General features: G+C 36.9%; 2 protein-coding genes, 1 long non-coding RNA gene and 1 pseudogene across 5 annotated transcripts; 3 read left to right on the forward strand and 1 right to left on the reverse strand.

The window, feature by feature from the left end:
- Window positions 1-42,594: 42,594 nt before the first annotated feature.
- Window positions 42,595-43,986, reverse strand: LOC145633111 (uncharacterized). The gene has a single exon (XM_081685403.1). It carries the CDS (start codon window positions 43,984-43,986, stop codon window positions 42,595-42,597), a length of 1,392 nt encoding a protein of 463 aa, XP_081541529.1.
- Window positions 43,987-46,761: 2,775 nt separating this feature from the next.
- LOC145589487 (uncharacterized) lies at window positions 46,762-49,837 on the forward strand. Of its 3 annotated transcripts, none has more exons than XM_081646110.1 (8): window positions 46,762-46,913; window positions 47,273-47,575; window positions 48,398-48,469; window positions 48,590-48,657; window positions 48,735-48,894; window positions 48,995-49,081; window positions 49,169-49,258; window positions 49,354-49,837. In XM_081646110.1, the coding sequence occupies exons 2-8, from the start codon at window positions 47,330-47,332 to the stop codon at window positions 49,441-49,443; spliced, it is 813 nt and encodes a 270-aa protein (XP_081502236.1). In that variant the 5' UTR covers window positions 46,762-46,913; window positions 47,273-47,329; the 3' UTR covers window positions 49,444-49,837. The 3 variants fall into 3 exon arrangements, with proteins under 3 accessions (XP_081502236.1, XP_081502373.1, XP_081502305.1); XM_081646247.1 differs by having other exon boundaries at window positions 48,753-48,894; XM_081646179.1 differs by lacking the exon at window positions 46,762-46,913 and adding an exon at window positions 46,925-47,124.
- A 16,741-nt stretch (window positions 49,838-66,578) lies between these two features.
- Window positions 66,579-67,671, forward strand: LOC145633118 (adenylate isopentenyltransferase 1, chloroplastic pseudogene; annotated as a pseudogene).
- Window positions 67,672-69,815: 2,144 nt separating this feature from the next.
- On the forward strand, window positions 69,816-71,109 carry LOC145589654 (uncharacterized). The gene is made up of 2 exons (XR_014101781.1): window positions 69,816-70,453; window positions 70,809-71,109. It is a non-coding gene; the product is annotated as an uncharacterized LOC145589654 (long non-coding RNA).
- Window positions 71,110-72,089: the final 980 nt, after the last annotated feature.

Consider the following 72,089-nt stretch of genomic DNA (forward strand, 5'->3'; position numbering starts at 1 on the left):
CAACCAGCCAAGGTTAAGAATGTGTTGGCGGGTACCTACGATGGTACTACCAACCTAGAAGATCACCTTATGGCATACACCAACCTCATGTAATTGCAGGGGTTGGATGATGCCACTTGGTGTCGTTGCTTCCCGGCTACATTGAAGGGCATTGCCCAACAATGGTTTGGCAACTTGCCAGCCGGGTCCATTGATAATTTCAGGAAGCTCGCTTTCCTGTTTGCTTCCAACTTCTCAATGAACATCCCTGCTAAGAAAACAAGCCTTGAACTGAGCACTGTTAGACAGGGAGAGAGAGAAGGGCCGCGCTCATATGTCAGGCGGTTCAATATGATCAAAATTCAGATTCAAGGATTGTCTGATGAGGTAGCTTTTACAGACTTTTTCAAGGGTATGAGAGACGGGTCGACCTTTAAGTTCGACCTAGTCAGAAAAGGGGCTTTCACCTTACAGGCGGCCCTGAGGGAGGCGGAAAGCTACATTCAAGCTACCGACCTCTGCTCGCCTGGTAGCCAGTCGGACTCCAAGAAGTCCGATAAGCAGAAAGACAGCCGGCCTGCTCAGCCGGCCAAAAATAAAGAAGAGAGCAAGAAAAGAAAAGAAATCTGGGCGGTTAATGACTTTGACCAGTCGTCCCAGAAGAAAAAGAAAGAGTTTAAACCGTACGTCCCCAAGTACGAGTTTAATAAAGACTGCAACTCCATCCTCATGGAGGTAAAGGACCGGCTGTCCATTGAAAAGCCGAATCCAATGAAGAGTTCTGTTCAGTCACGGAACAAAAATAAATTCTGTCAATTCCATGAGGAGGTTGGCCATGACACCAACGACTGCTTTAGTCTTCAGCGGGCGTTGAACCGTCTGGCTGACAAAGGGCTGTTGAAGTCCTACACTTCTAAGTCCCCAGCCGGGACAAAAAAGAAAAACAAGGGTCAGTCCTCCAAGACTACCCCCCAGCCTGCTAGTAGCTCGGATACTGACAAGGAGTCGGTCTACACAATAGCAGGCGGGTTCTCATGTGGTGGCCCTACCATCCGGGGCACCAAGAGCCATCTTCGAAAGATGGACAAAGATGATGATGAGAAGGCGTCTGCAAGCTCCTCCTTCCCAGACATCCTTCCCAGACAGGGGCAGCGTCCGCCGTCCGCATGATGACCCGGTTGTCATTGAATGTAAGGTGGCCAACCAGCTGGTTGGACGGATCCTTATTGACACCGGCAGCTCCTCAAACATCATCAGCCTCCGGTGCCTGCAAAAGCTGAAATACAACGTCAGCAGCATGCATCCGGTCACCCATCCCTTGGTTGATTTTGGGGGTGGGATGGTCTACCCAGCCGGAAGAATTGACTTACTAATCCGGCTGGGAGAGAAAGGCCAAGGACGACATATTGTCGTCAGATTCTTGGTCGTTGAGGAGTTGACCGCCTACAACGTTATCCTTGGCCGGCCAACCCTCAACGTAGCCAAGGCAGTAATCATCCCGTCTCTCATGCTCATCAAATATGAGAGGGATGACGACACTGTTGGTTCCCTGAATGGGGATCAGAAGACGGCCCGAGAGTGCTATCTCTCAGCCGTCAGAGACACTGTGGCCCCAGGAGGCCAGGAACCAATAGACCTTGACAATGTCAAGGATGCCGACCCAGCACCTGCCCCACCAGCAGCCGGGAATAAAAGAAAGGCACCTCTGCTGGTGGAGGTGAAGAAAGAGAAAAAATAGCAATCACTGACCGGTGAACGGTCAGAAGAGCTCCGTCCCAAACCGGCTGGTGAAAATATTGATCTCGTTCTGGATGACAGCCGTCCAGAACGTACCGTAAAGGTTGGGACGGTTGCTCATGCTACCTTGGGTGCAAGCTTGCACCTTCTGCTGAAGGAATTCAAAGACATTTTTTCCTTTGAAGTGGAAGAGATGTCAGGCGTCAGCCCGGATCTCGCTGTCCACAAACTCGTCGTGGACCCTAAAAAGAATCCCATCCAGCAAAAGAAAAGAAACCACGGCGAGGAAAGAAGTCAGGTGGCAGCTGCCGAAGTCAAAAAGCTGCTAGACGCCAGGTTCATTCGGCCATGTAATTTTCCCGACTGGGTGGCCAATGTGGTCCTTGTTAAGAAACCGAATGGGACCTGGCGCATGTGTGTTGATTATACAGACCTTAACAAGGCATGTCCAAAGGACAGTTACCCGCTTCCAAAGATCGACAGTCTGGTCGACTCCACAGCCGGTCACGCCTTGATGAGCTTTATGGATGCCTACTCCGGCTTCCATCAGATACCCCTGTGGAAAAAGGATCAAGAGAAGACGGCCTTCGTCACTGATCAGGGGTTATTCTGTTATACAGTGATGCCGTTTGGCTTGAAAAATGCGCCTGCCACTTTCCAACGGATGATTAATACGGTCTTCATTAATCAAAATGGGAGAAATGTGGAGGCGTACATTGACGACATGATAGTCAAATCCAAGCTACAGACGGATCACCTTGCTGATCTCCGAGAAATATTCACCACCCTCAGGTGGCATAAGGTCATGTTAAATCCAAAGAAATGCGTCTTTGGTGTTGAGTCTGGGAAGTTTCTCGGATTCCTGATTGATCAAAGGGGGATAGAGGCTAACCCCGAAAAGATACAGGCGATGATTGATATGAAGTCACCCCGTTATGTCAAGGAAGTTCAGAGACTCACCGGTTGTCTGGCCGCCTTGGGGAGGTTCCTCAGCCGATCAGGCGACAAATGCCTTTACTTCTTCCAAGCAATCAGGAAGAAGACCAGATTTGAATGGGGGGGATGATGCTGAGGCGGCATTCCAGAAGTTGAAAGAGCATTTACATTCTCTACCTAGGTTGGTCAGTCCTTTGCCTAGGGAGACGCTGTACATGTATTTAGCCGTCTCAGATCATGCCCTCAGTGTCGTTCTCCTTGCTGAGCGAGACGACGTGCAGCTCCCGGTTTACTTCATTAGCCATGTTCTCAAAAATGCTGAACTCCGGTACCCCATGGTTGAAAAATTTGGCCTTGCTTTGTATATGGCATTCAAAAAACTAAAGCCTTACTTTTTGGCACATCCGGTGGTGATTTACACCGACCAACCACTCAAGCGGCCAATGTCTACCTTGGAGTCATCCGGGAGAATGTTGAAATGGGCTATTGAAATGCAAAGTCTTGAAATCACTTACGAACCAAGAAAGGAAGTGAAAGGTCAGGCGTTTGCCGACTTCATTGTTGAAATGACCCGTCCGGTGGCTCCGGATAATCTCGATCAGGTTTGGAAAGTGTACGTAGACGGGAGCTCTACAAAGAATGGCTGTGGTGCAGGCGTAATCTACGAGTCTCCTGAAGGGGACAAATTTGAGTATGCACTACGCTTTAAGTTTCAGGCCTCTAATAATGAGGAGGAATATGAAGCCCTGCTAGCCGACATCCGTATGTGTAAGGCGGCAGGGGCCATGAAAATTGACGCCTACTCTGATTCACAATTGGTCGTTAGCCAGTATGAGGGGAGCTACGAGGCAACTCATCCGGCTATGATCAAATATCTTCAGGCAGTCAAAGAAGAGGCTGGGGCACTTGAGGAATTCCGTCTGAATCAGGTGCCTAGGTCGGAAAACAAGCAGGCGGATGCATTGTCAAAATTGGCATCTTCTGCCTGCCACGATACGCCTCGGTCAGTCTTTTGGGAAGTTCTTGAAAAAATAAGCATCTATGAAGATCCCATTGGAATTCTGGACCGAAGCTCTACCTGGATGGATGGCATCCGGGCCTATCTTTCAGATGGCACACTTCCTGATTCGCCACAGGAAGTAGCCGTCCTGAAGAAGCGAGCTGCAAGCTTCGAGTTGAGAAACGGAGAACTCTTCAAGGCGGGGTTTCTTAAGCCCTTGTTGAAGTGTGTCACCCCAGAAAAAGGGAAGGAAGTTCTCGAAGACTTGCACTCGGGATTCTGCGCCTCCCACATAGGCGGCAGGTCCCTAGCCGTCAAAGCCAGACGACATTATTTTTGGCCCACTCTTGAGGCAGACGCCAAGGAGTTGGTGAAGAAATGTGACAAGTGCCAAAAATTTGGCAAACTTATTCACCGTCCGGCTACTGATCTGACGGCCATCCACATCCCAATCCCGTTTGCAAAATGGGGCATGGACATTCTAGGTCCTTACACGCCTGCTCCAGGCGGAAAGCGCTACATCTTGGTGGCTGTGGATTATTTCACCAAGTGGGTGGAGGCTGAGGCGGTTAAGAACATCAAGACTTCAGACGTAATTTCCTTCATCTGGAAGAACATTATCACCCGGTATGGGGTACCTATGTCTATGGTGTTTGATAATGGTCCTCAGTTTGAGACGCCTCAGCTAAAATCCTGGTTGGGAGATCAGGGGATCTCAAGCTGTTTTGCATCCGTCGGCCGGCCCCAAGCAAACGGCCAAGTTTAAGCCTTCAACAAACTCATCTCAAACGACATTAAGAAGAAAATAGAAAGAGTCGGTGGCTTGTGGGCAGAAGAGTTAATCCATGTCCTATGGGCCATCCGGACAACAGCAAAGGGGGCAACCGGTGAAATCCCATTTCTCATGGTTTACGGTGCTGAAGCCGTCTTGCCCATCGAACATTACGAGCCGACTCTCAGAGTCATGTTATATGATGAAGAGGCAAACTGGGAAGCAATGCGCCTGACATTGGATTCACTCCCAGAACGCAGGGGCAATGCCGCCTTGCGTCATGAGATTTACCGTCTGAGAATGACCAGAGCCTACAACAAGAAAGTACACAAGCGTCCCTTGAAAGTTGACGACTTAGTGTTACGAAAAATTGAGGCAACCGGTAGGGCGAATGAGCTGGGAAAGCTAACTCCAAATTGGGAAGTCCTCTACCGGATCTATGAAGAAGTAAGGGACGGCACCTATCGCCTGGAAACTCCAGACGGCAGGTGTCTGCCTAGAACTTGGAATGTAGACAATTTGAAAAAATACTACTTCTGAGAAAGTAAGTTTTTTGTAAACAGTGAGTCAATTAATGAAAATTCAGACTTTGTTTGCAAATTTGTTTTGTTTTTCCGCCTGGGTAATACTCAGACAGATTCTTCATTTAACTAACTAAGTTTGACATTTGGTAAATGTTATAACTGCTCAACCGCCTGGGTAATACTCAGATGGATTCTTTATTTATTTTACTAAGTTTGACTTATTAATTGTCGGTTTGCCTGAGTAATAACCCAGACGGACTTCCTGTTTAACTAACTAAGTTCGATACTTAGTGTAATTAAATAACGATCGACCAATGCGTTGATTAAAAACTAAGCACAAAAACGCTTAGTGGCTATACAACCGGTCTCAAACAAGACCAAAGGCTAAAATTGCTGGATGGTTGCTCATTTTATAAAATCGCCTGTCCCAACATGGACAAAGGCGTCCGGCGACACCCCTCCGGGTGCAATCGTCGCAGAGAACAGACTATTTGTCGGTTCTACGTACCTATGCAGACGACAAAAATTGAATGACCGAATTGGTCAACTCATAGCCGTCTGACCAGAATGATCTCTGAAAAACAATCAAGTTACCGAATATCGGATGCCCTGGGGCATCATTCGGTCACCGACTGAAGTTCTCACTTTGGTTATTTATTCCAAAGTTGCACTTTCTATCCCAATTGGGGCAAGAATTGTGCAATGGCTATGAAATCTCTATCAAGACGGATAAACTCCGTCTGGTTAGTGACTGGAACGCCTGTTGGTGTACGGTTGTGCACTTGGTTTGAGGCAATCACTACTGTGATTGATTGACTTACAAACGTATCATGCTCTTTGCAGCATCAGACGTTTCCAAGTCAATCAACCAACTCCATTTGAAACCAATCACACAGCCGTCCAGGGGCAAGGACAGCCAGGCTTTTGATAAGCTAGGCAAAAAATCGCTGCATGCTTTTGATAAGTTAGGCAAAAATGCAAAAATCGAAATTCAAACGCAAACGCAAAATGATCAAAACCGACTCGGTCGGTGCATTCATTAAAAAAGTCCACTCAACCAAACGACTGTAGTGGATCAAATGTTAACCGGACCCCGTCCGGGAGAAAGGAGAAATTGTTAATTAACCCGGCTCCTTAGCCGGTAAATACAAATATACTCGGCACGCAGGCCGGAGAATCAAGTTTTGGCATACTGCCGCAGAATTAAAGAAAAGATAAAAAAGAGAGATTGGCATACTGCCGTTGAAAGATCACTTCTGGCCTGCAGACGGTGCCTCCTGGTCCTTCTCCTCATCATCTGAGGGAATATCTTGTGCTACGCCTGGACCAGGTAGCTCAGGCGCGGGAGGCTCAATGTTGGAGTTGACCCAGGCATCAAAAGACTCAGGCTCTGGCTCACCTCTATCTCTCAAGTACACCACGTACTCGGCGTAACTATGAGCCAGTGTCCAGATGCTGTAGTCAGTGTCTGGGTACAAGGCAGCCCAGGCGATCTTCATGCGGGCGTCATTGTCATCATCACTCTCAGCAACTAGGCGGTTTTGCTCCACCTCCAGGGTTGCTGCAAAGTTTGTCTGAGCCTGAGCAGCCTCCTTCTCTAGCCTCTCAACCTTGGTCTTCAGGTTGGTGTTCTCTTCAGAAACACCTTGAAGTGTGCCAAGGTCCGCCTGGGCCTTCTTGAGCGCCTCGTCAGCTTTCTTGGCGCTCTCATCCGCCTTCTTCTGGGCCTCCTCTGCCTTCTTCTGGGCCGTCTCAGCATCACTCGCCCGCTGGTTGGCCGTCTTTAGATCCGCTTCCAGTTGCTGGATTTTAGACGCTCGTGTCATTATGATTGCTTTAGTTTCAAGATCATTTACGATACTTGAGTATAAAGCAACATTATCAGCGTCTGTGGCGGACTTCTTGGCCCTTTTTACCTCTTCCCGTTTGCGGGAATAAGGACGCTTGAACCCGTCTACCCGCAGCATAGCCTGCAAAAAAGCAAGCGGTATTAGTATTACAGGCGGGGTAAAGCACTTGGAAAAAATAAATTTTCAAGTCTTACCTCAGCCAGAAGGGATAGAATACGTTCCATATTGAACGTCTCTATCCCCGGGATGTTGTCTTTATCCCTCTTACAGACGGCGTCAAGCATGGCCTTGGCATGCTTCTGGACGTCTGGCCAGCGGGGAGATTGATCTGCACCATAATCAATACGTAATGAGTGCGAAACTAAGGCAGCACCTATCTGTTGCCGACCGTCTGAGGATGACGTCTGTTGGGAGTGGGATTTCACTCGCAAAGGCCACCCCAGCTCAAGCGGGGATTCAAAAGGGTTCTTACCTTCAGAGCCGGCCAAGCGGGAACTGCTTGCAGGCGTGGTGAACCCCCCGGTTGCTGATAAGGGGTTGACGAGATCGAGGCACAGGCTGCCGCCTACCCTCTCGTTTCGCCCCGCTATCCGAATCTGTTGGTGCCCGGCTGAGGCGCCTGGAGTGGAGGCGGAGGTGGATTTTTTGGTTTTGTTGAGAATGGTGGGGGTTTCCTCCTTAGCCCGTTTGAGATTTTTCTCAAACGTCTTTCCAACCTCTCCCCCCTGCGAAAATAACCAAGTTAAAGTTAGCATCCGGGGAAAATAATCTTTAAGACCAATCTAAGAGAGGGTCAGACGTTTTTTACCTTGGCCTTGACAGCGGCCGCAGCTTTTTCGGCAAGTTCCTTGCGGATGACTGCAGAGGACCGCTTGGGAGTCTTCTCCGTCTGCAACATGTTTAAAGCTTCTTCTGCAAAAAAGAGAAAGATTGGTCAATATCATAAATCAATTCCGATACAAAATCACTACAGGAGGATATAAACTCAGGCGCATACGTTTGGTAAACATGTGCCCTAGCCCGCAGGCGGCTAGTAAACACTCATCCCTGAACCAGGCGCTTTTGGGGATCCAGTTCTTGGGAACTTTTATTGTTTCTCCGGTTGACAAGGTTGCGTCTGTGAGGCCGAAAAAGTCTGCCTCAATGATCTTGTCAAAATCCTCCTCTGGCATCCGAGGAAGAGCGCACTTCCGGCCCATCAGGTCGGGCTTCTTATTGTACTGGCGGAATTCATAATTCTCCCGCCTGCTGGGAGCTGACATCAGGTAGAACCTGTGCTTCCAGCCGTCGAATTTGGAGACCTTGTCCAAGGTCATCATGTATTTGGGATGCGTGGTTAGAGTGTACCACGCCCTCCAGCCGCCTGGGCTTCGGCTAAGATAGTGCATACTAGCAAAAGCCTCCCAGCCAGGGTTGTGCCCCTGGAACTCGCAGGCGGCAACATACCCTAAAATGTTTGTCCAAGAGTTGGGGGTAAGTTGCCAGACTCCGAGGCCGTAGCCTCTTAATATTGCCTTCACCGCCTGGTGAAGGGGAAAGCGAAGACCAGCCTTGAACGCCGCCTCATAACAGCCAAAGTAGCCGTTGGCGTTCTCTTGATCATCCTCCCAGGCGATGGTGCCGTTCTCAGGCGGCACTCTGATCCTATGCCCGTCTCCTAACGGGTGCATTTGCGTGAAGTTCTTTAAGTTCTCCTCCATTTGGAGCCGGTCCTTGGCGGAGACGTGGATGTTGAAGGGGTCGTCCTTCTCGTTCCACTTTTTCCTCTCCTCCTCCTCGCTATCCTCAAGCGGGGGCAGGTCGTCGCTGCTCTCAGAGGTGGAGGCGGAGCTGTCGCTCTCCGTCTCCTCCTCATTTTGGGTCAAAGGAGCTGAGACGGCCTCATCGCCGCCTTGGTCGCATTCTTCCAAAAAGGAATCTGTGGGAGTTGAAGGGGCACGAGGAGGGGATCTCTCCAGAGCCGTCTGGTCTCTTTGACCAGACGTTTCTCCCTCAGGCGTTTGGCCGCCTGAGCCCTCGCTTCTGCAGTTCGGATCGGTGGTCGTCTACATAGTCCGAGCCATTGTGTCCTGCACAGACACATAAATGGTCGGAATCCAAGGCAAAGGGTGGTCCCAACACCCCGAGACGGCACTCCCAGTCCTAGACTCAGCCGTCCCTGGTGACCGGCTTGACTCTAACCTAGGCTGTGCCGTGTGTGTTGGTGATGCATCCATTTATTGCAAGAAATATGTACAAGCGGTGAAACAAGAAAAAGAGCTGAGAGAGGCAGAGACGGTACCTTTGGATGTAATATCTGAAGACAGGCGGGTCCGGCTGGGTTGATGGAGAACGAGCTTTCTTGGTTGCGCCTGACTCAAACGGATGACTTCTGCTCTCTCAAAGTTTTTTCTCTAGAAAATTTTTGTAAACGTACAAAATTATGAGGGTAAACGGCTATATATAGAGGGTAAATACGGGGGCATTCTCGTAATTTACCCGGAAGGCGAACGGTTACTCTTTAATGGTAAAATTACCACCAATCGGAGCGTGACACGTGTCACAGATGCCACGTGGCGTGCCACGTCACATCTGTGAGGGGCAAATGTTTAGGGTAATTTTACCCCGCCACGTGGTCAAATCAGAGGATGACACGTGTCAGCCACAGGATAGCCCAAAGTGGACCAATCCCTGCTTGACCCGTGTCATTCCAGAAATTAGGGGGAAAATGGCGGCCTTCAGGCCCAAATCTCGAAAAAGCCGCAATGCGGCGCAGCCCACCAATGATTGGGGATCAATGACCTAATCAGGGGCACAAATCCCGAGGACCCTATAAATAGGGAGATTTCCCTCTTTTGGGGGGCACGTTTTGACCATTTATTACACTCAGTCCCTGTGATAGAGACATCAGAGCTTAGAATCCGAGCAGATACCCACCAAAATTTCCGCACCTTTTTCTCTCCCTTCAAGTTACTAAGTTGTTCGTCGGAGGCGGAGCACCAACCAACCGGTGCCTCCGTTTGTTTTGCAGGTACAGCTCACGCCGGATCAGTCTTCGTGTTGTAACTCTCCCGAGGGACAAAAACACCCAAAACATGTAGTGTTACCCAAACGTTTTGTAACTTTCGGATAGTTCTAAACAAATAGAAAAAAATGGGTAGTTATTCACAAATGGCCCTATCTTTAGGGTAGTTCTAGACAAAATTTCTTTTAATTATTTCTCTTTCCTACCAACAATCAATTAAATATACCCCCACAATCATGTTATTAAATGATTATATTCTCATTTTGGTCTCTAGCATATAATTTTCCTTAAACTGTGTGCACTCCCTACTTGCTTATTTGACACTTCAACTATTTTTGGAGCTCAAGCAAAATAATGGTGTAATAGAGAAAACACAATAAATATACTCATAAGCACTTTAGTATTCTCTCAATCTCATACTACCTCCGTTAACTTTTATTTGCAACTTTGGAATATTTTATTTTATATCTCACAAATAATACCCCAAACTTGCAAATAAAAGTTAACGGAGGTAGTATGAATTTTGACACTTAATCACTTATTATAGTACATCAATTGTTACTTTATTGCAAAAATAGATTTAATAGGAGATAGTAGGGTATTATTAGTGTAAAATTTTGTGTTCAAATTATTTTATTATATCAAGTTTCTTAACATAATTAGAACTAACTACTCTAAAGCTCTAATCGTATAGCTATGGGAGTAGGAGTAAGAACCTATCCACTTCACCTAATAAAATTAATATTAAGTATAAATAATTTCAATTTAGTAATAATAAGTTCAATTCTGTAAAATTAAGTTCAGTTCTGTATAAATAAGTTCAGCTTAGTAAAATTCAGTATCTTTAAAGAAAAAAATATAATGGAAAATCTGTAAAAATAATTTCAATTCAGCAAAAATAATTTAAGTTCAGTAAAATCAATTTCAGTTCAGTAAAAATAATTTCAGTTTAGCAAATATAATTTTAGGGCATGTTCTGATTGACCGAAATGAACTGAACAGAACTGAATTGAACTAAACTGAACTGAATATTTTATGAGAGAAGGAAATTAAGAACCGAACTGAACTGAACTGAAAATAATCTGAAGAGAACAAGCCCTTAGTTTAGTAAAAATAAGTTAAGTTCAGCAAAAATAATTTCAATTCAGTAAAAATAATTTTAGTTCAGCAAAAATAAGTTGAATGGAACGAGACCTAATGTAGGCGTCATTTGAAGCGTGCCTACGTAAGCATGTTGTGAATATGCTTGGCACTCTTAGGGCGTGAGAATTAACATATACGATTAGGGACAACGATTAGGGACAAGAAAAGTAGGGAGCCGCCAACAAGTTTTTAAGGAACTTGTAAACTGTTCACGGATCATAAAAGACAACCACGATAAAGGGGACAACGTAACGAAAGGCAACAACGTTTGACCCGTGAAGGTTACACCCCATTCATAATCCATGATATTACTAGCTTCATATGGTTCGGAACCACTAAAGGAGGATCGGAGATGATGGTACGAAGTGAGTCACGAAGTCATATTCGTCTGTATTGCCCTTTACTCGATTCTTATAGTGCGATCTCAAAGACATGTAAACAAAGATTCAATTTGCTCAAAACTATTATTAGGCTAAATTGGTTGAATATTAATGCAACATATAATTCTAATTATTTGTAATCACGTTGATTAAATAACAAGATTAAAAAGGAACCTAAGTTGGTTGTCCAAATTATCTTATTAGTCGTGATTTTCAATTACATATTCCCTTTAAACATGCAATATGGTGATCAATAAATATGATAAAATCAACATTAATATTGGAAACAATTTAACCATAATATCGTTAGTCAAATCAAATAATAATAAACCAAATCATGAAAGTAGCAATAATAAAATAAGTAATTGAATTAATTAATTACTCACATTTCGCGCGATCCTTTAAATTGCTACATCATGAATAAACTCTTAGTAACTTCAATAAAAATATAAATCAAATGAAAATTAAATAAATTAAAAGTAGAGTTGATTTGGTCCAAACCTCAGTTAATTATACCTTTCACGCCTTGGTTTAAGGATGGAACATCGGGTCAAGTATGGACTCCTTGGAGTGTTCAGGGTAAGTATTATGGAAGAATAAGGAGGCTAATGTTTAGGCTAAAGAAGGAGAAGAGAATGATTTTTGGTGCAAGGAGAGAAAGAATGATTTTTGGTTCCCCGAAACTGAAGAAATCAGGTTTTGTATTTATAGAGGAGACGAACAAGGGGATGCACGGAACCCTAGAAGAGATAAGAGCCGCAGAAAAACCCTAATTGGGCACCGTGACATGGTACAGTCCACCGCGGCACAGTGAAGCACATCGTGTCGCCGTGTATAATTTGTCTAAAAATGCACCTAGATTCATAAGCGCGTGAGGAAAAATGCTTAATAGATACGGTTAGCACCGTGACACGGTGAAAATTACCCGTTTCATGGTACAAGACACCGTGCCATGTTGGCATGCATCGTGGCGCGGCATTTTACCTATTGCGCAGTAATTCCAGTTTTTTACACGTTTTTAAAACTATGATAACTTTTGATCCGTAACTCAAAATAAGGCATATAATAAATCATTGGAAAGCTTATCAAGTCTACTTTCCAACCCAATTAAAATCAGGTAAAAATAATTTGTAGATTTTATAATATGGGCGTTTTAGTGAAAGGGTGTCGGTTTTGGACCGAGTTTAGTATTTTGCTCATATCTTCTTCGTTTACATCGGAATTGGGCTTATGATATATCGTTGGAAAGCTTATTTTAAATCCTATCCAACCAAATAGTAATTGGATCAAAATTATAGGGTCACTAAATCAGTTCAGCTCAGCTTTGTGATACGGACACGAAAAGTGAAAAATAAGTTACGGTTTGGGGAAATAGGCTAAGAATTGGGTTGGTTTATGAAATGTATTGAATTGAATATAGATTTAAGCACTCCAAGACTAAATACTCAACCTGACCAATAATGGAGGTGAAAGGTTGTTCATCATCGGGTTTAATTTTGAGGAGACAGTTTTAGGTGTCTACACCTTAACTATGACCAAGGAGACTTACACAAATTTTCTAGATATTTTTTTTAGCAAAGTTAGTCATTTTTTCTTTTTGATAACAGTTAGTCAGTTATCCCACCATTATTTTTTAGATTTTTTTTTTTTAATTTTTTTTTATAACATGGTAAAAAAGAAAAGAAAATAATGTTTACACTTCACAATTGAGACACCAATGCAAATTACTATACTCCCATATCTCTTTTTATTTTTTCCTTTCTATTCATGATTTTTAAAAAAACGTCTTAAAACATATATATCTTTAATTTCATACACTTAAAAATTATAAAATCTCGATATAAGTAGTATTAAATAAAATATAAAACGAGACGAATCTAACGAGATCTCGTGAGAATAATTATCCCTTATGAATTAACGAAATTAAAATTTTAGATTTTTATAGTTTGCCTCAAAGGTGGAGACATTTATGAATGGAGGGATTATTAAAAGTTTCGTTGACATTATGCTTGGGTTAGAGGTTTCAAAGACTGACTTAGCCGACCCGATCGGATCTGAAAATTTTAATTTATATGAACACAATATTTTTTTTTTTTTTAAACCAAATATGAACACAATAATTTAGTATGACACAAGTTTAAATTAGTTTCTACTTAACCCGACCCGATATTAGTTAGCTTAATGTAGGTATCCGAATTGACACTCCTAGTTTGGGTAACTATTTTGAAGGGTTTAGGTATGATACAAATAGGGGTGTGCAGAAATGGACTTGGACTGAAAAATCGACCGGGGCCGGACCAAAATCGGACTGGATAGGTTGATTACGGTCTGGTCTTCGATCCTCACAAATCGGGGATTCCGGGTTTCCGGTCCGGGTAAAAACCGGAATGGACCGGAAAGTGTATTTTTGTAATTTTTTGGGTGAAAATTTTAAATTTAAATTTAAATTTCTAAAAAATTTAGGTACAAAACATGTAATTTATAAATTCTAGGTGCGAAATAGGAAAGCACGCTGTAGGGAATAATTTCAAGCCTTTAAAATCCCACTAGCTTGAACCCCACTGTGATCATACACTAAAGTACGGTGGCGTCCAAAAGGGAAGAAGATAGAGCAAAAGAGTCGCCAACAATTTTTTTAAGGAACTTGTAAACCGTTCACGAGGTGAAGGTTACACCCCTTAACGATCCAAGAGATCGTCAACTCCATAGGGTCATGAACCAAATAAGGGTCCGGGGATGAAGGTACAAATCCAACCTAAAAGAGATTGAACCTGCCCTAATAATAGGCCTCTACTTTATTCTGCTCGTATTCATGTGCGCTTTCTGACTAACATACAATCAATAGGATTAACCCTAAACCTGTTTAATCTATGTTGGTTGAATTTAATGCACAAATAAACTATTATTGGCGATCACTTGAATTATAATCAAAGTTAACCTAACAAGATTATTAATTATCTTATTAAGCGTGATTGCAAGTACCAATTCCCTTTAACATACAATAAAGGTGATCAAGCAATAACAATATACAATAATATGCATATCAAGCAACATAATAAATAATCATCATCAATCATAATCATAAATATTAGAAAGAACATAGGAAGCATCATACTTTTAATCATACTTGATATTAAAAACACCCTAGACATGATACTAGGAATATCATAATCTAAACATGATGTCTACATCATAAAAACAATTAAAATACTTACTTGGATGCCTCGTATCTCTTTCTAATAACAAAATACACACGTTAGTAACTTCAAGGAAAATAATAATCAAAGCAATTAAATTAAATAATTGAAAGAGAGATTTGGGACCAAACCCTCAGAAATTAAAACCTTTCACGTCTAGGGCGAAGGCAACTTCGAATATGGCTAGGTGTTTCTAGATCTAATGAATGCGGAATTTTGTATGAAAAAGCAAGAAAGAAAGAAAGAATGCTAAAAGATTAATGCTATTGAGAATTGATGAAAGAAAGATGATGAATAAAGAAAATTCGGTGAATGAGATGAATGATGATAAAGAATAAGGAGAATTAGTGAATGTTGATGATTGTTGACTGTAGATTGTAGATTGATTCGTCCGTGAATGAAAACGGAATTTTTGATACGATATTTATAAAGAAAATCGGCCAAAAAAGATAATTTATCAAAACAGAGTCTGAAGATCACAGAACCAAATTGGCGCCAGCCCTGGCTCATTGGCGCCAGGACCAGTGGCTAGCGCCAGACGCCAATGGCTGGCATCTGGTGCCAATCTTGGTTCCAGGCGCCAAGGCCTGGGGTTGGACGCCAAACCGGCTTTTAACACGTTTTCGAAAATCTGATAATTTTACCGTACTGGAAGATAAAATAATATAATTTCAGTCGAAAATGCTATTTGATCTAATTAAAACTCTAAAGAATCCTAATTGAATTAAGAATGATAAGACCTTCTAGAATGTTCTAGAAGACCAAAACCATTCCTAATTACATTAGGAATGATAAATCATATTAGGCCCTCCCCTAGATCATTGGGCCATACTTAAAACTCACACCGGGCCCAGTCTAGTAAATTGGCCATAACTTCCTCAATATTCATTGGAATTGGGCTTATAATATATCGTTGGAAAGGTCTTTGCAAGCCCCATCCAACTAAACCACTATTGGACCCATATCATGGACCAACCAAACTGGATCAGCTGTTTTCCTAAAATAAAGTTTTCAAAAACAGAGAGAAGAGAAAAGAAAAGAAAAGAAACTTTCCGCAACACTAGACCTTTCCACACTTTCGTTTCATTCGATTATTATTCGACGTGAAAGGTACTCATCACCGGGTTTGGTTTTGGGGAGACACAAATGGGTGTCTACACACGCAAACAAAACAAGACGTTAAAAATGTATGTATACATTAAGATACTAAAATGAAAAAGAACAATAAAAAATAAATGTAACCGGTCCAAAACCGGACCGGATGGGAATAAACAGGTCTGGACCGGAACCCGGACAGATTGATTACGGTCCGGTCCCCAAAAAAAATCGATTTCGGGTTCCGGTCCATTCCGGTCCCGGTTCGGTTTTGGTCCGATGCACAACCCTAGATACAAATAGAAGAGAGTGGTGAGGGGGGAAGGATTGAGCCCAAAAAAAAGGCCTAACCTGTCAATTGGCCACTTTTAAAGCAAAAGACCAACACGGGCCGTGGTTAGCTTTGAGGATGGCTGTGTGCGTATTATAGCCCCAATCGCAATTCTACGTACAACAATTTGATTCTCTAGTCTCCACTCGTTTCTAGTTACTAGTCACATGAAGGTTTTTCACAAAATTTAGGTAATAAATGAAATTTTTATCGTGGAGGCGGATGCACTATACTCCGTGCATCCGGTTTTCTTTAAAAAAAGCGGAATGAACATATAGTTGTTCAGTAAAGAACATATAGTTGTTTTTTACAGAACATGTAGTTATTTTATAAAGAATATCACATGTGATTGTTTTGTAATGAACATATAGTTGTTTTGTAAAGAACATATAACTTTTTAGTTAAAAAACATCCAGCTGTATGTTGTATATATTTAAAGAACATCGTAATATTAATAAAGAGCATGATAATATAATGTGATGAATATTATTTTTATTCAACAAAAAAACAAAAACATAATAGTATTTTTTAAAGAACATCTAGCTTTTGCTTTCAAAAAAAAAAAAAAAAAAAAAAGAACATCTAGCTATTCAATCTTTAAATGAATTATTTGTTCCATAATTGAATAGTTTTGGTAATTTTTCCCAATTTCAATTTAGAAATCTGTATAGTTCCTCATATTTAATTTCACTTATTTGAATTTTTTAGAGAGAGAAGTAAAAATCTTAGAGATAGAAATAGAAAATAGAGAAAAAGAAATTATCAGATAGAAGACGATGGCTGCGCATTTAGATTGAGTTTTGTGGTGCTTATAATCATTGTTTTGTTAATGGAGTGATTTTTAATGAAAGTGAATATGTGGATTTGTTAATTAAAGGTCGAAGGTAATTTTGAATAAAATTTTGTATTTATTTTTCTTTAATTGTGTTACTTTAGATTTGAATTAGAATATTTTGTAATCATAAAATTCATTGTTTATTTTCCTTTTCAAAATTTGATGAATCTGGATATAGATGTTGAATTTGAGAATGATGTGACAAAGGTTGAAGATGATGTTCTTTATAAGATAGTGTTATGTTCATTTCTTTAATCTTTACAATTTATAACATGCTCTTTTCACCTTAACTAAATGTTCTTTTCATTTTAGCTAAATGTTCTTTACATCTCTATACAATGTTCTTTCCGCTGTTTTTTTTTTTTTTTTTTTTTTTGGAACAGAAGCACCATGCGCATGGTACATCCGCCTCCACGAACCACTAATTGGGTAATAAATTGTTGATTGTTGATCTATTTAATGCAAATGTAAACTTTCTTCATTTTCTTTTTACAGTAGTTGACAAATTTTTTATTGGGAAATTTCCATTGATACCACAGTGGTTTTGACTTTTTCCATTGATAGACTCCTAAAGTTTTGCCTTTTCATTGGTACACCCGTGGTTTGGTATTTTCCCCAACCGTGACTAACATCGTTAAAACCTATTTCATTAAGTTAAAATAAAAGGAAAAGACTATAATACTCCTTTTAAACATCTAATGTCTCAATTTGCGTGTCGAAAATTGTGCAATTAAAAATTTGGGCCTTAAGGATCCAAATTAACCTCGAAATTAGCAAAAATAATAACGCAAATGCCTCAAATTTCATGTAAAGAAATGTCCTGGTTTGCATGCTATTACTTTTTTGCGATAATAATTGTTCAGTTAAGGTTTTAGGGGTCATTTGGACTCTGTGTGGGTCTAAATCGAACTCAAAATTGTCAAAAAATTAATGAAAATGTCTCGTTTTGCGTGTCATGACAAAAATAAATTTAAAAAAAAATATCATGACGTGCAAAAGGAGACATTGTCGTTTATGTTTGACAATTTCGCGTGCGATTTAGACCCATAAAGGGCTTAAAGGACCCCTAAACCTTAACCGAACAATTTTTATCACGAAATAAATAACATCATGGAAATCGAGACATTTCCTCACACGCATATTGGCCATTTGCGTTATTTTATTGCTAATTTCGAGATTAATTTGGATCGACCCTTAAGAACTAACATGACTCCCAATACTTTAACCGAACAATTTTCAACACGTAAATCGAGACATTAGATGTTTAAAAGGGGTATTACAGTCTTTTCTTCAATTATTTTAACTTATTGAGATAGTTTTTAATGATATTAGTTACAATTGAGAAAAAAGACCAAACCACGGGTGTATCGATGGGATGGCAAAAATTTAAGAGTGAATCAATGAGAAAAGTCAAAACTAGGGCGGTACCAATAGGAATTTCCCCTTTTTTTTTTTTTTGTAAACTATTTAAGACTATAAGTTACCTTGACTTTGGTTAGTGTTTAGAGCCTATTCTCATTGACTGAAATGAGCTGAACTAAACTGAACTTATTAGAGCTAAACTGAACTGGACTAAACTGAACTTATTAGAGCCGAACTGAACTGAACTGAACTTATTAGAGCTGAACTGAACTGAAATGAATATTTTATAAGAGAAGAAAATTAGGAGTTGAACTGAACTAAACTGATCCGAACTGAACTGAACTTATTAGAGCTAAACTAAACTGAAAATAATCGTATCAGAACAGACCCTTAGTGTAATGAAAAAACATAACCACGTGGGGTCATACTAGTCATATCTTAATGTCTATTTTTAAAATATCAAATTATAATTTTTGCTAATATATAGTTAATAAAGATATTTGCATCAAAAAGTATATGTTGGCAAAAGTACTTTAATGAAATGTGTTAACTATGAACTTGTTCACTTCACCTTATTTTTTATGAACTAGAATTATTATTACTGAACTAAAATTATTTTCGTTGAACCGGTCAAAGGTTGGATTATTAAAATCAATTTTTCCTTTTTTTTTAAAACTTCTGTTTTTTAAATTTGATTTATTTTATTTTTATTTTTATTTTTTTATCAATCATAGGCTGACACGTGTTTAGTAATTTGTAATAACAAGTTAGGTGACTGGTTAGGACCATTTAAAGTAGAAGAGGTATAAAGATCGGATTATTAAAAAATAATCGAAAGGTGGGATTATTTTGGGCGAATAAGGCAAAGGTCGGATTATTCCGGACAATTTTTCCTATTTTTTACAGTAAAGTGAACAAAATTTAATATAATATGAAGGGAGTATATGATAATATACAATGCAATAATATTTTATTGCCTCTCTCTTTTCAATAACAAAGGTAATAAAATGTTAGTGGTTCCATGTCTTAAAAGGGTGTGTAACATTTACTAAGTCACAACTTTCTCTCACTAGGATTTAGAAACCCCTATTCTTATCCATCCTTACTTCCACCGCCACTCTCGTCCTTAACCCCTGCTCGCCGGTGACAGCGGCGGTTTGCCTAGCTGTCGCCGGTGAGCCTAGCCCTGCCATCTTTTTCAGTTTCTGCTTTAACTTTTCTGTTCTTGCTTTTAATTTTTGCTCCTTGGGTTGGTTGGTGTAGATTCAGGGGTCTCTTCGGTCGGTTGTGGTTGTTTAAGTGGTTCTCCATCGAGTGTTTTGCGGCTTGCTTCTATAAATCAAGAACCAAAGGCTAGCTTTAACGCCCCCGTCAAAAGGAATTTCGTTAATTAATTCCCGACGGTAAAGGTGAAGTTAAGGTTAGGGTTTCCTTGCGTATCTAAAGTTCGGTTCAGTAAGGGGTTCTTGTGTTGCCGTGGACGGTTGTTAGTTATGGTTGGGGTTGCGGCCGTTAAGGTTCAAGGTTTCTCGGCCTTTTCCTCTATTCTTTTGCCAGGTTGTTTATTTGTTTCTTTGGGTTGTTATTAGCTTTGTTTTAGTTTAATTTTGATGGTTTTGTTTATGATGTATGTTTTGTTACTTGGGTTGTTGTTTAATAAATCTTTTTCTCGGTTTAGTCTTGAGTTAGAGTTTCATATAGTAGTTCAAGTTATGTAAGTTTTTTGAAGTGTGGTCATGGTCTTTGGAGCCTTGTTGGTGGGTTTTGAGTTTAAGCAACCCTTTTTACGTTAGGTGGATGGGCCTACTAGTAGTCTTATCGGGGTGTGAATGTGTTCCCTTGATAGTTGAATTAGTTCTCCGGGGGGGCAAAGTTATTTGCGCAGTTGGATAGTTTTTCCTGCATATGGAGTTTGCAGGAGGAAGGTGGTTTAGATGGAGGAGTTTGGTTTGCAAGTTGTAGACACCCGTTTGTGTCTTCCCAAAACCAAACCCATTGATGAATACCTTTTATGTCATTTGATTATCGAACAAAGCGAAAGTGTGAAAAGTCTAGTGATGAGGATGTTTTTATTAAAATATCTCTTCTTTCTGTTTTTAAAAATATTTCTTTTCTTACCTTATTTATGAAAAAACGTGCATTCTAGTTTAGTTTGGTCCATGATAAGGGTCCAATAATAGTGTAGTTGGACAGGGCTTGAAAAGACCTTTCCAACGATATATTATAAGCTCAATTCCGATGAGTAATGAGGAAGTTATGGCCAAAATACTAAACTGGGCTCGGTTTGGTTTTTATATGCGGCCCAATGATCTAGAGAAGGGCCTATTATTAATTATCATTCCTAAATCTATTAGGACTGATTATAGTCTTCTAGAATATTCTAGAATGTTCTTTTAAATCCTGATGGAGTTAGGATTGATAATTATGTTTCAAAGAGTTTGAGATTGAATAAAACTACTCCTTTTTAGAATCCTTGTTTTGTACGAAGTGGAATATATTCAGATTTTATTTTCGTACCTCATAATATTTATCCAAACTTTATATGGTTGGATAGATCTTGAAATTATATTTCCAATTATATATTATAATATTAAATCCGAGTTATAACGAAAAAGATATGAATGAGATATGAAACTCTATCTAAAACTGACACCCTTCTACTATTTCGGCCATATCTTTTTAGCTACATAAGATTTTAATCTGATTCTAGTTGGGTTGGAAAGTAGACTTCAAGAGCTTTCCAACGATATATTATATGGCTTATTTGGACTTCTGGATCAAAAAATATGATAAAAACAAAATCCGCAAAAACTGTTTTGCAGCGCCGGACGCCAAGCCTAGCGTCTGGCGCTGCACTCAGCGTTTGGCGCCACGCGCGTGTTTGACGCTGCGATCGTGTTTAATTCTTTTCGAAACTCTGATTCGTTTTTTATCACATTCGGGTGATTTTTTCTATAAATAGCCTCCTAAAATTCTGTTTTTAATCATCAACTCTCTAATTCTTCTCATCAACTCTCATCAAGAATTTCTTGATTTTCTCTCTCTCTCTTTCTAAACCAACCCTTTTACAAACACAATTCCTCATACATTAGCACCAGACACACCTAGCCAAGTTCGAAGTTGCCTTTGCCCTAGACGTGAAAGGTTTGATATTTATGAGGGTTTGGTCCCAAATCTCTCTTTCAATTATTTAATTTAATTGTTTGATTTTATTATTTTCCTTGAAGTTACTAACGTGTGTATTTTGTTATTAGAAAGAGATACGAGGCATCAAAGTAAGTGATTTAATTGATTTTATTGATATTATGATATAGAAATCATGTTTAGATTGTTATTTTGATTCCTAGTATCATGTTAGGATGTTTTATTGCTTCCTAGTATCATGTTTAGGTTAACAACTATAATTTCTAATATCAAATATGTCAATTATGATTTCTTGCGATGCTTCCTATTGTCTTTCCTAATAACATGTTAGTATCATGTTAGGGCTATATATTTGATCTTTATTGTTTAGTGACATGCTAGGATTTGTTATTAATCTTGTTAGTATCATGCCTAGGGTCTTGCTATTATTATGCTTTAACATGATTATTTTAATTATGATTATAATTATTATAATTAATTATTATGATGATTATTATGTTGCTTGATATTTATTGTTATTGCTTGGTCACACCTTTTATGCATGTTTAAAGGGAATTTGTACTTGTAAACACGCTTAATAAGATAATTAATAATCTTGTTTAGGTTAATATGATTATAATTCAAGTGATCGCCAATAATAGTTTATTTGTGCATTAATATTCAACCAACATAGATTAAACAGGTTTAGGGTAAACCTATTGATTGCATGTTAGTCAGAAAGCGCACATAAATACGATCAGAATAAAGTAGAGGCCTATTATTAGGGCAGATTCAATATCTTTTAGGTTGGATTTGTATTTTTGTCCCCGAACTATTAGTCATGGTTCCAGACCTATTGGATTTAACGATCTTCTGGATCATTAAGGGGTGTAACCTTCACCTCATGAACGGTTTACAAGTTCCTAAAACTTGTTGGCGACTCTTTTGCTCTATCTTCTTTCCCTTTCTACGCCACTGTACTTTAGTGTATGATCACAGTGGGGTTCAAGTTTGGGGTAATGATTGAAATATTCCCTACACAAGTCTTGTTGCTAGTTTGTGGGATGATATGGACATTCAATCAATTGCTATCATCCCTTGGTTAGTTGGGGTGATGACGAGGTCAGTCATCGCTGTTAATCGATATCTCGAAGGAGGCTTCCCATCTTAAATGTTTGGGTTAAGCAAAGTCCTCCATTTTCTTGCATTTTCCGTTGGTGGAATTGCAAGAGGAGAAATTGCATTTGGATGCACGGTTTCTCATAGAGTCATTAACGTAGATGACTCTACAGGTTTTGTTCCCGGGCTCCTAGGATGGAGTAATTTTTTTTCGTTCCCTAGGAGTGGAATGGTGACACATGTCCGTTTCTCAGCAACAGGATGCATACTTCGGGTTTTTCCGTTTCCCAACATTTTCCATAAAGAGTTCCCTTCGCTTTTAGTGCCAGCTCGGGTTCTCTTTAGTGTTAGTGATCTGCGCTTTTGGTTCATTTCGACTGCTTCGATTCATTTGGCTTCTCTTGGTCCACTTGTTGGATGTGGTTCGGTTCTTATGGTGGTCCGGGCTCTGCAGCTTTTGGTTTGTTGCAAGATCATTTCAATATTTGGTTCTCTTCGATCTTCCTGTAATGGTACTTAGTGTGTGTAGGTTGTTAAGTGTTCTTGTTTTAGTTAGTATTAGGTTGTAATTCTGTTTTTCTTTAATAGTTTTTGTCCAAAAAAAAAAAAAAAAAAAAAAATTGAAGTGAAGAATGTGACAATTAAATTGGGACGAAGATAGTATTAATTAATGATTGTTAGGCCCTGTTCACTTCTCTTTAAAAAAATAATATTAAGTAAATATAATTTCAATTCAGTAAAAATAATTTTATTTCAGTAAAAATAAGTTTAATTCAACAAAATTCAGTAACTATAAAGAAGAAATATAATAGAAAAGCAGTAAAAAAAATAATTTCAGTTCAGTAAAAATAATTATTTTGTTAAAAATAATTTTAATTCAGTAAAAATAATTTAAGTCCAACAAAAATAATTTCAGTTCAGTAAAAATAATTCCAGTTCAGCAAAATTAAGGTGAAGTGAACGAGACCTTAGTTTTAGGCGATGCTTTATGTTTGTTATTCCTTTTCGTAATTTGTTTTCAATTCCTTAAATGCAATAGGGAAAAAAAAAAGTTCTAAACATACTTTATTGTTTAATGTGTGATTTTTATTTGCTAAACATCTTTAGTTTCATAACGAAAAAATTTGTGAAAATGGCATATTTAATACTCCCTCCGTCCCAAAAACTTCGACCCTTTTGGCCTAATTTTTGTCCCAAAATGATCGATCCATTTGCATTAAAATACCCACCAATTTACAATAATATTTGTGCAAAATTAGCTTCCCCATTTAAATTTTGTTTTTTCATGTATTTTTAATACTTTATCTCTCTAATTTTTTTACAAACCCCATGTAAATTTATCTTTAAAATGTGTTTTTCATTCTTTTGATTTACGTTTCTTAATAACTGCGAATCAACCCAAAGGGTCGAACTTTTGGGGACGGAGGGAGTACAAATTAGTACTAATCTAATAAGACCCCATTTGTTAGGATAAATAGATATCATTTATATGATTAATTCAATTATATATATATATATATATATATATATATATATATATATATATATATATATATATATATATATATATATATATATATATATATATAAGTCAAATCAGATCAAAAAATAAGTACAGACGAAATTAAATAAGCAAAATAAGAAAATTAAACATAGCCTTTATACATGGAATATGGTTACAGAAAAATTGTTTGCGGTATAAACTTGTTATTTACAACAAAAAGTGTCAAAGAGGTTTAACAACTTGTGCAATAAATTTTGCTATTTTGGGTCTTTTTAGTTTTTTAATTGTGAAAGATGTAAAATTTTATATGTGACTGGTCAGGTCATGTGGTCGGGGTTACTTATATTCTGGATTACTTGTATTCAGGGGTAACTCATTTGGTCAGGCTAGGGGTTACTTATATTTTGGTTACTTGTATTCAAGGGTTACTCATTTAGTCAGGGGTTACTCGTTTGGTCAGAAGTGTCATGTGTTACATACTTGTTTGGTCAGGGGTAAATTTTAGGGGTTACTTATTTAAGGGTTACTCGATTGATCAGGAATTACTTAGGCCTCGTTCATTTCACCTTATTTTTGCCGAATTAAAATTATATTTACTGTACTGAAATTATTTTTGCTAAACTTAAATTATTTTTACTGAACTGAAATTAATTTTACTGAACTGAAAATATTTTTGTTGAACTGAAATTACTTTTTACTGAACTGAAATTATTTTTGCTAAACTACTGAAATTATTTTTATTGAATCTCTATTATATCTCTTTTATACATTTACTAATTCTTACTGAACTGAAATTATTTTTACTAAACTGGAATTATTTTTGCTGAACTGAATTGAAATTATTTTTACTGAACTGAATTTTTTTTATTGAATTTTTTTTTGTAAGTTGAAGTGGACATGGCCTAAGTAACCCCCACAAGTAACCCTGAATAAGTAAACCCTACAAATAACCCTTGAATAAGTAACCCCTGAATAAGGGCCTATTCTCTTCAGCTTATTTTCAGTTCAGTTCAATTCAGCTCCAATAACTTCAGTTCAGTTCTTATCTTAATTTGCTCTCTCATAAAATATTCAGTTCAGTTCAGTTCAACTCAGTTTAGTCAATCAGAACATGCCCTAATAAGTAACCCTTGAATAAAGACAAACTTTTAAATTAATAAGATGTACAATAAATATTGTATATCCGTTATAAAGTTACCCCTAAAATGAGCAAAAGTTACCCGAATACTCTCTCCAATACTTGCTCTATTTCTTCATGTGCGGAATTTAAGGAGAAATTGGAGAAAGTAATAAAATATGGAGGTAATGAGGTTGGTGGAATAATAAAAAATTGTAAAAACAAAATTAGTGGAGAGAATTGAAGGAGAGAGAATATAAAATTAATATTGTTTGGTCCAGTTTGGTGAGAGAAATTAATTAAAAATTGTAAAACTTTCAAAATGCGAAAATTGAGCAAGTATTTAAAAATGGCTGGAAAAGGAAAGTGGAACAAGTATTTAAAAATGGAGGGAGCATGAATAAAAGTTATCCTGACATTAATAAAAATTATGAAGAATATATGCTTTATTGATAAAAATTACCCTAAAATTGTAAAAGTGACCCTAAATTTGATTTAAAGTGACCCCCAAGGGTTCAATAAATTACTGTACACCGAATGTATACAAAAGTTTTTCTTGAATAAAACTCATAAATAACCCCTGTTACATAGTGTAGTTAGCCACCCAAAAATGATACTGGCGAGAAAATAGACTTGTAAGAAATAGACTTGTAAAATCGTATTATCTTTTATTTAAAATATTACTCCATGGTATTATAATGGATTGATGGTTATAAAAGGTTGGTGAAGGACAATATTGTTGTTGAGACGTGTACAAATTGACATTAAATAATGATAGTCGTCTAAATTGGGATGGTTATCCAACTTTAACAAAACTCAGTATGAGAGCAACCTTACAAATATAAATAATTATGTGGAGTTGAGGAAGCTAATCTAATTAAGCATAGAAATGATGTCAATTGGGTGGTGAAATGAGATGACTAAACATTTTGTGACCATATGACCAACTCCATTCATTGGTACGCGTGTCAAGCTATGGAAAGAGTCAATAGTCAAATATGTTTCACGGCTTAGATATGCTTACCATGACTCATATTGCTAGATGGCTCTTTCATAGATTATTTGGTCTTGGTGATTCTAGACAATAAACTTTCTATCTATAAATATCACAAAAGTAACAACAGCTGACATCATTATTTTTTTTTAAATTGTACTCGTGTCAACCTTTCTTTCATTTTTTTCCTCTAAACTTTTTTTTTTCTTTCATTTTTTTAAAATAAATCTAAATATTGATTGCAAAGTAGTTTAGTACAATACAATAAACTTTTTAGTTTTCAATTGTTCATTACCTTTTCCTTTAAGAACCTTTTAAAAATCTTTAGGAAAATAAATATCAACCTTTTTATATATGTGATTATTCCATCTAATTACAAAGTTCGCTAAATTTAATTGTAGATGAGAATTTTCATTTATTTATATTATTTTAAGTTTTGTAGTTTGATTTATGTTAATAATATCGTATGTAATACAAAGATTTTACATATTATAACTAATACTTCCTCAGTTTTTTTTACTTGACCTGTTTCTTTTATCACGCTTGCCAATGCAAAAGTTTAACGATCAATAACTTTAATTCTACATAAGCAAAAATTATAAAAGTTATATACTATGATAGTACTTATTGAGATGACGAATTCAAAAAGACCCTGCATGAATGTGTTTTTCCTCACATATTATTCACAAAAGACGGTCAAAGAAGGGGTGATGAATAGTGTAAAAGTCAAAGCGGGTCAAGTAAAAAAGAACAGAGGAAGTATGTCTTTAAAATTTATACAATTATAAATTCTTTTCTTATATCCGTGCATCGCACGGGAGTTAATTTAGTTACGAGTAGTAAAATAAGGACTTGTTTGTTTAACACTTAAAAAAAAAAAAGTGAGATTTCTTAGGAATCGTAAGTTTATGTGTTGTTTAATTGATAAAAATTTAGTGAGATGGGAAAAGTAGAACTTCATAGAATTTTAAGTTCTCACAAAATGTAGGAACTTAATTATCTAATCCTTTTTCTTTTTTTTGACAAAAAAAAAATGTCAAAAAAAAAAATGTTATGAAATTCCCATGAATATGAGTTATAGGAATTTGATTCCCATAAATTTGCAATTCATGAGAAGTTTTAATTCCTAAATGAACCAAACAACACCTGAAATTTTACAAATTTAAAGCATAAAACTTTGGAAAAATTGTATTGTACCACCTCTCAAAAGACCATGGACATGTTTGGTGAATAGCTTAAAATTGAAAGCTAAAGCTGCATGTTAGCTGATTTTGACTAGTTAATTGTATTAACTGATTTGACTAGTTAATTATATTAACTGATTTGACTAACTTGTGTTTGGTAAATACCTAATAGCTTAAAGTTGTTTGAGTATGTGAAATGACCATTGTGAAATAGGTAATTTAGATTGGATTTTAAATTAAATGGGGGTATAAGTGTCATTTCACCATATATTAATGAATAAGCTAATTGAAAAAGCTCCTAAAAGGAACTTTATCAAAAAGAGCTTATTTAGTGGAATAAGCTTTTTGAATAAGCTTCCCACCAAACACTTTGAATTAACTTATTTAATAGTCCATAAGCTAATGTTGGTCAAATAAGCTAATTTTGCTCATATAAGATGTTTACTTGCAAACACAACCCTTATTTAAATTTAACAACCCGAATTTCGATTATTATATTTAACTACCCACAAAATCGTAAATGTTTAATTAGTTCAGATTAGTTCAAATAATAAAATATGAAAAGTGCAGATATATAAGTAAAGTAAGGTGAATTGAACACAGATTAATTGCTTATAAAACAAATCATTTTAAGTAAAAAAATCATCAAGATCTATCATCAGTCTATTCTTGGTCGATCTTGTACTGATTCTAATAATCTTAGGCCCTATTTTGTGGTAGCTTTTGAGGTAGCGGTTAGTGTTTTGACCAGTCAAAACACTACTACAAATAATTTGAAAGTGTTCGGCAAGGTAGCGATTCTAGTAGTGGTTAGCGAAAGGAGTAGTGTTTAGGTAACTTTTCTAAAACGTTAAAAATAGTAGCATTTAGAAGTAGCGGGTAGCGTTTGACAAATTTTTATTATTTTTTTAAACAATATTTATATGGATTTTCATATATTTTAGTATGCAACCGCTACTTTTACCAAACAATCATACTATCAACCATTACTTTGACAGCTAACCTGTACCCGCTATTAATTGACCACTACTCGCTAGCTTAATAGATACCCGCTACTCGACCATTAAAAGCTACCCGCTACCGCTACTTTTGCCAAACAGAACCTTAGCCAATCCTAATCAATCGTAGCCAATCCAGCTATAATCTAATTAATTAAACACTAGGATCACCCAAAGTCCCAAACTAATCAATTTTGTAAGATATTAATCGATCATGACTTATATAAGTGAAATGATTTTGCTTGCAATCTGGATTGTCAATCAAGTGAATTTAGATCATAATTTTGCAAAATCCTACTCCCTCCATTCTTGAAAGTTCTTCTCATCTTAACTGTAAACGCTTGTTAATGTGTTACTTTGACCATAAATATCTTCAGTTGCATATTAGTAATAAACAAATATAACATTTGAATATTAATAATTTACTCATTAAAACGAATCAGGCCTAGCATATAAGGTTATGTTTTATGTAGTAGATCATTGTTTCATCTTATAATTAATGTCAAAATGACAAATTCCATAATTCCATATGGGAATAACTTATTAGGAATGGAAGGGGCGAGTAAAATATATATCGTGATTTTAACAACTTTCTTTGATTATTATTGATCGATAAACTTAGGTCTTGTCAACGTTTTGGTTAAGTTGATTTGGTCTTGTTCAATTACGATTTTACAAAGCCTCGACATGTACCAAACTTTGGATCTAGGCCAAGTCATTTGAACAATAGTGTAATTTGCAAAGTGTGTAAATTTCCCCAATCCAACCATTGATAACTAATTAGCTAGTATAACTTTGAATTAAGGAGTAATTATATCATATATTTCTTGTGATTCAAAGACAATAACATCTTAAATCCACTAGCATTAATGATAATTCTATTACGAAATATCAACTTAGAATCTTCATGCCATTTCTTATCATACTCTATAAATACATAGTCAAAACCACAAGCAAGCAGGTGATATTCTCTCTCAAAATATTTGAGTCGGTGCCTAGGTTTCTAGGGTTTAATTCATGTTCTTGAAGTTTTTTACTTCAATCCTCTTTGTTTCTTCCAATAATATCAAATCCCATCTTGGTTTCTACTCTAATACTGCCAAGTTGTTGTTTTTCCTACCCAATCAATCCTTTTTGGATTATTTTAGTACAACTTCTCTCACTAAGGAGCTTTTACTTAGTGCTCAAACTTGTTCTTGTTCTACCCCACTAATCAAGCTTGCTCACCCCCCTTTTTTTTTCCTACTCCTTCCAACACGTGGACTACATGCATCACTGCTTAGTGTTTCTTACAATCTAAGAGGAATTAATTTATTTGGGGTTTTTACTCAGATTTCATCTATCAAACTTCCTCTACCAATATTTACTACTACCTTTCTACTGCTCTGTTTGATCTCCTTCCATTAAATTACCTCTTGCTTTAACTTTCTGTCCTTTGTGTGCATTTACTAATGGCAAATAACAATTATTGGACTGTGTACCAACAAGGAGTGTATTTAAATCAACCGTTGGAGCATTATCTTACTAATATCGACTGGAACAAAGCGGTTATTGGGCGATTCTTTGGGCCCAATCCTCCAAGTCGTTCGATTGTTCAACAGATGGTCGACACTCAGTGGCTCACACGAGGTAATATTGTTGTTCATCGTACTAGGTGTTACTTTATTTTTGCATGCTCAAACTTAGCGGACGTTGAAGCTTTACTTGAGTAACACACTTTCATTCTGGATGGTAGAATTTGCAATGTTCGTAGATGCAATAGGTTTACAATGCCTGCTTCTGTTAAATTTGATATGACTAGGCTGTGGGTTCGTGTTTATGGGTTGCCTCTAGGGTATCTTGACCCGGAATGGGCTGTCAAAACTCTTGACCTCGTGGGTTTGGTTGAGATTCTTGATTATGATGGGGATGGCCTTCCGGAGGAACCTGAATTTCGTGGCCAAGTTTTAGTTGACCTCTCCAAACCTTTAATTCCAGGTTGTTTCATTCCGGGGGAGGTCGATCCTATATGGATTTATTTCAGGTATGAGGGCGTTTTTAAATTTTGCAAGAAATGCGGGTGTGTGGGTCATTATTCAGAATTTTGCATATGCTCGACTTTTGTGTGGCTACAAGGCGTATTCAATCTCGAATGGAGGCATTCGAATCCCAGGGATATACAGTGATTTATAGTCCACATAATAGGCCTCTTTATACGAATATGATCGAAGGTTCTCAAGAGAATTTTAGAACCCGAAACACCAAAGTAAATTTGCTAATCTTGGCGCAGGATTTTGAATTTCATGAAAGTTCTAGTTCGGGGAATGATGATAATGATGATAATGCGGATAATGATGGTAATTCTAATAATAATGATGATGATGAGGAACCACCAGATAATGATCAAGACGGAGGGGATAATCATGATACGGACGGGGCTAATGAATCTAATAACTCAGACTCGGATTCCTCAGGTGCAGGGGGGGGGGGGGGGGGGGGGGTTTGCCAAATGGTCATGCTGATGTCGCAGATAATGCAGGTGATACTAATGAAAATCTTGAACCCGACTTCATTCCCATTAATGGTGTGTACCAGAATGGCTATATGTCTCATATGCCAAATGCTGTCATTTCTTCGTCCTCAGATAGCTCTATATATGGTTCTGTTTTGGAGTAGGGGCACAATGGTAGCAGCTCTTCTAAAACTGACCCAACTACTCCGGAGTCGTACCATAATCCAAACTCCACGCTGTTTATTGAAGAGAACCGGGCTGCTATTCCTACTGGCGATCCTTATGCTCCATTTACTGAAATTCGTACAGGGATTCGTTTTGGGGGAGGCTTTCGAATGGCTGCAAACTTAGAAGAAAGTTTTATTTCAGATGACTCGGGCTCGGATTCTCCTTCTGTTCCTTCTGTTCAGCATGGTTTTGCTGCTCCTGCTAACCCTATTAGTTCAATGCCTGATGTTAATCAAGCAGAAGCTATGCAAGCACAATGTCAACAGCGACCTGACCAAATGTCTGATGCTTTACACTCAGTTACTGCTCCTAATTCTCAAGCAGATGCGCATCCTCCAACTTCTTTGAACCCTTCTTTGTTTGCAAATCTTTCCTTGCAGGAGTCAAGTGTCACTTCCACCTTCTACGCAACACCAAAAACTGATCCTGAGAAGCAGAAAAGGAGTGCAGGATCTTCCTTTACATATAATGAGCAACCTCAGTCAGCTGCTCCCAAAGTAATACGGGAGCGTTGGCCGCATAAAAGAAGCAGGCATGGCCCCCTTCATCGATGTCGCTCTTATGAGCAGCCACCCTACTTTGGTTATCATGGCTCTACTTGGTCTCAAAAGAGAAGAAAGATTAAGAATTTGGACTTGCATAGCAAAGGTGGTTACTCCGTTTTCTCAGATTCTCCACGGCCTACAACTCCACTACCTAAGTGCTATTCGGATATTGCTACTGCTATGGACCTTGATTTTTTAGGGTCTTCTTCCAATGGGTTTGTTAATGCCGAATTTAACAAGGCCCCTCTCTTTTCCAGCACTAAACGCAAGGCTACTAGCTCACTTAGTTCCTCTATGAAATTTAGAAGGGCAGATGATGCATCTCGTATTTGTGCTTCATACCCTCCTACCTTTGCTCTGGGTTCCCAAGGTTCGATCTCTGACTTGGCAGGTGATACTTCTACTTCTTCCTCTTCTGGTTTGGCGGCTGTCCTCTCACAGTCCCCAAGGTGTTTATGAAGATCACATCTTGGAATTGTCGCGGACTCAATGACACTACTACTCCTAAGCTTCCTTATGTTTTTTGGTTGCTCAGTAAATATGCTCCTAACTTTTTGTTTCTTAGTGAAACTAAAGTCTCTGTTTCAGTAGTTTCTAGTCTATTAGGGTATTCTAGTCCTACTTTTGTTTCGGGGGTCGACTCTATAGGGACTAGTGGAGGTTTAGTTGTTTTTGGGTTTGGTTCGGATTCTATTTCTTGCGTTTTTTGCTCTTTAAATGTTGTACTCTGTAACATAAAGGTTCCTAATGATATAGATAAATGTATCATGTTTGTTTATGGTGCTCCTGTCCTAGAAGATCGGCCTCAAGTATGGGGTTTGATTTTAGACTTGTTATTTATAGCGCCTAATTGTTTGATTATTGGAGATATTAATCAAATTGAACACCATTATGATAGGCTAGGAGGGTCTAGTGTAATTAGAGGTTGGGATGCTTTTATTGATTTTCGTATAAAATCTTGTCTCCACTCTACCCCCTTCAAAGGTCCGCCCTATACTTGGACAAATAATAGGGAAGATGATCATCTAATTCTTCAACGTCTCGATCGCGCATACATGACTTCAGATTGGTTTGATAAATTCCCGGAGAGTACTATTACTAATCAGCCAATCTTAGTCTCTGATCATGCGGCTATAATATTTGATGATGAACCTTTTAAGGAAACCTCCAACCGTCCTTACCAATTGGATAATTGGTGTCTTGATTTCACAGATATACACAATTTTGTACTCCAAACGTGGGAAACTAATATTCAAGGTTCATTAATGTTCACTCTCTCTCGGAAACTTGGTACCGTTAGGAATTTAGTTCGGAAGTGGTGCATCAACAACAAAAAATTTTGGGGGATCGAAATACTTTGTCTACGGAAGGGGAAGCAGTTCATACTCTTTCAGATGCAACTACTTATATGGCCAATGTAGATCAATCCAAGGCAAGCATTTCTTTACAGCTTCAGTTCTGGAAGCAACGCTGTAAGCACGACTGGCTTTTAAATGGAGACTCTCCTTCTAAACTCCTCTATTCTAAAGTCAAAGTGAGGCAAAAAAGGAACGAAGTTAATTCTTTACTTGATGACCAGGGATTACTACAACATGGTCAAAGAGATGTGCATTATGTTGTTATTAACTCACTCAAGAAGACTTTCAAGACTAATGCAGCTCCAAGCTATGACCCGGAGATAGATACGGTACTTCAAAAGCTTCATATTCCTCAATTTAATCCTTCTCAGATAAATAACTTGGAACGACCTTTCTCTGCGGAGGAAATTCAAAAGGAAATGTTTGACATAGGCAACTGCAAATCAACAGGTCCGGATGGGGTTACAGCAGAGTTTTTTAAATTACATTGGCCTGTTGTTGGACCCTCGGTCATTTCGGGCATACAAAATTTCTTTCAAACGGGGTTTCTACTGAAAGAATGGAATCAATCTCTTCTTGTTATGATCCCGAAAATTGTCTCGCCAACAGAAATGACTCATCTTCGTCCTATTAGCCTTTGTAACACGGTCTACAAATGTGCCTCTAAATGCTTAGTGGCTAGAATTCGTCAGTATCTACCCTTACTCATATCCGACTCCCAACATGCTTTTGTTCAAGGTCGTCTCATGACGGATAACATTCTTCTTAGCCATGAGTTAATGGAAAAAATCAACTCCTCGAAGACTGGTAGCAACTGGCTTGCCGCAGTGAAAATTGACATGAGCAAGGCATACGACAGGATCCATTGGGGTTTTCTACTTCGAATTCTTACAGCCTATGGATTCCCTCCTCGTTGGATACAGATGATTCACCAATGCATCTCCACGGTTACCTATAAATCCCTGCTGAATGGTTCAACCTCAGAGACCTTCCTACCCCAATGTGGTCTTAGGCAGGGGAATCCGCTCTCTCCATACCTTTTTCTTTTCTGTATGGATATTTTCTCCAGAATGTTGCATTTAGGTCAAGATCTGAACCTGTTTACAGGGCTCAAAATCTCAAGATCCAGTCCGCTTATTTCACATCTTTTCTTTGCGGATGATGCTATGATCTTTTTCAAGGCCAGTACAGTTTCCTGCACCAATATTATGGGGATCATCAACCGATTTACTAAGATTTCGGGCGAGGAACTTAACCTGTCAAAATCGCTTATTAAATTCAGCCCGAGTACCACTTCTCTTGCTCAGGCTGAATTTAAATTGATCTTCAGAATGACTCAAGTGCCTCAGTTTCACCCCCATCTAGGTACACCTATCGATTTTATAGGGAAGAAGAGAGATCATTTCCAATTTCTTATAGATAAGATTCTGGGACGAATAAATGATCTAAATACGTTCAGGCTTTCTCAATCCCAAAAGTTAATTTTTATTAACTCGAGTCTGGTAGCTATGGCTTCTCATGTTCTTTCTTGCTTTGAGCTTCCAATGTCAGTTTCGAATAGAATCGATTCGTTACTAGCACGGTTTTTTTGGTCCCACTCGGCAGATAAAGGAATGCACTGGGTCAATAGGGGAAGGTTACATTTGCCTCGAGGCTTGGGTGGTCTAGGCATTCGATGCATCTCAACATTGAATAAAGCTTTTCTTATGAAGCAAGTATGGAGATTTGTGAAGCACCCGCAACTTCTGGCTTCAAGGGTCTTTGGTGCCCGTACTAAATTCCTTACAAACCAGCCCCTATCTTCGCATAGATTCATAGGCCGTAATTCTTACGGCCTTCGTGGTCTTATTAGAGCAGATACCTTACTCTCTACGGGATGTGCCTGGAAAGTAGGCAGCGGCTCTGCTATTCTCGCTGGTTCTTCCAAATGGGCTAACGGTACCATTCCAGATTTCAAACCAGGAATTCCACCTCATGTGTCAAAGGATTGGACGGTAAATTTTTTCTCTAATCCTCAAACTGAATCCTGGGATGCTGCTAAGGTCAGGTCCTGCTTCCAACCAGATTCTGCGACTACAATACTTGCTATGGAACCTCCGGCGATAACAGAACAAGATTTCCAATACTGGTCTCGTACTCCTTCAGGGACATATTCGGTTAAAACTGGATATGCAATGTTACAGCAACAACTTTCTTCCATGACGACTGCTCAGCACTTTGATAACTTCTAGAAAATTCTTTGGTCCCTTCAGATACAGCCAAAATGGAAATTGTTTTTATGGAAACTTCTTCAGAATGCTCTTGCAGTGAAGACAGAGCTTCACCATAGAGGAGTCCCTGTAGCTGATATTCACTGCGATTTATGCATAACAGAGCCGGAGGATTTCTTTCACCTATTTAGAAACTGCATTATCGCAAGAATAGCATGGAGGGGTGGAAGCCTTGGCATCCACTCACAACACAATGGAGACCTTTCTCTTATAGATTGGATCCAATATTATATTCGACTTTTCATTAGTCAGGATGGAACTTCAAGTCCCCGCATTACTACCTTTATTGGTACTCTTTGGAGTCTTTGGTTATTTCGGAATAACAGGGTTTTCGGTTCAGAAACCTCATCTCCTCAGCCAATCCTTTTGCAAGTTCAGGAAGTACTTCGATCACATACTCTCTTTATACAGGGTGATCCTACTATTAAACCTTTCCACGCTCCTTGCTTAACGGCTACCTGCACAATACCGCCGGGTTTTTATGCAGCACAGCTTGGGGAATTTTCTGCTACATCGGACATGAGTACAATTCAAATAGATGGTTCGTGGTTTGCAGATTCAAATATAGCAGGGATGGGTTGGTGCATGGATAATCGAGACGTGACGGATCAGAGGATTAGAGGCGGCAGTAATTTTGGGTTCTGTACTACAGCGTTACACTCGGAGGCTGCAGCTTGTTTGTATGGTCTGCGTTGGGCTAGGAGAGTAGATATACAGTCAGTTACCATTTTTACAGACTCTTATAATCTTGTTACTCTCTTTAGAGGGGATGGTCAGTGTTTAGGCAAATCTCAACAAGGACATATGAGAATCTGCTGGGTTTGAGGGGTAATAACAATCATACTATCAAAAGCATATAAATTAATGATGAAGCAATAACAAAGCAATAGATAAGCAGTGAACAAACAATAAATAAACTGAATGAATTCGATTGTGAACAGAGAATAAGTTTAGAGATACAATACTGAGTAAGGACAAGCCTCCTTCTTCAGTAGGGATGAAGCTCCGTAGGTAAATGCAGAGTAATTCTATTATCTTTAGAGTATATGTGCGTACATGAATGCTGAAAATGTCTTATTACACTTATTTATACCTCGGGATCTCTAGGGTTTACAAATATCTTCAGAATATATTCAAAATGAGGAAGATCTTCTTGATTTATCTTCTTCCCTGTTCTGTAGGTGTATCTTTGGCAAGTATCTCCTTGATTGATATCCTTGATGCTGCTTTCCTTGTTTGCTCCAATCAAGCCGTTTGCTTTTTTTTGCTGAATCGTTGGTCTTGGACTGATGCCCTAAACGTAATGGGTCGTATTATAATACGGGCCCAACAATTGCCCCTAATTTTTATTTCCAAGTATTGGAAGTGAAAATTACCTAAAGAAAATGCCTAGAAAATATTTTGAATTTTAGAAATTGCTCCAACGGTTAGCAAAAAAGAAAGTGGTGGCGGTTTTAAGGCAACTTCCTTGATAACTGTGAAGGGCGGTTTATTTCCGTCTTTGGTATTTATTGGGTGTGCAGGCTCTTGTCTAATCATTCCAATTGCTTTGCCCCCATTTCAATTTCTTCAGGTACTTTCTCTCTCCTCTCTATTTGCTCTATTTTTCACTTTGTGTTTTTCTCTTGTTTTTGCGATGGATGATCATGTGAGAGTGATGTTTGCTGGGGTGGATGAGGGTGTGAAAAGGCCGAGATTGGTGGCTCAGAATGTCTTTCCTGTCAAAGATGTCTATCCTTCCACCATTACGAAGGAGGAGGTTCAGAACGTCGCTGCTATTGCGCGATTTCCTGATGGGGTTGTGGTGAAAATTCCATCTTCTAGGGAAAGGGCTGACTGGACTGCCCCTGGTTGGGTGTGTTTCTTTGAGTATCCCTTTGTAATTGGGCATACTTTTCCTTTTTCTGCTCTTGTTCGCCAGTTTCTTTCTAGAGTTAGGGTTTCATCTTGTCAATTACTGCCCCAAACTTGGAGGGTGTTGAGAATTCTGGATTTGCTGAGTGCAAAATTGGGTATAGAACTTGATGTGAGGGATTTGTGTTACCCTTATACTATTAGGACCAGTGGTAAGGGTCGAGTTGGTCTTCGCCTGAAGGATGGTGTTGGTCCTTTGGTGACTGACTTGGAGAAGGCGTTTGACAAGAAGTGGTATCACAAGTTCTTCTTTGTGAGGATTGACTCGTTGGGTGATGATTGTGATTTTTTGATTGACACTGTTGAGGCTGAAGGTATTTTGTTTTCTTATTCTTTTATGTTCTTCTCTCCTTCTTTGTTGATTTGGGCTTATTTGCTTGTTGGTTGCAGTGAGTAAACTGAAGCAGCGCTCTCAGTCTCCATCCTTGATAGACAAATTGTATGAGTTGAGTGCAGACGAGAGATCTTTCATCAAGTTGACACAGCCTGAAGCAGTTGTTCAAATTAAGTCTTTGGACGAATATGATTCTGAACAGAAAGTTGCCCCAACTATGTCTCAAGGTTTGTTTTCTTTCTTTCTTGTGCTTTTTGATGTTTTTGCTGTACTAGCAATTTTGTGGATGTGTGGTTGATGCCGGTTTGTTCCGCTTTTGATTGACTTAGTTTGTGGGTTTTTAATTTGTTTTGAATTAGTTGTATCTTTGCTGAATATACTTGCATACAATTGTTGATCTATTTGATTCAATTAGCATCCTTGCTGTATACATTTGTTGCATTCCTTGTTGTGCTACTTTTGAATTTATCTATGTTCCTTGTAGATACATCGAGGTCATTAAGGTCTCACGATCTTCTTAGTTCGTCTTCCATCTTGGGTCGTCTCAAGTCTCGCTCGTCCCCCCAGACTTCTGAAACTGTTCCTATCAAGATGGTTGCTCCCAAGGGTGTTCCTCCTCCACCTCCGCCTCGTGCTAGTCTCAAGAGGAAATTGGAGGTGCTTATTGATGTTGACGCTGCTGAGTTTTCTTTTGACTCTCTGGCTCCGCATGTGGATACCCTGCTGTTTCCTTCTTTCAAGGATCTTCAATCCTCGATGACCTTTGCTGACCTTTCACAAGAGGCGGCCGTACAGTCTTTCCAGGTATAGTGTACTCCGAAAAAAAAATTAATAAAATCAACATTATTGAGCTATGCTTCTTACACTTCATCTTTGCTTTACAGAGCCTTCAATCTTGCCTTGGTGTTTTAGGCAAGGTGTCAGAATTTACTCGGGTGTGTGAGGCTATGAAGAAGGAGCGTGATGCTCTGTCTGACAAATACAAGGCTGCTACTGAGGCTCTGAAGGCTGAATGGACTAAGCATCGGGACTGCATTTCTGAGCGGGATGGGTTGAAGAGTACCCTGAAAGAAGCTGCTAACGAGGCCATTGATGCTGCTACGTACTACTACGGGAAGGCACGTCTTGAGATGATGGAGGAGTTTCAGCAAGGAAAGCATGAGGCTTGGGATTATGATGGTGATAAGGCTTCTTTCGAGAAGGCGTTTCCTGAAGGGACTGCTGCTCCTGGCTCGCTGTTACTAAGCTTTGCTGATGAGGAAGTGAACTCCCCTCATAATGAAGGAGTCAAGGATGGTCCAGAAGTTATGAAGCCTATTGTTGAGGAAGTGGTCCCTGCTGACAACATGGGGGAGAATTAGTTTAACTGGTGCTGTGTCACCTTTAAAAATGTAAAACTTTTGGATGATGTTCATGTTTACTGCCTTAGTGCAGTTGGATAATTTGTTTTTGTGCTACACTTCTATAGCTGGATAACTTGTCTAATTTTGTTGCAATGCAACTAAGCATCCCTGTCATTCTTGCTATGTTGATTTTGTTTCTGTATAGTATGTTGTGACTGTATTGCAGTTGTATTACAGTTGTATTACAGTTGTATTGCTACTTACATGTGCTTGCAAGCCTTATAAGGATAGTAGGTCTGTTCTGTTCAAGAGTGACTGGTCATCGTGCTGTGGTGAGGGGATTTATTTCATTCTTGCTTTGTAATGTCAATAATGCTCCTTGCAAAACGGAAGAAGGTGAGGGGTGGCCGTGGGTTTCCCCAACGGCCCTCCGATGCCAAAGTCAGTACTTGTGATGATCATAAATCATATTGACAAAGAACAGGGAGGGATGAGTACCTTTCGTGCTGACTTTGGCTGTTGGAGACTTTTTGTGCTTTTCTGTTTTCTTCTTTTTTTTGTATTTTTGCTTGTTTTCCTGTTTTTTTGTTTTTCTTAAAAGACAAAATTGAAATAGTAACTACATACCTTTCTTCAGAAATGATATAGTTTTAAATGTGCTGCGTTCCAGCTTCGCTGTACGTCTTTTCCTTCTCCATTCCTGAGTCTGTATGCTCCATTACCTACTACCTTAGTGATTTCATAGGGTCCTTCCCAGTTGGGTGCTAGCTTTCCTGCATTGATTTCCCTGGTGTTTTCGTATACTTTCCTGAGAACCCAATCCCTTAGCTTGAAGACTTTGATTCTGACGTTCTTGTTGAAGGATCTTGCTACTTCCTGCTGATATGCTGCCATTCTCATTTGTGCGTCTTCCCTGAGTTCCTCCAGTGTGTCTAAGTTGTGAATCAATTCTGCTTGGTTTCTTTCTTCTGTCATTAGCCCGTACCTTGCTGTAGGTACTTCTACCTCTGTTGGGATTACTGCTTCACATCCGTACACCAATGAGAAAGGGGTATGACCTGTAGCGCCTTTAGGAGTTGTTCTGCCTGCCCATAGTATGTTGGGTAGCTCATCTGCCCACTTTCCTTTCGCTCCTTCCAATCTTTTCTTCATGTTGCCTATAAGAACTTTGTTGCTTGATTCTGCCTGCCCGTTTTCCTGTGGGTACCTTGGCGTAGACGTGATAAGGGAGATGTTCCATTCCTTACAGAACTTGGTAGTTTTGTTGCTAATGAATTGGGACCCATTGTCTGTAATGATTTCTGCTGGTACCTCGAACCTGCTTAGAATGTTCCTCTTTATAAATGAAATGACGTGCCTATCCTTGATTTCCTTGTATGCTTCTGCTTCAATCCATTTGGAGAAGTAGTCTGTCATTGCTAAGAAGTACACTCTCTGTCCTGATGACGGGGGTAGCTTTACTATATCCATTCCCCACTTCATGAATGGCCAAGGTGTCAACGTTGGGTGTAATTCTTCTGATGGCTTGTGTGTTAAAGGCGCATGTTTTTGGCATGCTAGGCATTTCTTGGCGAACTCTGCTACGTCCTTCCTCATGCTGGGCCAGTAATATCCCATTCTAAGTGCTCTGTTGGCCAGATTCCTTCCTCCGGAATGATTTCCGCATTCTCCACTGTGCAGGGATTGTAAGACTTGCTGAGCTTCTTTTCCTTCCAGGCACCGTAAGAAAGGTCCTGCTGCAGATTTCTTGAAGAGTACATTGCTGATCAGACAATACTTGGAGGCTTTCTGAGCGAATGCTTGAGCTGTTACTTTCCCTGTTGGTTTCGTGTTGCCCGAGAGGTATTCTTTCAAAGGCGTCGTCCAACTATTGTCTTCTTCTTCTGTAGGGCTTGCTTGAATTTCGTAGACGCTCATGGTTGACTCTTTCTCTATGGCTGGTGAAAGTACGTGTACTAGTGGGATAGTTCCAAATTCTTCTGGATTGATGTTTGACCCCAAATTTGCCAGTGCGTCTGCTTCGGTGTTCAGGTTTCTGGGTACCTGTTCTATCTTGAACTCCTTGAACTCTTTGATGAGCTTCTTTGCGACTTCTAGGTAAGCAAACATCCTAGTGTCTTTTGCTGCATACTGCCCGTTGACTTGGTTTACCATGAGTAAAGAATCGGAAATTACTTCCAGATGTTGTATCTTCATGTCTTTTGCAACGGTTAGCCCTGTGATTAGTGCTTCGTATTCAGCTTCATTATTGGTAGCCTTGAAGTTACACCTTATTGCTTGTGCTATCTTGTCTCCCCGGGGTGATGTCAGTACCACTCCTAAGCCTACTCCGCGTATGTTTGCCGCGCCATTTGTATGGAGTGTCCATTTCTGCGCAGCTTTCGGTTCCTGTAATGCCATTACTTCCTTCTGCGCTTCTTCTTCAAGGGTAGGGCTGAAGTCTGCCACGAAGTCTGCCAAGGCTTGAGACTTGACTGCCGTCCTGGGTTCGTACTGTATGTCGTATCTGCTCAGATGTAGGGCCCATTTCTCCATCCTTCCTGACATTTCTGGCTTTCTCATGATAGCTCTGATGGGATAGTTGGTTCGTACTTGTATGGGATGGCTCTCGAAGTATGGACGTAACTTTACTGAAGCAGTAAACAAAGCTAAAATGATTTTCTCTAGTGATGCATACCTTGTTTCCGCGCTGAGCAGGGTCTTGCTTACGTAGTAAATTGGAAATTGCTCCTTTTCTTCCTCTCTTGTGAGAACTGCACTGACCGTCCTTTCAGATACTGCAAGGTATAGCTGGAGTGGCTCCCCTTCTTTGGGCTTGGAGAGAATCAACGGGTTGGCTAGATATTCTTTCAGCTTCTGGAATGCTTCATCGTGTTCCTGTTCCCACTTGAACTCCTTGTTCTTTTTCAGTACCTCGTAGAAAGCTCTGTTCTTTTCTGAAGACTTTGAGATGAACCTGTTCAGTGCCGCGATTTTTCCTGTTAAGCTCTGTACGTCCTTCTTGGATTTTGGTCGCTCTAAATCCAGGATGGCTTTGACTTGTTCCGGACTGGCTTCTATTCCTCTTTGTGTAACCATGTATCCCAGGAACTTTCCTGATTGTACTCCAAATGTGCACTTTGTGGGGTTTAGCTTCATGCCGTATTGTTTCAGGATGGCGAATGCTTCTCTAAGGTCTCCGACGTGGTCTTCTGCTTTCTTGGATTTAACTACCATATCATCTATGTAAACTTCCATTGTGTTTCCAATTTGTTCTTCAAACATCTTGTTTACCAACCTCTGGTACGTTGCTCCTGCATTCTTCAATCCAAAAGGCATCACCTTGTAGCAGTATATTCCTTGACTGGTAATGAAGGTGGTTTTCTCTTGATCATCCTCATGCATGAGGATCTGGTTGTAACCACTGTAGGCGTCCATAAAGGATAGCAACTCGTGTCCTGCTGTGGCATCGATATGCGGTAAAGGGAATGGGTCTTTTGGGCAAGCTTTGTTGATGTCAGTAAAGTCTATGCAGATTCGCCATTTCCCATTCTTCTTCCTTACTACCACCACGTTGGCGAGCCATTATGGGTACTTTACCTCTCTGATCTTCCCTGTTTTCAGTAGGTTCTGAATTTCTTCATTGATGATCTTGTTCCTTTCTGGCGCAAATTTCCTTCTTTTTTGTTTTACTGGCGTATGCATTGGATCTACGTTTAACTTGTGGGTGATAACTTCTGGGGAAATGCCTTTCATGTCTTCATGAGTCCAAGCAAACACATCTTTCTCTTCTTCTAGGAAATTGTAAATTTGTTGTCTCAGTTCTGCTTTCAGCTCTGATCCTATTCTGACTTTCTGATCTGGATGTATGGGGTTCAGCTGGACTTCTGTAGCTTCTTGCTCCTCTGATATGCTCAACTTCTCTTGGCCCAGCTGACCCTCTGATTGCTATGCTGAACTCTTTTCTGCAGATGTTGCCTTCAGCGCTATCTTGTAACACTCTTTAGCTTCCTTAGGATCTCCTCTGATTTCTTGAATTCCCCATTTAGTAGGAAACTTAATGACTTGATGGTATGTAGAAGGTACGGCTTTCATCTCATGTATCCAGGGTCTTCCTAAAATTATGTTGTACGAAGACAGAGTGTCGATTACTAGGAACTTGACTTGTAGGTTGATCCCTTTTGCGTACGTTGCCAATGTAATCTCCCCACTCGTCTTTTTGGTTTCCCCGCTGAATCCTACTAGCATTGTTGATTTGTTGACGATATTTTTCTCATCTATGTTCATATGCTTCAGGGTGTCTAGCATGATGATATTTGCAGAGCTTCCATTGTCAACTAGGATTCGCTTGATCATGCAATTTCCAACCGGGAGTGAGATCACTAGACCGTCATGATGACCTTCAACTGTATCGCTTTCTTCAAACATGATAGGGATGTCTATCTTGGATTTTTCCCTCTTATCTGGTTGCTCTTTGTTGCTTTCTTTTGCATGTCGCTTCGCTGCTGAATATGTTAGACCGCATACTTCTGACCCTCCAGGTATGAAACAGATAGTTTTGACAATTGGAGGTGGAGGTGGAGGGCCTCCTTGCTTGGACTCTCTATCCTTCCCTGAAGCTTTAGATCTGTTCGACAAGAGCTCTTTGAGGTAGCCTTTCTTTAGCAAGTATGCAACTTCTTTTCTGAGCGCAACACATTCATCAGTAGTGTGACCGATATCTGAATGGAAATCACACCATCTGGATGGATCTTTCTTCTCCCCAGGTCTATCGTTCCTTCTGGGCCATTGAACAGTATCTCCCATCTTGTTTAAGGTCCTTATTACTCCTGCAGGGTTGACATTGAAGCAATACTCATGCAACTTGGGTGGAAGTTCAGGATCTTCCCTCCAATCAGAAAACTCTCCTTCGACAGCATTGACTGATCTTTCATCAAAGCGTGAATGCTGATATGGCTTGAATCGATGATCTCTCCTGGGGAAGTTATTATTCCTTCTTGACGGACGATCTTCATCCTTTCTGAGCTCTGGAGTTTTTCTTGCATATGCATCTTCCTCAAATCTGACTTGGGCCATTGCCTTAGCTTGTACGTCTTCAAAGGTTGTACAGGGGTATTTGGTTAATTCCTTGTAGAGCTCGCTGTGATCTAGCAACCCTCTTCTGAACGCTTCAATGGTTGTAGGAGCATCACACTTGTGTATTCCAATCTTTTCCCTGTTGAACCTGTTAAGATAATCCCTCAAGGATTCACTATGTCTCTGCACAACACGGTATAAATCCGATGACTGTTTCTCTATTTTCTTGCTGCTGGCGAACTGGACCTTGAATAGGTTTACCATTCCTGCAAAAGATCGAATTGTCCCATTATCTAAATTAATGAACCAAGTTAAAGCTGGACCTGATAATGTGGCTCCAAAGCCCTTGCACATGATAGCCTCTCTGATGTCTCTAGGGATTGAGCTTGTCATCATCTTCTGTTTGTAGAGGGACACGTGCTCATCAGGGTCTGTTGTTCCATCGTACATAGCCATGTTGGGTGTGCTGAACCTCTTTGGCACTTCTACCATGGCGATCTTTTCTGAGAAAGGAGACTTTATATAGCCATCTGACGCCTCCTCCTCCATGGGCTTTGGCATTCCAGGGATCTTGGCGATCTTGGCTTCGATTGCTTTGAGGTACTCTTTGACTACCTTCTTTATCTTTCCCTCTTAAGATCTTTCTTGGCTATTCTGCTTAGGGGTTCCTGCATTCAAAGAGTCTAGATCTAGGGTTGTTTCCCTAGTGTTAGATCCTTTTTCCCCATTGGGGGTATGAAAAGTACCTGACATATCAAGCTGCATGGCTATACTTTCAGTGTTCTTTCTGGTATTAACGATTTTAGAAGCGACTGATTGTATTTGGCTACGGAGGGCTTCGTTTTGTTTGGTGAGACTGGTGAGTTTGGCTTCGGTTTGAACCTTTTGGGCCAACAGTGTTTCAATCTGGCTCTTTTGTTGGTCTAAGGTTTGACGGAATGCGTTCATTCCCTCATTGATTTCGGCTATGGTAAAGGGTACTTGGTGCCCATACATGGTGTTTATGTCGTTTTTTTTTTTTTTTTTTTTTTTTTTGCGGATTGGTAGGTTAATTGATTATCAGCCCCACGGTGGGCGCCAAATTGTTTAGGCAAATCTCAACAAGGACATATGAGAATCTGCTGGGTTTGAGGGGTAATAACAATCATACTATCAAAAGCATATAAATTAATGATGAAGCAATAACAAAGCAATAGATAAGCAGTGAACAAACAATAAATAAACTGAATGAATTCGATTGTGAACAGAGAATAAGTTTAGAGATACAATACTGAGTAAGGACAAGCCTCCTTCTTCAGTAGGGATGAAGCTCCGTAGGTAAATGCAGAGTAATTCTATTATCTTTAGAGTATATGTGCGTACATGAATGCTGAAAATGTCTTATTACACTTATTTATACCTCGGGATCTCTAGGGTTTACAAATATCTTCAGAATATATTCAAAATGAGGAAGATCTTCTTGATTTATCTTCTTCCCTGTTCTGTAGGTGTATCTTTGGCAAGTATCTCCTTGATTGATATCCTTGATGCTGCTTTCCTTGTTTGCTCCAATCAAGCCGTTTGCTTATTTTTGCTGAATCGTTGGTCTTGGACTGATGCCCTAAACGTAATGGGTCGTATTATAATACGGGCCCAACAGTCAGGGTGACATTCACTTACTTTGGATCATACGCAAAATCAAACTACTAGGAAAATCTTTCAGATACTGCAACCTTCATAAGGCGGATAGAAGGCGAGTACACCGAGCTCACCAGATTGCGGCTGAAGCAGCGACACTTTCAATTTGCTTTTCTACTGATATGTAATGTGTTTTTATCCTTTGTCAAAAAAAAAAATAATAAATAAATAAATAAATACATAGTCAACTAAATAGAAAAAGAGAAAATAAAAATAATTAATAGAAAGAAATAGAATATTATGAGGGGTTGGCGTATTGCATGACCACGATTAAAAGATGGTCATCAAACATTTCAACGAAGACAACAAAAAAAAAAAGGCAGATTCATTAGGAATTGGAGTTGGCCATACACTACCTAATTCCCAACTCCTTGGCGGGAATCACATATGTAGTGACAAAATTATCCATACATAACTAACTTCTTACACGTGTACAAAACATGAAAACTCTAAAAAAATTGTGTACAAGATGTACGAAGTAAAATTTATTTAGACTCACCAAACGAGTGTGAAATTGTTGACATGGTTTTAATTTAGTACCAATCAATATATTTTGGACAATTTGGAAAAAAGCTTAATTTAATGTCAGGTTATGAGGCCGGTGTAATGGTGGGTTAAAGTCGAAAATTTTAGATTAAAAGTTAAATATTTAGCTAAGGTACCATATTAGTACTACATCAAATTGGATTATAGGATAGTTTATTACATATTTATATAAATGATAGTTTTCCTTCAATTCAATAGTCGCTTGATATCTTGTTAGATTTGTTACGGTGTATATATAATATTTAAAGATCAATTGATATAATCTAAGGGCCTGTTCTCTTACGTTGAAATTCAGCTCATTTCAGTTCAGTTCAGCTCAGTTCAGTTCAGTTCAGTTCAGTTCAGTTCAGCTCAGCTCCTAATTTCCTTCTCTTATAAAATATTCAGTTCAGTTCAGCTGAGTTTAGTCAATGAGAACAGGCCCTAAATCGATGTATGTTATAAGATTTGTTTCATAAATTTATACAATACATCACTTGATTGATTTATTTATTTATTTTCATAAGTACTTAGGCAGGCCGAAATCTCTACCATAATAGTACATCAGTTGTGTATTATTGGAGGGAATATAGGCTAACATCAGTAACCAATAGCCACGACAATAGACGGTTAACAAAAAAGGTCAACGTGGACGAAAGTAGTGGGATAATGGTGCTTGATTTCACCGTTATAGTCTCAACCCACTTTTCATTTCATTGATCACCAACATTTTCTTTTAAATAATTTTCAACAAAAATATCCCAAAAGCTTTATATATGACGTGAGTCGTGAGAGAAGAAGAACAACATCAAATCAAACCTTAAAAAAAAAAAAAAAAAGAACAAAATTTCAATAAAAATGCTTTGCTTTGCTTAGCATTTCTATTCCCTTGTTAAAACCACCTTACTCTATCTCTTGCTTCATCTTCTTTCATACTTCCATTAATTCTTCATTATTTCACCCTTTTTTACACATTCTTTCCCTCTTTTGTAAGTCTCTTTCTTTCTTATCCTCTGTTTTTTTGGTTTTTAATTCATAAAAATCACACCTTTTTCTGTTTTCTGGGTTTTGTCTCCTTTTTCCTGCTCCCCCTTTTCTGGATTTCTTCTTCTTTTCAGTCAGCCGCCTTTTTCCACCCTTTTTGGGATTTTGTTAATTCCTCTAATTATTTGTAAATATTCATCTTTTTTGTGTAAAAAGGTGAAATCTTTTTGCTTTTTATGAACTGGGATTAAATTTCATAGCTTTTTCCTGATTCCCCATTTTCTAAAAACATATTTTTTTTTGTTGGCTTGATTGTTTAATAGTAGTATAACTCAATAATAAGATGTTTTTGTTTGAATTCCAGGATACAGTTGATCATTGGTGAAGTTGTTGTATAGTTGGGGTTGTGGTAACTTTTAAGATGGGTGATCATTTAGCATTACTGGTGAACCGGTTGCTTACAGAATCAACGATACATGCCGCAATCGAAAGTCGAAATCGAGCAAAAGAGATTGAAGAAGGCAAGGATGTTGAGTTCTTAATGCCAATAGAGGAAGATGATGCAGAGTTATCATCTCCTAGGAAAGTTGTGGAGTGTAGGATATGCCAAGATGAGGATTTTGATTCTAAGATGGAGACTCCTTGTTCTTGTTCTGGTAGTTTGAAGGTTTGTATTACTAGACTCTGTTTGTTTTTAAATAATAGGCCACATTTGATTTTAGGTGGAACATGACTTGATGTAACTAAACTATTTTGATTATTTTATACTCCCTCCGTTTTTAAATATTTTTGTAACTAATTTTTGATCACTAATATTTTTAATTATCAACAAGTATAAATTCTAACAGTTGAAAATTAATAATCTATTCATTGATATTATTCCAACAAGTACTCACGAGACTATATTTTTTCTTATGTATCACAAACATTAGTCAAAGTAGGACAAATGAATAATGCAAAAAATAAAAATGGAGCAAGTATTTTAAAACGGAGGGAGTATACGTTTTTGTCCTTTTTATGGAATTGATATAAGGGTATCATTAAGGGTAATACGGAAAAGTTTAAATGCTATCCCGTTCAAGAACTTAGATTTGAATTATAATTTTGAGATAAGTAAAATTTTTATCTATTAGTTTGGGACGGAGGGAATATTATATTAGGATCGTTTTTTTAGAATAAAAGCTAATTTTTAACATGAATTGACCCTATGTAAGATGCATGTTTCCTTTATGTTCAATTGTTTAAGAAGCATGATTGCATGAATATACATTAATATTTGTATTGCATTCTATATTAAAGTAAAAGGCTGAAGAAACCAAGATAGTACTACTAGTACTACATGATAAATAGATTGTCCTTGGTGACTTTCACATGTCTTAACTAGTGAATTTGGAGTCGTGTTTGTTTTTACGAGTAATTTTATTAAAGGCGATTAGTGTTGTTAATAACATAGAGATGTATGCTGAAGAAGCTCATATAATGCTTGCAGTATGCTCATCGCAGATGCGTGCAGAGGTGGTGTAACGAGAAAGGTGACACCAATTGTGAAATATGCCACCAGGTTGGATTTCATTTTATTGCAGCTCCAATTCCTTGTTATTTTCGCGGTACTCTGATTACATGAACATGATATAGAAACAAACGTGAATGCTGCTAAATTTCGAGTTTTTTCTGATTGCAGCCATTCAGACCAGGTTATTCTGCACCCCCACCTCTACTTAGATATGGGCGTATTCCTATGAATTTTAGGTAATTCCTCACCTATGATGACATGAAATATAAACAGACATGAAATTACCAATAATCAAACTGACTAACTGAAACAGTGCGCGTGTTTTTATCAGGAGAAACTGGCAGATAAGCAGACGAGAATTAGTTCAGTCACGGTTAATGGAAGCAGTTTCGACTGATCATGATGATCTTCTAGATGAATTTGAAGAACCTTCTTCAAGAAGTCTCTTATGCCGTTTCACGGTTGCAGTGATTGTAAGAACCATTTTCCTTTCACGGTCACTGTTATATGTAACATGCCTTGTTGTTTCCACCTATTTCCTGACATCAATCTATTTGTTATGTTAATTTACAGTTCATTGGTCTCCTGATTTTACGACATACTCTGCCAATCGTGGTTGGTGGTGCTGATGATCACGAGTTTGTTCTTCCCCTATTCATTGTAAGTAAATATAACTATTAATCTGTTTTCTGGAAAGAGCATGCTGAATAAGCATTGTAAAATAATTCTTATGTTCTTTGGTTTCAGCTAGCAATGCTCCGAGTCTCAGGAATTTTAATGCTCGTGTATGTCACCATGATGGCAGTTACTGGACTACGGCGACAAAGGAACCAAGATGTATGTACCACTCATTCATTCAGAATTCTTTGATGTTTACAGTATTGGTGATTTTTCTTGTACTGATTCTGATCCCTTATTTTCGTAACTTACAGGAAACCCCTAGTATATTGGAAACCTCATCTGACGAAGAAGTTGAGCACCCTGATTCAGAACAGCCTTCTCATGTAATCCAAATTTCATGATTCATCATACAAGAACCATCTATGGACTTAATCTGTAGATCAATCTCGCGACTGTGAACCAGATGATGAGGGCTTTTTCACCGCCACTTATGTCAGGGACGCAAGTTTGAGTTAGAAATAAAAACATACAGATACAAAACCTGTAAATTAATGTATGAAGTTGGTATATACAAACAATATGAAATTGATGCTCCCACCTAACAAGGTTGAGGTGATGCTTGTAGGTTTTTTCCTTTCTCATTTTCTCCCCAAATTTATTTTGTTTCCTGTAAATTTCGGTTTAGGATATAGAAAGTACAAGGATCTTAACTTGTAAGAAACATATAGGTATTACTTTCTATGTCTGTATAAAGCTATTGGGTTGTATATTATGTTGTGTGACAGGGTTCCTTTATCTTTTGCCTGCTGCACTCAATTTCACTGATTTTCTACTCCACATGAACTTGCAACATGACAACTAAATCCAAACACGAGCAAGGGGTGTATACGTCGTTTTTTGTTTCTCCTTTAAATAAAGTTTAATCTGATGCTTTATGTCTCTCATTGCTAATCTTGCCATCGGAATGTGGTGCTCACATATGGTTGTAATACGCTTGTATAAAACGAAGCTCGATTACAATTTGTGGAAACCATTAGCTTAGAAGCATTCAAAGTACTATAAATACCTCTAGTGTTAAGATAATTCACTCCTGTGCACCTATGAAAATCATACTAATAGAAGCAACTACATGCAATCCTAACCAAGTAATCAAGATAATTAACTCATGTGCAACTATCCTAGCAAGATGATGGACATAATCGAAGTCTAATCTAGGTCACTTTCGTGCAACTAATCTAGACATAATAAGAAATAACGGGATTAAACAACGCTACAATAAACACGAGCAATTTAATTAGCACATGTCCAACATCTCAATGTATGGCAATCAGTCAATCATCATCCATTCAATCCAAACTACACCAAGTTCTTCACCCCCTTTCCCTAGCTAGAAATCTAACCTTGAGAATAGAGATGACAACGGATCCTGGATCCGATCCAAATCCGGTGGATCCAGATCCATTTTACAGGATCTGGATCTTTAATTTTTGAAATTGATAGATCTCGATCTGGATCCGTTTTGATGGACCAGATTTGGATCTGGATCCTTTTTTGAGATCCAAATCCGGTTCGGATCCGACCTGTTGATTCGTTTTATAAATTTTTTAAATATATTTATTATGTTATTATTTAAGATTTATGTCTAATTAAGTTGACTAGTCTTATATAAATATATACCTATATTTTTTTTTTCTATTATTACATACTTCCTCCGTTCTATTAATATTGCAACAATGGAGTTTTTGCACTATTCATCACTCTTGTTTGACCTTATAATATAGATTTATACGTTAAGTAAAATATAGTCATGGGATCTTATTGGATTCGTCTAATAAAATACTTTCACAATATCAACTTTTTATAATTTTTACTCTTACACAATTATATATATTTAGCATATAAAATGTGCTTTGGGATGCGTAATTTCCTCCTTGTTGCAATGAAATACTTTGTTTGTAATTATTTTTTGAACTAAACTTTAAATGATTTAATTCTCGTCAAAATAAAAAATAATGGACACACACACACACACACACATATAGGGGTGTTCAAAAAAACCCGACCCGATTGACCCGTCCCGATTACCCAATGTCCCGCAAAATACCCGATGGGTAATTTGTCTTTTTTTTTCGGGTCGGGTACCTGACCCGCCAAAATAAACAGTTCTCGGGTCGGGACATGGGACGCGAATCATTTTTCTCGGGTACCCGGTAATAAACAGAAAAGAAAAAATAAAATCCTCCCTCAACTTAGCCCAACCCATTAACTCACTCACTCAGCCTCTTAGGGTTGCTTTTTTTTACTCCCTCAAACAAACAAATACGCAGCCTTCCAATACTTTTCCTCCCTCTCCCTCTCTCTCTCTCATTACCCTTCAAAACACGTGTCAAAAATACAGCACTCAACTTCGTCACCGACGCCGGCACAATCAACCGCACCCTCATGAACCTTCTAGGTCCCCGCGTAACACCCAATCCCACCCCTCACAACTTCGTCTCAACCCACAACGTAGTTTTCGACCCTTCCAACAATCTCTGGTTTTGCCTCTTCGTCCCTCACAAATCCGACGCGTTTCACTCCCATCATCGTCTTCTTCCACGGCGGCGGTTAATGGAAAGAGTAGATAAGAAATTTAGGGATTTTTAGTTGAGTAGTGGTAATGAAGGTGAGATCTGAGTGTTTTTAAGGTTTTGATGAAAAAAATGTAAATGTAAATATTTCATTTCTTCCAATTCTTTGTAAATTTCAATTGGTTTGTGTTATTGATAATTTATTTGCATTTTAGTTGTACTTCAATTCTTCTAATTGTGTGAAGTTTGGTTAATAAATTATTTAATATTTTTCACATTTTGGGTATCACATTACTATTATACCAAATTCGGGTACCCTATGACCCGACCCGAGAATATCGGGTACCCGAAACCCAGGTACCCGAGTTTCTCGGGTCGGGACATGGGCCGACTTTAAAATTAACCAAAGATTCGGGTAGCCGAAAACCCGGGTACCCGGATTTGAACACTCCTATATCATTTTACACAAACAAAACTCTTAAAAGTAATAAAATTTTAAAACAAAAAAAATACAGGTTTTGGATCCGTGGATCTGTTAGATCCGATGGATCTGGATCCTAAAATTTTAGATTCGCTGATCCGGATCTGGATCCATGTCCTTAAAATGGATGAACAAGTCATGTCCAGATCCGGTCCGTTTCCATCTCTATTTGAGAAGGAAAAGAAGTCATAGAAGACAAGCTAGAAAGAGAAATAAGCTTCACAAAGACAAACATGAATCACCAAATCAACACAAAACTAAGATGAAAAAGTACTCAAAATTAACAAAACAAGGGAATTGAAATCACAAACAAATAAGAAGAACAATACAGAAATAAAAAGACAAGGGAAAGAAGAGATCACTAAACAAAGCTTGAATAGAATTGCTTGAAGGAAATCCAAGTGCAACAATTTGTAATTTTGTATCAAGGAGGAAGGGCATTACTAGTTGTGCCTCTTTAATTGATAGTCTATCACTTCATATCTCTCTCCCTCTCTCTCTAAATTTCATCATCAAATATCATTTTCACAAGTTACTCATCCTCCGAAGACCTCTCAAACCAGCACCAAAATATTCAGCTTGATCAACCTACAAGAGCGCTCCTGCAAATTTTGATCAAAGCTACACCAATGAGACTTGAGTGTACAAACGGAAGACAGGAGCAACGGAAGAAGACACAAGGATACTTGTTGTTTTAGGCTACCATGAGAAAAACCCTTAGTTATGAAGGAAAAACTAAACATGAATTTTATAATTATTTAAATATAACACAATCAATCTTAAACTTATTAAAGATTAGAAGTAGTAGCAGCTAACAACCCATTCATGAAGTATTATGCAACTTTTGTTGTATAAGTCATATGTTCATTACAAATAAATGACGAGAATTAGATTGCTACAAGAAAAGAAGCACCCTGAATAGAAAGCTAAACCAAAGTACAAAGACCATAGCAAAAGGAACATACTTATTTAATCATAGCTGAGCAAAAGAACCCAGAAGAGTAGTAACGTAATCACAATGAACCCTCCAAACTCCGATATAAGCATTCAAAGTTCCCCAACATAAAAAGGACCATACTCCTCCTCTATCTCCCGAGAGACCTCGCCCCTAAGCGGGGTTTTCATGTAACCTTTTGGCCCCCAAAGTGCAATCCACGTTCTACGCTCTAGAGACTCGGGTCTCATATTTTTGTAAGGCGCAAAGTCACTTAAAGAAGGCCAGTTGGCGGGAACAACTTCCTCAGGGGAAACGATTATCTTATGGTGTTTGTGTTTGTATTTGTTCTTGTTCTTGAGGTTCGTTAATTTGAACACGGGGTTCATTGATACTTTTCTTCTTCTTAAACATCTTTACTAATCACCAAACAACCACACTCCAAAAATCACCACCAATTAATACCAAACAAACTTTAAACACAACTAAACCAAAAGCAACCAAGCCTCAAACAATTACAACAACACAATGAACAATATCAATTTTCAGCAAAAACAAGTTAGTAGCAACAACTAACCACGAACAATAATCTCAACAACACAAAAATGCATCCAATAATACTAATTTTCGCACAAAAATCACTCCATGACAAAAACATGCATAGTAATCAAAATAATTTGTATAAACAATTGAAATATTGGAAGAAAGTAGAAAAGAAAGCGATTATACCACACAATTGGTGTTCATACACTACCAAAATAGCCCAAGAACTACCTGTTAATGCCAAATATCGCCTAGAGAGACAACTTTAGGTTGCGATGCCGATAACTAGATTAAAATATATAGAGATTGCAAAATGTAAACGATGGAGATAGAAAGAATATAGACACTATATGGTGATAAGGAAAACCCCAATGAAGGTGGATAAAAACCGCATGTGGCTACTTGTCCACCAATTCACTATGATACAGACATTATAGCCTGATAAAAATACAATGAATATTTGGGAGTCTAAGGTCATAAATAGTAAATAAATGCATGAGAATAAGATATTAAGTATACATTATAACTATTGAGAAAATTATAATCTTTGAGTTGATCATGGTGACTTGTAGAACCATCGGAAGAAACATGTCATCGTTTAGATCGTCAAATAGAGCCTCGTGATGTACCTTTTGGTGATGTATTTTGTAATGTAGTCTATATGGGTGTTTTATGTTAGGAATATGGTGTGTATGATCTGCCTTTATGACTGGTCGTTTCCCCCCTTTATAGGATTTTTTATGGTAGAAATCGGTTGAGGAAGATACGGGTGACTTCCTTGATTCTAGGAATTAGTTGGTTGACTCCATGACTTAGTCCCTTGACGAATGTAGACTGATTTAGGCTTCATATTCATGATAACAACCTCCTTGGGTGGTTAAAGGCTGGTAGAAATGCTTTCCTTATTTATAGGAACAACTAGTAACAACCTTCACTTGTTCCGCAACATTTTGGTGTCACACTACGAGACGCGTCATGTTTGGACGTCGAGCGTCGGCGTCGTGCGTCATCTTCTGAAGTTGTCTGACAGTGTCGCGTCAAAGTTCATTGGAGGTCGTCGGTGTAACACCCTAGAAATTCCTTTCCTTAAAATTACCTCTTTTACCCTTTTAAAAATACGAAATAGGAATATCTAAGACATTACCGCCACCGTAAAAACGGCTAAGGCAACTATCAAAGATACACAGCGGAAGAATTAAAATCAAAATCATTCAAAATAAGTCAACTTAAAAGTCAACAAACAAAAGTAAAGTTTAAAACCAAAACAAACGAAGTCAATTAAAATCAAACTACAACTTGGAACCATTAAAGGCCCTTATTCAAACCAAACCAAATCCAAATCCTTGCATTAGTCCACATATAAAGTAACACCATAATTATTCAATGCATAAAACACATCGTAAATTAATAGAAACTAGCATGATTTGCTCTTCACTCATGCCTTGTCTTGAATATGCTTCAATACATGAAAAGCTTATCTCTACTTGCTTCCACTACTCTCCATTAAAATGGGTCATCATAGGGCCAAGATAAAGACATGGCCAAAACACACAAACACACACAATCAGCAATGCTGAGTACATAAGCGTAATTAAATACACTAACATGCTTTCACCTATCAACACACACACTTACCTCCATGCACCTGTTTACAAGCACACACAACATTCAATAAGACTCATCATCTAGACACTAAATAATTTATTTAGCGTAGATTACCCATTGAACGGGTTTCCAACTCTACCTTCCCCAAATATATTGAGGTTAATTGACACGGGAGCTAACCGTGCCAGCGACAAAACCACACATAGGTGGAGGAATTCCTACGCATAATAATAAATAAAAAGGAATGTACAGCGTCCTGTACTCCATTAGAAGTTATGGTTAAATATAAAACCCCATTACTCCCCCATATGTTCATACTCAAGGTATATACGTTCCAAGAGTTTTGGTGAGTAATCTTTCACTTTACGTTATTTACATATTATTGGACTTGGTGATGACTCTAAAAGCATAATAATTCAATCAATAATAATTATTCAATCAATAAACATACCAATTTAATTCTTGAATATTTAGTGACCACATAATATTTAGTGTTGAACCCTTTTTAATTCTACCTCAGTGTCAAAGACACCTTAAACGCATAAAGCGCCAAAAATCCTATCCCTCGGTGTTGAAAACACCTTAAGTGCACTAAGGCACCAAAATATTATTTATTCCTCGTGTACATAGACACTTATATAGCTCCTTTCCCATGCTTATAACATCAATAAAAATTATATGAACTAAAATAAAATTCCTTTTCAATATTCCAAGCCAAATTAAACATGTAGTTTAATTAAACATGCATTCTAACATGCCATAAATAAAAGTGTAGTCCATTGTAGACGCCCAAATGTGTCTCCCCAAAACCAAACCCAGTGATGAGTACCTTTCATGTCATTTTATTTTTGAACAAAGAGAAAGTGTGAAAAGTCTAGTGATGAGGATGTTTTTATTAAAATATCTCTTCTTTCTGTTTTTGAAAATATTTCTTTTCTTACCTTATTTTTGAAAAACGTGCATTCTAGTTTAGTTTGGTCCATGATAAGGGTCCAATAATGGTGTATTTTGATGAGGTTTGAAAAGACCTTTTCAACGATATATTATAAGCCCAATTCCGATGAATAATGAGGAAGTTATGGCCAAAATACTAAACTGGGCCCGATTTGGTTTTTATATGCGGCCCAATGATCTAGAGGAGGGCCTCTTATTAATTATCATTCCTAAAGATATTAGAATTGATTATAGTCTTCTAGAATATTCTAGAAGGTTCTTTTAAATCTTAATGGAGTTAGGATTGATAATTATGTTTTAAAGAGTTTGAAATTGAATAAACTACTCCTTTTGAGAATCCTTGTTTTATACGAAGTGAAATATATTCAGATTTTATTTTCGTGACTCATAATATTTATCCAAATTTTATATGGTTGGATAGATCTTGAAATTATTTTTCCAATGATATATTATAATATTAAATCCGAGCTATAACGAAAAAGATATGAATGAGATATGAAACTCCATCCAAAACTAACACCGTCCTACTATTTCGGCCATATCTTTTTATCTAAAAAATAATTTAATCTTATTCAAATTGGGTTGGAAAGTAGACTTTAAGAGATTTCTAACGACATATTATATGCCTTATTTGGACTTCCGGATCAAAAGATAAGATAAAAACAAAAACGCGTGAAACTGATTATTAGAGCCTGACGCTAAGCATTAGCGCCTGGCGCTAAGGATTGGCGCCTGGAGCTAACCTTCAGCGCTTGACGCTAATTTCCAGCGTCGACGCTAATCAAGTTTTATGCGCGTCAGAACTCTGTTTCGATTTTCTATCTTTTTGGCTGATTTTCTATATAAATAGCTTTCTAAAAACTCCGTTTTCATTCACCAATTCTCACCAACTCTCATCAAGATTTTCTTGATTATTCTCTCTCTCTCTCTTTTCTAAACTAGCCTTTTCTCAAATACAAAATTCCGCATTTGTAATACTTAGATACACTTAGCCATATTCGAAGTTTCCTTCGCCCTAGACGTGAAATGTTTAATTTCTGAGGGTTTGGTCTCAAATCTCTCTTTCCATTATTTAATTTAATTGTTTTGTTTATTATTTTCCTTGAAGTTACTAATGTGTGTATTTTGTTATTAGAAAGAGGTACGAGGCATCCAAGTAAGTACTTTAATGGTTTAATTGATATTATGATATAGAAATCATGCTTAGATTGTTATTTTGATTCCTAGTATCGTGTTAGGATGTTTTCCTTAATTTGATGTTTAGGGTGACAACAATAAATTACTAGTATCATGTGTAGGGTAACTTTAATATTAAGTATGATTTAAAGTATGATGCTTCCTATGTTCTTCCTAATATTTATGATTATTAGTATCATGTTAGGGCTAAAGCTTTAGTCTTTATTGTTTAGTGACATGATAGGGTTTGTTATTAATCTTGTTAGTATCATGCCTAGGATCTTGCTATTAATATTATGCTTTAACATGATTATTTTAATCATGATTATTTTAATTATTATTATTATGATGATTATTATTATGATGATTATTATTTTGATTATTATTTTGTTGCTTGATTATTATTGTTATTGCTTGATCACGCCTTTTATGCATGTTTAAAGGGAATTGGTACTTGTAATCACGCTTAATAAGATAATTAATAATCTTGTTTAGGGTTAATATGATTATAATTCAAGTGATCGCCAATAATAGATTTATTTGTGCATTAATATTCAACCAACATAGATAAACAGGTTTAGGGTTAAACCTATTGTTTGTATGTTAGTCAGAAAGCGCACATGAATACGATCTGAATAAAGTATAGGCCTATTATTAGGGCAGGTTCAATCTCTTTTAGGTTGGATTTATACCTTCATCCCCGAACCCTATTTGGTTCCAGACCTATTGGAGTTAACGATCTCTTGGATCATTAAGGGGTGTAACCTTCACCTCGTGAACGGTTTACAAGTTCCTAAAACTTGTTGGCGACTCTTTTGCTCTATCTTCCTTCCCTTTGGACGCCACCGTACTTTAGTGTATGATCACAGTGGGGTTCAAGCTAGGGGATTAACGCTTGAAATATTCCCTACATCCATATAATCATGCCAAAAATATAATTTTCCAATCCATAAACCATCACAAATAATTCATGCTTCACAATTCAATCACCAACACCAATAATTCACAATTCCATACATAAATCTTAGCATGATATTACTTGTAATTGATTGAAGTCAAGCCTAGCATGATACTATATCACCAAAATATGCTAAGTACACGAACGTACCTTGAGTACGATCTTAAAATCGCCACGACTAATAGAAATTGCTTACTTCAAAGTCTCCTACACATTAAAGTCATAATAAAGTATTAAAATCCACTCTAAACAATTTTCCAGCAATATATACAATTATAGAACCCCTCATAATTTAATTAAAATAAGTTGAAATTATATTTAAAACACCATACTTAAGTCTCAATTAATGGGTAATTGAAATTTCTTCAAGAATCATGATATTAAGTGCTCTACATAAAATTCCAGCACTTTATTTTAATTAAAACTTGCTGTAAATTAGTCTTAAAACACTTTAATCAAAGATCTAAACCATAATACATCACACTCTTTCAATAATTCATAAATCAAGAACCTAGGGTTTCAAAAATTGGGGCTTTTTTAATTATTAACAAAATCTGAAAATTAATCAACATAATTATAATAATCAAACATCAAAATTAAATGTCAAAACTCATAATTTACAATTAGATTAAAGCATAGATTAAATTAGAGCAAGAAAGATTAGGTTTTTAAGTTTTTTTTTTCGATATCAAGGACTGCCGACAGCAGGCTGGCGCCACTGCCCTGCTGCCAGCACTGGTGGTCGCCGCTGCTGCCGGCTGGGTGGCTGGTGTTCGGTGGCCCACCGGTGGTGGTGGTTTCCAGTGGTGGTGGTGGTGGTGGTCCGAAAACAAAAGGGAAAGGGGAAGGAGAAAGAAAAAGAGAGAAGAAAAATAAGGAGAAAAGGGAGAGAAATTTACCTTGGGTTTTCTCCACTCTGGGCAAAGTTGATTTGCCTCATCATAGGGATATTTATACCCCTTGTCTACCACCCCTTTTACCTTAAACTTTCCTCTTTTAGTTTTTCCTAATCCCTTCCCTAATAAAACTTGTTAAAATCATACTTTCCTAAAATAAAACCCCAACTTTTATAAAATAAATAATTAAACAAACTTTCCTTTATTAAAAATATTTCCAAACTCACATAGGATAAATAATTAAAATACCATAATTAAAATTATTTAAATACCTTTATAAAATACATATTTTAAATAAATTACGTATAAAAATACGGGGTATTACAGTCGGAGACCAATGGAGGTCGACAAAGGTCACTAGAGGCCTTTAGACATTACTATAGTTGTCGAGTGTAGATGCGTCGCGACTAAGATGTGTCATTGACGCTAATTGTTGCTTAGACATGGACATTAGTCTCCTTGGCATTCTCATCTAATTTAACCTTGAACACCATGGCTTGTCTAACACGCGACTGTCTTGGTAATAGGACAACCCTTTGGACTTCACTTTGTATCGTGGGAATTACGCCCATAACACTACCTTCTCCAACAAAGCTTTAAGTGTTCAACAATGGATGATTTTGGGGTTTTTGGAGTGATAAAGTATAAATTTGTGTAAATAGGTTGATGATGTGATGAATTTGTGTAATATTTGAAGAGAAACTGATGGATTTGTGTTTGGATTTGAAAGATTTTGAGAGTTTGGTTTGAGTAATTGAGAAGAAATAAAGAGTGAAATCGGTTGGTAAGAAGATTGCGAAAGAAATCGGGAGGGAAAAAAAGTGAAGATGAAAAGAGGAAGAGAATGAAAGTTCAAAATGCTTGGCGAGTTGGTTAAAGCTTGTGGCAATCTTGTTTAAAAGTTGGTAATGTTTGATTTTTGAATAGAGGCTTTTTGCTTCACAATCAGGCTTATCACCAATTTCTAATTTTTCCATTCTTTACCCCCTAGCGAACATTACTACTCCCTCCGTGTTTTTTTAAGTGTTACATTTTGGCCGACACATGGTTTAATTGACTTAAATAATATAAGAGGTAAGTGGGGGTAGTCACTACCACAAAAACTAGAATAAGAAACACAAGATACAGAACGGTTAACTTAGATAGGCGATCTCTAGAATTATATAGAACACCTATCTAAGTTAACCGTTCTATTTGATTTATTTTATTATTTTTATTAAATTGTGGTTTTATTATATAGAACGCATTTCTTAGTTAACCGTTCTATTTGATATGTCCATATTTTACACTTGCAATATAAATCGCCCCACTTAATTACCCGTTCTATATGTTTAATATTATTTTTTGAAAAATAAAAAAGAAATAAAAAAATCTAACATATGTTACATATCAAAAGCCCAAAATTCTAACCCTAACTCCACAACCGTCATTCACTCATTCTCCATAACTTCCCCTCTTTAGTCCCCTTCTCTCATTTCTTCCCTTTTGTGAAATCCTTACTTCTTTCCCTGCACCTTCATCCTTCAATGTTCTTAAAACTCCGAGATGATGTCCAATTAATCTGCTATCCGTCGTCTTCTTCCTCCAGTTTAAGTAAGTCCTCGAAACACAACCTATCAGCATCAATAATCATATACTAGCTACGACTAAAGATTACAATTCACTCCTTCAAAAATATTAGCCACCTGATAAAATTTGGAGTGGTGGAATTCATCTTACTCCTCTTAGAATACGAATGAAATCAAATAAAGCTCCCGCTGAATCTTTGTTTTTCTCTGTTTATGGTAACAAGTTGTTGCGGGTTGATTGGTGTTTAACATTATAGAGGTAGCTTGTTTGATTCTTAATTATAAATTTTAGATCTACAATTGTTATCAATTGATTTTAATGTTACGATTTGGATTAAATTTTGATTTTTCATCTTTGATTTATGGGTGTTTGGTGTGACTTCACTATTTGCGTGCAGTATTGATGGAGGCGCTGTGGTAGTGCGTGCGGTGGTTGAGCGAGGTTGGTAGAGGCACTGCGGTGGTTGAAGCTGGTGGAAGCGCTGCGGTGGTTGAAGCGGGTGGAAGCGCTACTGGTCGTTCGGGTTGGTGGGAACGCCGCTGGTGGTTCAGGTTGGTGGAAGCGTCGCGGTTGAATTAGATTACTGAGGTGGTTTTGAATGTCAATAACAATTCAAGTAGGTGCTCTTCTGATATTGTTAGCAGTAGCACATTGATAATTATTAAGTTAGGTTAGAGAATTGTATCAAAATTCACAATGTATTTGAGATGTAATTAATTGATTATAAAGGACGATAAATTTTGTTTTAATTTGGCATCCGACTCTGACTTTTACAATTTCTATTCAATTTTATTTATTGATTGATGATTGTACGTATACAAGATCATTTTTCTTACAGGATAAATGTACAAGATTCAATACAGGAATACATACAACAAATACAGGTCTAAAATGAAATACAAAAAAATACAGATTATCAAAATACAAGATAATACAAATAAAATACGTACAGGGCTAATTCGAATAATCAAATACATATGGTTGGATTTTTTTTTTTAAAAAAAAAACATTAAAGAATTGTTATCTAACTTAACCGTTCTTTATTGTAATGCAATATAGAACGGTTAAGTAACCTAAACCGTTCTCGATTGTAATGCAATATAGAACGGTTAAGTAACCTAAACCGTTAGATCTTTTCCTTCCTTAATGTACGAATTTAAGAAGGGAAAAGAGAACGGTTGTGACTAACAACCGTTCTCTATTTGTCAATATATAAAACGCCTAAACGACCCGTTCTATATACTTTATACATCGCTTAGTAGAAGAACGCCCCTAAGGCGATCTATAAAGCCTATTCTAACAGTTCTTTAAGGCCTTTTTTGTAGTAGTGAGTTGGTGTATTAAAAAATTGTAAAAGAAAGATAGTGGGGTTAATAGTTCATTAAAAAGTAATGAATGTGGGAGGAAAGATATAATAAAACAAGTAATAGCGGGTTTGGATGGGGAACATGAAAGGAGAGAGATATAATATTTTAATGTAGCTTTTTGCCAAAAAAGGAAGTGTAACACTTATTAAAACACGGAGGGAGTACCCTCTTAATGTTCTTTTGACCTTGGTTAGTTGAGTCACTAGTCGGAGGAGAAAGCTAGATTTCAAGCATATGGAGAGAGAATGACTTGGAAAGATGTAGGGTTCCCCTTATTTTTATTGTCTTATCTTTATTCCGACTCCTTCGAGGACTCATGAGATGCTACCTCTAAGGGTGGATTTGAATATAGATGAGGGACTACGCTAAGATTGTATGGAATGCGAGGGGAGTGGTGCATGTTAGAGTTCTCTACGTTTAGTATGGTTTATCCTTCAATCACTAGTAGAAATTTACAAATGGGCACCGAGTAATACCCACCGGTTTTGGGTTCAAGCTAATTGACACCGGTTTCAAAAAAAAAAACCGGTGCCATATTCATTAAAGGCGACTGGTTCAAACCGGTGGCAATTCAAAAAAAAAAAAAAAAAAAAAAAAAAAACCGCCATAAGCTAGCTTCTCCTCCTTTTCCTTCTCTTTCTTCGTTCCCCAATTCATTTCTATCTGGTTCAATTTCTTTCCCTCCTTCGAAAACACTAGAAACCCTTTTATTCCACCACTGCCGTCGACCCTCTTTCACCGGCGGCCACCCTCTTTCTCTTTCTCTATCTCTTTCACTTCATTTGGTGTTGAAAACACCATCCAGCAGGCCCCTCCACCATTACGCGCGAGTTCAGCAGCCTCCACCACTCCTCCACCTGCATAGTCGCGCGCGAGTACAGCTGCCCCCACCACTGCGACACCTCTCCAACAACCCTCCGCGTCCTTTACCCTCCAGCTCTCTACCCCTTCCACCTCTAATTATGGTTATATTATAATTTCATTTTGAACAATTATTGGACATATATGAGTAAACTAAGGGCTTGAATATAATTTAACCTCAATTTTGATTTTTGGTAGTTAAATTTTTTGTATTATATATTTTTTTGTATATTATGTTTCTATTTGTGAATTTTAGGTGGTTTTAATTGGAAATTTGTTTTAAAAAAATAGAGATTAGTAAGCTTGTTAGTTAGTTCAATTTTGGTACTTAAAATATATTGTGGTTGAATTAGTGATTAGCAAATGTGTTATAAATTAGTGAATAAATATACTTAAGCAATGTATGTGATTTCAAGCCTTAGTCTCCTAAAACTAGGTAACATTGATATGCTATGAGAAAGAACTAGTTCATTTGATAAGAAATGTAGAAATTCGTCAAAGTAGAAGTCATATAGGCCTTATTTGGGCCATTTAGGATGAAAAGTACACCAAACTTAATAAAATGCTCTTTTGATGTGATTTCAGGCGTTAGGCACCTGAGACTAGGTAATATTTACATGTTATGAGAAAGAATTAGATCATTTGATAAGAAATGTAGAAAATGGGCAAAGTAGAAGTCATATAGGCCTTATTTTGGCCAATTAGGATGAAAAATACTCCAAAGTTAATAAAATGCTCTTTTGATGTGTTTTCAAGCCTTAGAAACCTAATACTACGCAATATTGACATGTTATGAGAAAGAAATAGTTTATTTGATAAGAAATGTAGAAAATGGGCAAAGTAGAAGTCATATAGGCCATATTTAGGCCATTTTTTTTTATAAAATCCGTCTTAAAACTTAGTGAAATGCTCTTTAGATGTCATTTTAAGCCTTAGACACCTAAGAACAGGTAATATTGACATTTTATGAGAAACAAATAGTTTATTTGATAAGAAATGTAGAAAATGGGCAAAGTAGAATTCAAATAAGCCATATTTGGGTCATTTTTGATAAAATGCGTTATTTTGATGTGATTTTAAGCCTTAGACACCTAAAACTAGGTAACATTGACATATTATGAGAATAAATAAATAAATAAATAAATATATATATATATATATATATATATATATATATATATATATATATATATATATATATATATATATATATATATATATATATATATATATATTTATATATATATCCCCTTGCGCATTCACTTCTACTACTAAGAAATTTTTTCACTCATTATTCATGCTTGTTGTCTTTAAAAGCTCAATTTGATTATGATTTGTGTTGTGATCATTGCTTCTCTCTTCCCTCTTTCCTTGTCTTTGATTTGTGGAATTTCCCCATACTTGAAGCTTTGCTTGTTTATGCCCTCTTCTATGTCTTTACCTTCTTTCCTTTATTGTCTTTTCTTTATTAGTTTTCTCCCTTTTTTTGCCCTTTTTTTTTTAAACTTTGTTTCTTTTTGTTCTTGTTTTGTAGGAAATCCTTGGTTATGAAGCAAGGAGAGAAGCTTGGAAGCCCAATTCATGAAGTTCTACGCGACCACAAGAGGGCGCACAGTCACTGTGCGCGCGGGCACATACAGAAGTCAAAATTAAAGCTCTATGATGGAACTTTGGCGGGATATGCGACCCGAAAAAGTGGTAAATTCCCGAGCACTTAGATCAATCACCTCTTTTCTTTTGTGTAAATAAACTATTATAAATGAAGTAGTTTTGTTTATCACTTTCATTAAACCCTAATTAATTTCACATAGTATCTTGCATTAATTAAAGAATAGAATTGAAATAATCAAATTGTTGTTTTATCACCTAAATAAGACAAAGCGAATATTGTTTATTTTTTATTTATTATTTATATCACAAATTTGGAATAAAAAAATATATTGACATTCGTTGAAATGTTGACTTTTATTTTGTGATTCTTTCTTGTAAATAATATCAACTAACTTAGTTTTTAGGTATCATGTTACATATAATTTGGTGATGAAATTGTGCTAAAGAAAGATCTAGTAGAGGCTATATGAAGGCTAGGTCTGTATGATAGATCAACTACTAGATCAATGTGGGCCTGGGTAAACTTATGATTACTATTGAAGATCCCATGAAATTTAAATTATTTGGGAAAAAGACATGAACGAGGTTTATGAGTTTTCTTAAAACTCATTGTCAACTCTTTATTAGTTTATTAAAAAAAATGATTCCTTGAATTCAAATCCCTCGTTCAAATCCTACTACACCTTAACAAGTGTAAATTCTCAGGCTTTTACAAGGCATAGGGCATAGAGGAAATGAGATCCCTAACGATGGGCTACGCTCTTTGCAGTATACAATTCATATCTCAGCTCACCCCTTTGTTTTTACCCAATATTTAGTTTTTCTATTTAAAATTAGAAGGTTAGACACCGAGAAAATAATAACAGAACATAATTGAGTGTAATAGAAAGCGCCTATAAGTAGTCTCCAATTTATATGTCATCCCCCTTATGCTAACAAAATGTACCAATAATGGTGTATGATGCAGTATTGTTCCAAATAAATGAAATAAAGATATCCACCTTATTTAGATGATTTGAGATGTGAATCATACCTATTTGCCTTATTAATAAGGTTTGAGAATCATAAAACCTTATCCAAAGGATTTGATGAAATTGTTTGGATGAATATAATTGAGTTTATAGAAAGAGCCTTTAAGTATCATCTAATTGAGTAGGTTAGTCCCCTTAGGATAACAAATGTACCAATATGGTGTATGATGATGCATTATTGTTTCTCATAAATGGAATAAAGATTTATCCACCTTATTTAGAGGACATGAAATGTGAATCATAAATCCTATATATTTACCATATTTAGAAGGTTTAAGAATCATACAACCTTATCCAAAGGATTTGATTAAGTTGTTTAGATGAATATAATTGAGTGTAATAAAAGATCCTTTAAGTACCCTCTAATATAATTGAGTAGGTTAGTCCCCCTAGGATAATGTGCTAATAATGGTGTAGGATGCATTACTGTTCCACATAAATGGAATATTTAACTTATTTAGAGGACTTGAGATATGAATCATAAAATCTATTTACTATATTTAGAAGGTTTAAGAATCATACAACCTTATCCAAAGAATTTGATTAATATAATTGAGTGTAATAGAAAGAGCCTTTATGTATCCTCTAATTGAGTAGGTTAGTCTCCTTAGGATAACAAATGTGTCAATAATGGTGCATGATGCATTATTGTTCCATATAAATGGAATAAAGACATATCCACCTTATTTAGAGGACTTGAGATGTGAATCATAAATCCTATTTACCATATTTAGAAGTTTTAAGAATCATACAAACTTATCTAAAGGATTTGATTAAGTTTTTTGGATGAATATATTAAGTGTATTAGAAAGAGCCTTTAAGTAGCCTCTAATTGAGTAGATTAGTCCCCTTTGGTTAACAAATGTGCCAATAATGGTGTATGATTCATTATTGTTCCACTTTAATAAAGTAAATATATCCACCTTATTAAGAGGATTTGAGATGTGAATCATAAAACCTATTTACCTTATTTAGAAGGTTTGAGAATAATACAACTTTATCCAAATGGTTTTAAAAATATAAGAAATTTTAACCTCACCCTCCCCTAATTGAAATAAACATGTAAAGTTACACTATAAAAACATAGGTCCTCTAGCCTATGATAACCAAAAAAAAAATCCCACCTTTGATACCACCCTTTTCCTAACATCTCTACTCCACCCTATCCTGCACACCATGGAATTTTCGAGAGCTAGAGATAAGGTGGTGGTGATATTAGGCCCCACTGCATCTGGGAAATCCCGACTTTCTATCGATATTGCCTCCATATTCCCTTCTGAAATCATCAATTCTGATAAAATTCAAGTCTACAAAGGCCTTGACATTACCTCTAATAAAATATCATTAGAGGAGCAACTCGGTATTCCTCACCATTTATTAGGAAACATCGATTCATCATCGAGTCTTGAGGAGATAAGCACTTCTCAATATCGTTCATGGGCTTCGTTGTTGATCTCTGAAATCAATAATCGTGGAAACATTCCTATTGTTGTAGGTGGGTCAAACTCATTTGTCTATTCCCTTTTAGCAAAACAATTTAACCCAAACGTGGACGTATTTTCCAAATCCTCCCAAGGATGTTTTGAGTTAAAGTATGATTGTTGTTTCCTTTGGGTCTATGTTTCACCACCTATATTAAACAAATATATAGATAAGCGAGTCAATGACATGCTTGAAAAAGGGATGCTTAATGAGTTGGCCGAGTTTCACCGATCTGAGAGAATGGGTATGCATCAACCTTATAAAGGGTTGGCGAAGGCAATTGGTGTTCAAGAATTTGAAGAGTATTTTAAAAGGTATGCTAGTGAAATTAATGTGTTAGAGGGTGACGAAGTTCAAAGGCGTATGTATGAGGAAGCTGTGAAAGCTATAAAAGAAAATACATGTGAACTAGCAAGGAGACAGGCGGAAAAGATAAACTTTTTGAAAACAAAAGGTTGGAATATCACTATTTTAGACGGAACTTATTCTCTTCAGGCATTAATGGATGGATCCAAGAGTTGGTTTGACACATGGGAGACCCAAGTTTTGAAACCAAGTGTGGAAATTGTCAAGAGCTTCCTAAAAGCATAAGTCTTAAATTTAAGTTATAAGAATATGAATTGAAAAGGTGTATTAAAGCATGTAATAAGTGCACAACTTTAGTATATAACTTAAGTTGGCTAAAAGGCAATTAAAAATTCGATATTAGTATGTGACAATAATAAACAAAAATCGAAGCATATTCAAATGTTTTGAGCCACCCCATTATAAATTTTTATTGTTCGTATAAAATGAAGTATTTTATTCTGCCACTTTCTTTCCACTTATTGCTTATTCTTTGTAGACACATATATTTAGCTCCGTAATCTGAATAAAAAGTGATGAGATTAGAATTTCACTTCCTTATTAGATTGACGTCTAAACATTACATAGACTCCACAAAGAAAGCCCAAGTGTTAAATATTTCTTGTAAGCCTAAAAATTCAACCAAACCTTGAACGAACATGTGTATTAATTGTAGGGTTTTACATCGATCTAATCGGCATGCGAAAACCAAAACCCGTTCACAGACCCATGAAGTAATTCAAACTATTAACACAAACATGTACACTACCACAAAATAGGGAATATAGATTGCCTACAACAACCAATATAGAATGTCTCTAAGGCGCTCCTCTAAGGGGGTGCTTTATAAAGTCTATATCCCACACAATACATAACACCTATCTAAGATAGGCGCTTGTTATTTTAGGTGAAATGTAAATAAAACAAGGGAAAAAAAACCTGACATCTTAGCGTAGGCGCTCTATATATAACGACATAAAACAGAAAACCTATCATATATAGGCCCTCCCTATTCCTTAATTTTATTAACAACAACAAAAACAACAACAACAACAACAACAACAACAACAACAATAACAATAATAATAATAAATAATAAAAAGAATAATAATAATAAATAATGATAATAATGGTAATAATAATAATGATAATAATAATAATAATAATAATGATGATAATAATAATAATGATAATAATAATAATAATAATAATAATAATAATAATAATAATAATAATAATAATAATAATAATAATAATAATAATAATAATAATAATAATAATAATAATAATGATGATAATGATAATAATAATAATAATAATAATAATAACAACAACAACACATTACTAGGGTCCACATTTGACAAAAGTTTTTTATTTATTTACAAAAATGCCTCTAGATAAACGTTTTTTTATTTATCATGAAGATGAACTTGTATTTTCTCTATTATTATTATTATTATTATTATTATTATTATTATTATTATTATTATTATTATTATTACCACTACCACTACCACTACCACTACTAATATTTTCGCATTATTATTATAATCATTAATTATTATTATTAAATATTAATTTTATTATTATTGAATATTAATTTTTAATAATATTATTTATTATTATTATTAAATATTAATTTTTGATATTATTATTATTATTTATAAATATTAATTATTTATTATTATTATTATTATAATAATTCAATATTAATTATTGTTATTATTAAAAATTAATTATTTATTATTATATTATTAAATATTAATTTATTATTATTATTCAACATTAAGTATTATTTTTTAGGAGAGCAGATTTTAACAGTTTGAAGCAGAGCAGAGCAGAGTAGCTCTAAAGAACGAGGCCTTATAATATCACTACTCTGTTGTATAACTAGATGAGGGACTTTGCATTGATAATTTAGAATTGTATAACTAGGTTAGAACCCATGCGATGTTCGGTTTATATAAAACCTTGTACAAAAAAAATAAGTAATTTAAAATTTTAGATTTTTATTAAAATTATGATATAGTACGATTTAACATCAACTCATACATATTTCAATATTGGAGGTCATTTATTAGTATGTCATTTAAATTTATTTTAATTTCCTAAGCTAAATTGATAGGTTTTAGTTGTAATATGCATATAAGCTTCCAATATTTAAATTTTAAAAATGTTAAATATAATTGCTCCACAAAAAAAATGACATAATCTTTGCATTTGAGCGGGAAAATTTTTATTAAGAGATCGACATGTAGCATACTACAAAACTTAGAAAAAAGACCCCCAAATGCAGACCCAATTTCTCAACTAACAGGTCTGATTGAAGTAAGAGATCTAATAACAATGATAACATGTCTCTTATGTGCATTAGGACCCACTATGTTTGGCGGTAAAAAAAAAAATTAGAGAAATAACATACTCGTTGTTAATCTAACGGGTCTGTTACATGCACGAGGGACCACTTCTCTCGTTGGGAAAAGCTAGAGACAAATATAAAGCCATATTTTCCAATGTCTCCCTTACTTTCCTTTATTTATAAAAATAAATTCCTTACTAGTGTTATCTCCATCACCTTCACTCACCTAGCGTGATACTCCCAGATTCCTCTTCCTCACTTTATTATTCACTTTAACTTTTTTTTTTTTGGCCGATCGATTTCTTGAGAAATTCGAGTAGTATTATCGCTCTGTTTATCATAAGTTTGAGTCTGAGAAGCAACAGTTTATGCGGCAGCAGAAGGTGGAAGCTCGGCCGAGGGAGGATGCTGTGGTGGTGGTTGATGAAGTACAGGGGAATCCTTGGAGTAAAAACCCGTCTCTGGAACCGCCAAGAATCGAGAGTAGTCCTCCGAAGAAGCTCTTAATCTTTGATATCATCTATTTCCTCCTTTGATTTTTTTTTAAATCAACCAAAAATTATGAAGCCATAACCACCTTCCCTCTAGTGTCGTTGGAAGCAACTTCACGTCTCTTAATGGCCCAATTTGAGTATCTAAATTGCAAGATCTGAAGAGTAATAATATTATGTATGTTAATAGAGTTTATTTTTACATGAATTTTTTTTCTTTTCTTTTTTGCTTGGATTTTGGATTTTAATTATAACTCATTTCCGAATTTAACAGATTCGGGTTCAATTTTTATATATTGTTCATTGCTTTTAATTTTTTGGTTTTGATTTCTTCTATAGTTTTGAAACTTTTGTTTGATTTAAATGTTAACGTACTTTTAGATCTATTGTTTTTAGTTTTGATTTTCTATATGTATGAATTATTGTCGGATTATTTTCAATTTTGATTTATTCTTAATATTTGTGTTTGTTTGTTAGTTCTTACTATGTATATTTTGATATGATTTTAAATGTTTTTTTTTTTTTTTTGACAGGATGTTTGCTTTGTTACGTTATTGACTATTGCAGTGATTGAATTGGATGAAGATGGTAAATAAAAGTTCGATTGTGAGAAGAAAGATATAGATATATGTAATCATCTTAAGTTAGTTTTCCGTAACAAAAGAATTGCAAGTTTATCAATTGCAAATATTTGGTATATATATTTGAATGCTATATTTGTTGTACGTTTAAGGAGTGTGATTGTATTGTATAACTTGTTGAAGCAAGTATGTAAGGTTGTATATTCTTGTAAATATCATAACTATAATCGTATGTAGACGTTATTTTATTCAATCTTGAATCGTACTTTTGCAATTTAATTTTATAATTTCAACAATTTTAATGGAGCGCTAAAAACAAAAATTTCAAAATTTAAAATTCAAAGGAATATTACAGTTTTTTTTTTTTTTTTTTTTTTTTTTTTTTTTTTTTAAAAAAAAAAAAGGGATCAAAAAGACCTGTTACTTAATATAACAGGTCTTTTTGAATCCTCTCAAAGAGACCCCATATTCCAATAAACGGGTCTCTTTCCCTTTCAATATGTCTATCATACACCACATCTAACAGACCCCCTATCTATAATAACGGGTCTGTTTGTTTTTTAAAACAGACCCCCATAATGAGGGGGTCTCTTTATCAAACAGACCCTCGAGATAGAGACCCGTTGTAAAGGGGTCTCTAAAGCCAATTTAAATGGGTCTATTAGCCTTTTGTTGTAGTAGTAGGCAGTGGTGATGTCAGCATACTCTATTTTAATAATAGTTAAATAGAGTTCACTAATATTTTCATTTGGATTATAATATTGGAAGTAGCTTAGCTTACCGACTGAAATGTTGCATCATCAATAATATGAGGGTTTAGTTGGGAATTTTCATATGTATATATTCTAATTTTAGCTATTAATGTCCTTGGATGATGCCTTATTATCAAAATTCTTGTTTAACCTGAGGAGATAACAGATGAAAATAGCAAGAGTGGATTTGTCTGTTGTGAGATAGCTCCAAATATGAAAGTTGAGTTGGACGCATTACTCATATGAATGCTATATATAACAGACTATGTGGCAATGCAAGGTGTTTTGCTTAACGAGAAAATTCCCATCTCCAATGTGCTCAATGCCAGGAAAGGCTTCAATTCCTCTCAAATTTTATTTTTATTAAAGTTTACCTAACATAGTTATTATATGCCCCTTGTATGCATAATTATTATGATGTATTGCTTTGCAATGTGGGGGGTGAGTTGTGTTTGGTTTTAAGACTAACAAGTATATTAGT

The sequence above is a fragment of the Chenopodium album genome, chromosome 1 (assembly GCF_948465745.1).
Source record: "Chenopodium album chromosome 1, dcCheAlbu1.1, whole genome shotgun sequence".
NCBI lineage: Eukaryota > Viridiplantae > Streptophyta > Magnoliopsida > Caryophyllales > Amaranthaceae > Chenopodium > Chenopodium album.

What these genes read in the sequence shown, in the direction of transcription:
- LOC145633111 (XM_081685403.1), bottom strand. Translation starts at nt 43,986, where the DNA reads ATGGTAAACCTATTCAAGGTCCAGTTCGCCAGCAGCAAGAAAATAGAG.
- LOC145589487 (XM_081646110.1), top strand. Translation starts at nt 47,330, where the DNA reads ATGGGTGATCATTTAGCATTACTGGTGAACCGGTTGCTTACAGAATCA. An exon ending in ATTGTGAAATATGCCACCAG is followed by an intron (nt 48,470 to 48,589) that starts GTTGGATTTCAT and finishes TTCTGATTGCAG; the next exon opens with CCATTCAGACCAGGTTATTC. An exon ending in GTTTCACGGTTGCAGTGATT is followed by an intron (nt 48,895 to 48,994) that starts GTAAGAACCATT and finishes GTTAATTTACAG; the next exon opens with TTCATTGGTCTCCTGATTTT.